Here is a 72,089-nt window from a genome sequence, read left to right as displayed (position 1 = left end):
GTGAGGAACATGTGTTTTTTTAGCCAAATTTTGAGGTTTGCAAAGGATTCTGGGTAACGGAACCTGGTCCGAGCCCCGCAAGTCACCCCTCCTTGGATTCCCCTAGGTCTCTAGTTTTCAGAAATGCACAGGTTTGGTAGGTTTCCCTAGGTGCCGGCTGAGCTAGAGGCCAAAATCTACAGGTAGGCACTTCGCAAAAAACACCTCTGTTTTTTTCCAAAATTTAGGATGTGTCCACGTTGCGCTTTGGGGTGTTTCCTGTCGCCCGCGCTAGGCCTACCCATGCAAGTGAGGTATCATTTTTATCGGGAGACTTGGGGGAACGCTGCGTGGAAGGAAATTTGTAGCTCCTCTCAGATTCCAGAACTTTCTGCCACAGAAATGTGAGGAACATGTGTTTTTTTAGCCAAATTTTGAGGTTTGCAAAGGATTCTGGGTAACAGAACCTGGTCCGAGCCCCGCAAGTCACCCGTCCTTGGATTCCCCTAGGTCTCTAGTTTTCAGAAATGCACAGGTTTGGTAGGTTTCCCTAGGTGCCGGCTGAGCTAGAGGCCAAAATTTACAGGTAGGCACTTCGCAAAAAACACCTCTGTTTTTTTCCAAAATGTAGGATGTGTCCACGTTGCGCTTTGGGGTGTTTCCTGTCGCCGGCGCTAGGCCTACCCACGCAAGTGAGGTATCATTTTTATCGGGAGACTTGGGGGAACGCTTGGTGGAAGGAAATTTGTAGCTCCTCTCAGATTCCAGAACTTTCTGTCACAGAAATGTGAGGAACATGTGTTTTTTTAGCCAAATTTTGAGGTTTGCAAAGGATTCTGGGTAACAGAACCTGGTCCGAGCCCCGCAAGTCACCCCTCCTTGGATTCCCCTAGGTCTCTAGTTTTCAGAAATGCACAGGTTTGGTAGGTTTCCCTAGGTGCCGGCTGAGCTAGAGGCCTAAATCTACAGGTAGGCACTTCGCAAAAAACACCTCTGTTTTTTTCCAAAATTTAGGATGTGTCCGCGTTGCGCTTTGGGGTATTTCCTGTCGCCGGCGCTAGGCCTACCCACGCAAGTGAGGTATCATTTTTATCGGGAGACTTGGGGGAACGCTGGGTGGAAGGAAATTTGTAGCTCCTCTCAGATTCCAGAACTTTCTGCCACAGAAATGTGAGGAACATGTGTTTTTTTAGCCAAATTTTGAGGTTTGCAAAGGATTCTGGGTAACAGAACCTGGTCCGAGCCCCGCAAGTCACCCCTCCTTGGATTCCCCTAGGTCTCTAGTTTTCAGAAATGCACAGGTTTGGTAGGTTTCCCTAGGTGCCGGCTGAGCTACAGGCCAAAATCTACAGGTAGGCACTTCGCAAAAAACACCTCTGTTTTTTTCCAAAATTTAGGATGTGTCCACGTTGCGCTTTGGGGTGTTTCCTGTCGCCGGCGCTAGGCCTACCCACGCAAGTGAGGTATCATTTTTATCGGGAGACTTGGGGGAACGCTGGGTGGAAGGAAATTTGTAGCTCCTCTCAGATTCCAGAACTTTCTGCCACAGAAATGTGAGGAACATGTGTTTTTTTAGCCAAATTTTGAGGTTTGCAAAGGATTCTGGGTAACAGAACCTGGTCCGAGCCCCGCAAGTCACCCCTCCTTGGATTCCCCTAGGTCTCTAGTTTTCAGAAATGCACAGGTTTGGTAGGTTTGGTAGGTTTCCCTAGGTGCCGGCTGAGCTAGAGGCCAAAATCTACAGGTAGGCACTTCGCAAAAAACACCTCTGTTTTTTTCCAAAATTTAGGATGTGTCCGCGTTGCGCTTTGGGGTATTTCCTGTCGCCGGCGCTAGGCCTACCCACGCAAGTGAGGTATCATTTTTATCGGGAGACTTGGGGGAACGCTGGGTGGAAGGAAATTTGTAGCTCCTCTCAGATTCCAGAACTTTCTGCCACAGAAATGTGAGGAACATGTGTTTTTTTAGCCAAATTTTGAGGTTTGCAAAGGATTCTGGGTAACGGAACCTGGTCCGAGCCCCGCAAGTCACCCCTCCTTGGATTCCCCTAGGTCTCTAGTTTTCAGAAATGCACAGGTTTGGTAGGTTTCCCTAGGTGCCGGCTGAGCTAGAGGCCAAAATCTACAGGTAGGCACTTCGCAAAAAACACCTCTGTTTTTTTCCAAAATTTAGGATGAGTCCGCGTTGCACTTTGGGGTGTTTCCTGTCGCCGGCGCTAGGCCTACCCACGCAAGTGAGGTATCATTTTTATCGGGAGACTTGGGGGAACGCTGGGTGGAAGGAAATTTGTAGCTCCTCTCAGATTCCAGAACTTTCTGCCACAGAAATGTGAGGAACATGTGTTTTTTTAGCCAAATTTTGAGGTTTGCAAAGGATTCTGGGTAACAGAACCTGGTCCGAGCCCCGCAAGTCACCCCTCCTTGGATTCCCCTAGGTCTCTAGTTTTCAGAAATGCACAGGTTTGGTAGGTTTCCCTAGGTGCCGGCTGAGCTAGAGGCCAAAATCTACAGGTAGGCACTTCGCAAAAAACACCTCTGTTTTTTTCCAAAATTTAGGATGTGTCCACGTTGCGCTTTGGGGTGTTTCCTGTCGCCGGCGCTAGGCCTATCCACGCAAGTGAGGTATCATTTTTATCGGGAGACTTGGGGGAACGCTGGGTGGAAGGAAATTTGTAGCTCCTCTCAGATTCCAGAACTTTCTGCCACAGAAATGTGAGGAACATGTGTTTTTTTAGCCAAATTTTGAGGTTTGCAAAGGATTCTGGGTAACAGAACCTGGTCCGAGCCCCGCAAGTCACCCCTCCTTGGATTCCCCTAGGTCTCTAGTTTTCAGAAATGCACAGGTTTGGTAGGTTTGGTAGGTTTCCCTAGGTGCCGGCTGAGCTAGAGGCCAAAATCTACAGGTAGGCACTTCGCAAAAAACACCTCTGTTTTTTTCCAAAATTTAGGATGTGTCCGCGTTGCGCTTTGGGGTATTTCCTGTCGCCGGCGCTAGGCCTACCCACGCAAGTGAGGTATCATTTTTATCGGGAGACTTGGGGGAACGCTGGGTGGAAGGAAATTTGTAGCTCCTCTCAGATTCCAGAACTTTCTGCCACAGAAATGTGAGGAACATGTGTTTTTTTAGCCAAATTTTGAGGTTTGCAAAGGATTCTGGGTAACGGAACCTGGTCCGAGCCCCGCAAGTCACCCCTCCTTGGATTCCCCTAGGTCTCTAGTTTTCAGAAATGCACAGGTTTGGTAGGTTTCCCTAGGTGCCGGCTGAGCTAGAGGCCAAAATCTACAGGTAGGCACTTCGCAAAAAACACCTCTGTTTTTTTCCAAAATTTAGGATGAGTCCGCGTTGCACTTTGGGGTGTTTCCTGTCGCCGGCGCTAGGCCTACCCACGCAAGTGAGGTATCATTTTTATCGGGAGACTTGGGGGAACGCTGGGTGGAAGGAAATTTGTAGCTCCTCTCAGATTCCAGAACTTTCTGCCACAGAAATGTGAGGAACATGTGTTTTTTTAGCCAAATTTTGAGGTTTGCAAAGGATTCTGGGTAACAGAACCTGGTCCGAGCCCCGCAAGTCACCCCTCCTTGGATTCCCCTAGGTCTCTAGTTTTCAGAAATGCACAGGTTTGGTAGGTTTCCCTAGGTGCCGGCTGAGCTAGAGGCCAAAATCTACAGGTAGGCACTTCGCAAAAAACACCTCTGTTTTTTTCCAAAATTTAGGATGTGTCCACGTTGCGCTTTGGGGTGTTTCCTGTCGCCGGCGCTAGGCCTATCCACGCAAGTGAGGTATCATTTTTATCGGGAGACTTGGGGGAACGCTGGGTGGAAGGAAATTTGTAGCTCCTCTCAGATTCCAGAACTTTCTGCCACAGAAATGTGAGGAACATGTGTTTTTTTAGCCAAATTTTGAGGTTTGCAAAGGATTCTGGGTAACAGAACCTGGTCCGAGCCCCGCAAGTCACCCCTCCTTGGATTCCCCTAGGTCTCTAGTTTTCAGAAATGCACAGGTTTGGTAGGTTTCCCTAGGTGCCGGCTGAGCTAGAGGCCAAAATCTACAGGTAGGCACTTCGCAAAAAACACCTCTGTTTTTTTCCAAAATGTAGGATGTGTCCACGTTGCGCTTTGGGGTGTTTCCTGTCGCCGGCGCTAGGCCTACCCACGCAAGTGAGGTATCATTTTTATCGGGAGACTTGGGGGAACGCTGGGTGGAAGGAAATTTGTAGCTCCTCTCAGATTCCAGAACTTTCTGCCACAGAAATGTGAGGAACATGTGTTTTTTTAGCCAAATTTTGAGGTTTGCAAAGGATTCTGGGTAACAGAACCTGGTCCGAGCCCCGCAAGTCACCCCTCCTTGGATTCCCCTAGGTCTCTAGTTTTCAGAAATGCACAGGTTTGGTAGGTTTCCCTAGGTGCCGGCTGAGCTAGAGGCCAAAATCTACAGGTAGGCACTTCGCAAAAAACACCTCTGTTTTTTTCCAAAATTTAGGATGTGTCCGCGTTGCGCTTTGGGGTGTTTCCTGTCGCCGGCGCTAGGCCTACCCACGCAAGTGAGGTATCATTTTTATCGGGAGACTTGGGGGAACGCTGGGTGGAAGTAAATTTGTAGCTCCTCTCAGATTCCAGAACTTTCTGCCACAGAAATGTGAGGAACATGTGTTTTTTTAGCCAAATTTTGAGGTTTGCAAAGGATTCTGGGTAACAGAACCTGGTCCGAGCCCCGCAAGTCACCCCTCATTGGATTCCCCTAGGTCTCTAGTTTTCAGAAATGCACAGGTTTGGTAGGTTTCCCTAGGTGCCGGCTGAGCTACAGGCCAAAATCTACAGGTAGGCACTTCGCAAAAAACACCTCTGTTTTTTTCCAAAATTTAGGATGTGTCCACGTTGCGCTTTGGGGTGATTCCTGTCGCCGGCGCTAGGCCTACCCACGCAAGTGAGGTATCATTTTTATCGGGAGACTTGGGGGAACGCTGGGTGGAAGGAAATTTGTAGCTCCTCTCAGATTCCAGAACTTTCTGCCACAGAAATGTGAGGAACATGTGTTTTTTTAGCCAAATTTTGAGGTTTGCAAAGGATTCTGGGTAACGGAACCTGGTCCGAGCCCCGCAAGTCACCCCTCCTTGGATTCCCCTAGGTCTCTAGTTTTCAGAAATGCACAGGTTTGGTAGGTTTCCCTAGGTGCCGGCTGAGCTAGAGGCCAAAATCTACAGGTAGGCACTTCGCAAAAAACACCTCTGTTTTTTTCCAAAATTTAGGATGTGTCCACGTTGCGCTTTGGGGTGTTTCCTGTCGCCGGCGCTAGGCCTACCCACGCAAGTGAGGTATCATTTTTATCGGGAGACTTGGGGGAACGCTGCGTGGAAGGAAATTTGTAGCTCCTCTCAGATTCCAGAACTTTCTGCCACAGAAATGTGAGGAACATGTGTTTTTTTAGCCAAATTTTGAGGTTTGCAAAGGATTCTGGGTAACAGAACCTGGTCCGAGCCCCGCAAGTCACCCCTCCTTGGATTCCCCTAGGTCTCTAGTTTTCAGAAATGCACAGGTTTGGTAGGTTTCCCTAGGTGCCGGCTGGGCTAGAGGCCAAAATCTACAGGTAGGCACTTCGCAAAAAGCACCTCTGTTTTTTTCCAAAATTTAGGATGTGTCCGCGTTGCGCTTTGGGGTATTTCCTGTCGCCGGCGCTAGGCCTACCCACGCAAGTGAGGTATCATTTTTATCGGGAGACTTGGGGGAACGCTGGGTGGAAGGAAATTTGTAGCTCCTCTCAGATTCCAGAACTTTCTGCCACAGAAATGTGAGGAACATGTGTTTTTTTAGCCAAATTTTGAGGTTTGCAAAGGATTCTGGGTAACAGAACCCGGTCCGAGCCCCGCAAGTCACCCCTCCTTGGATTCCCCTAGGTCTCTAGTTTTCAGAAATGCACAGGTTTGGTAGGTTTCCCTAGGTGCCGGCTGAGCTACAGGCCAAAATCTACAGGTAGGCACTTCGCAAAAAACACCTCTGCTTTTTTCCAAAATTTAGGATGTGTCCACGTTGCGCTTTGGGGTGTTTCCTGTCGCCAGCGCTAGGCCTACCCACGCAAGTGAGGTATCATTTTTATCGGGAGACTTGGGGGAACGCTGGGTGGAAGGAAATTTGTAGCTCCTCTCAGATTCCAGAACTTTCTGCCACAGAAATGTGAGGAACATGTGTTTTTTTAGCCAAATTTTGAGGTTTGCAAAGGATTCTGGGTAACGGAACCTGGTCCGAGCCCCGCAAGTCACCCCTCCTTGGATTCCCCTAGGTCTCTAGTTTTCAGAAATGCACAGGTTAGGTAGGTTTCCCTAGGTGCCGGCTGAGCTAGAGGCCAAAATCTACAGGTAGGCACTTCGCAAAAAACACCTCTGTTTTTTTCCAAAATTTAGGATGTGTCCACGTTGCGCTTTGGGGTGTTTCCTGTCGCCCGCGCTAGGCCTACCCATGCAAGTGAGGTATCATTTTTATCGGGAGACTTGGGGGAACGCTGCGTGGAAGGAAATTTGTAGCTCCTCTCAGATTCCAGAACTTTCTGCCACAGAAATGTGAGGAACATGTGTTTTTTTAGCCAAATTTTGAGGTTTGCAAAGGATTCTGGGTAACAGAACCTGGTCCGAGCCCCGCAAGTCACCCCTCCTTGGATTCCCCTAGGTCTCTAGTTTTCAGAAATGCACAGGTTTGGTAGGTTTCCCTAGGTGCCGGCTGAGCTAGAGGCCAAAATTTACAGGTAGGCACTTCGCAAAAAACACCTCTGTTTTTTTCCAAAATGTAGGATGTGTCCACGTTGCGCTTTGGGGTGTTTCCTGTCGCCGGCGCTAGGCCTACCCACGCAAGTGAGGTATCATTTTTATCGGGAGACTTGGGGGAACGCTTGGTGGAAGGAAATTTGTAGCTCCTCTCAGATTCCAGAACTTTCTGTCACAGAAATGTGAGGAACATGTGTTTTTTTAGCCAAATTTTGAGGTTTGCAAAGGATTCTGGGTAACAGAACCTGGTCCGAGCCCCGCAAGTCACCCCTCCTTGGATTCCCCTAGGTCTCTAGTTTTCAGAAATGCACAGGTTTGGTAGGTTTCCCTAGGTGCCGGCTGAGCTAGAGGCCAAAATCTACAGGTAGGCACTTCGCAAAAAACACCTCTGTTTTTTTCCAAAATTTAGGATGTGTCCGCGTTGCGCTTTGGGGTATTTCCTGTCGCCGGCGCTAGGCCTACCCACGCAAGTGAGGTATCATTTTTATCGGGAGACTTGGGGGAACGCTGGGTGGAAGGAAATTTGTAGCTCCTCTCAGATTCCAGAACTTTCTGCCACAGAAATGTGAGGAACATGTGTTTTTTTAGCCAAATTTTGAGGTTTGCAAAGGATTCTGGGTAACAGAACCTGGTCCGAGCCCCGCAAGTCACCCCTCCTTGGATTCCCCTAGGTCTCTAGTTTTCAGAAATGCACAGGTTTGGTAGGTTTCCCTAGGTGCCGGCTGAGCTACAGGCCAAAATCTACAGGTAGGCACTTCGCAAAAAACACCTCTGTTTTTTTCCAAAATTTAGGATGTGTCCACGTTGCGCTTTGGGGTGTTTCCTGTCGCCGGCGCTAGGCCTACCCACGCAAGTGAGGTATCATTTTTATCGGGAGACTTGGGGGAACGCTGGGTGGAAGGAAATTTGTAGCTCCTCTCAGATTCCAGAACTTTCTGCCACAGAAATGTGAGGAACATGTGTTTTTTTAGCCAAATTTTGAGGTTTGCAAAGGATTCTGGGTAACAGAACCTGGTCCGAGCCCCGCAAGTCACCCCTCCTTGGATTCCCCTAGGTCTCTAGTTTTCAGAAATGCACAGGTTTGGTAGGTTTCCCTAGGTGCCGGCTGAGCTAGAGGCCAAAATCTACAGGTAGGCACTTCGCAAAAAACACCTCTGTTTTTTTCCAAAATTTAGGATGTGTCCACGTTGCGCTTTGGGGTGTTTCCTGTCGCCGGCGCTAGGCCTACCCACGCAAGTGAGGTATCATTTTTATCGGGAGACTTGGGGGAACGCTGCGTGGAAGGGAATTTGTAGCTCCTCTCAGATTCCAGAACTTTCTGCCACAGAAATGTGAGGAACATGTGTTTTTTTAGCCAAATTTTGAGGTTTGCAAAGGATTCTGGGTAACAGAACCTGGTCCGAGCCCCGCAAGTCACCCCTCCTTGGATTCCCCTAGGTCTCTAGTTTTCAGAAATGCACAGGTTTGGTAGGTTTGGTAGGTTTCCCTAGGTGCCGGCTGAGCTAGAGGCCAAAATCTACAGGTAGGCACTTCGCAAAAAACACCTCTGTTTTTTTCCAAAATTTAGGATATGTCCGCGTTGCGCTTTGGGGTATTTCCTGTCGCCGGCGCTAGGCCTACCCACGCAAGTGAGGTATCATTTTTATCGGGAGACTTGGGGGAACGCTGGGTTGGAAGGAAATTTGTAGCTCCTCTCAGATTCCAGAACTTTCTGCCACAGAAATGTGAGGAACATGTGTTTTTTTAGCCAAATTTTGAGGTTTGCAAAGGATTCTGGGTAACGGAACCTGGTCCGAGCCCCGCAAGTCACCCCTCCTTGGATTCCCCTAGGTCTCTAGTTTTCAGAAATGCACAGGTTTGGTAGGTTTCCCTAGGTGCCGGCTGAGCTAGAGGCCAAAATCTACAGGTAGGCACTTCGCAAAAAACACCTCTGTTTTTTTCCAAAATGTAGGATGTGTCCACGTTGCGCTTTGGGGTGTTTCCTGTCGCCGGCGCTAGGCCTACCCACGCAAGTGAGGTATCATTTTTATCGGGAGACTTGGGGGAACGCTGGGTGGAAGGAAATTTGTAGCTCCTCTCAGATTCCAGAACTTTCTGCCACAGAAATGTGAGGAACATGTGTTTTTTTAGCCAAATTTTGAGGTTTGCAAAGGATTCTGGGTAACAGAACCTGGTCCGAGCCCCGCAAGTCACCCCTCCTTGGATTCCCCTAGGTCTCTAGTTTTCAGAAATGCACAGGTTTGGTAGCTTTCCCTAGGTGCCGGCTGAGCTAGAGGCCAAAATCTACAGGTAGGCACTTCGCAAAAAACACCTCTGTTTTTTTCCAAAATTTAGGATGTGTCCGCGTTGCGCTTTGGGGTGTTTCCTGTCGCCGGCGCTAGGCCTACCCACGCAAGTGAGGTATCATTTTTATCGGGAGACTTGGGGGAACGCTGGGTGGAAGTAAATTTGTAGCTCCTCTCAGATTCCAGAACTTTCTGCCACAGAAATGTGAGGAACATGTGTTTTTTTAGCCAAATTTTGAGGTTTGCAAAGGATTCTGGGTAACAGAACCTGGTCCGAGCCCCGCAAGTCACCCCTCCTTGGATTCCCCTAGGTCTCTAGTTTTCAGAAATGCACAGGTTTGGTAGGTTTCCCTAGGTGCCGGCTGAGCTAGAGGCCAAAATCTACAGGTAGGCACTTCGCAAAAAACACCTCTGTTTTTTTCCAAAATTTAGGATGTGTCCACGTTGCGCTTTGGGGTGTTTCCTGTCGCCGGCGCTAGGCCTACCCACGCAAGTGAGGTATCATTTTTATCGGGAGACTTGGGGGAACGCTGCGTGGAAGGAAATTTGTAGCTCCTCTCAGATTCCAGAACTTTCTGCCACAGAAATGTGAGGAACATGTGTTTTTTTAGCCAAATTTTGAGGTTTGCAAAGGATTCTGGGTAACAGAACCTGGTCCGAGCCCCGCAAGTCACCCCTCCTTGGATTCCCCTAGGTCTCTAGTTTTCAGAAATGCACAGGTTTGGTAGGTTTGGTAGGTTTCCCTAGGTGCCGGCTGAGCTAGAGGCCAAAATCTACAGGTAGGCACTTCGCAAAAAACACCTCTGTTTTTTTCCAAAATTTAGGATGTGTCCGCGTTGCGCTTTGGGGTATTTCCTGTCGCCGGCGCTAGGCCTACCCACGCAAGTGAGGTATCATTTTTATCGGGAGACTTGGGGGAACGCTGGGTGGAAGGAAATTTGTAGCTCCTCTCAGATTCCAGAACTTTCTGCCACAGAAATGTGAGGAACATGTGTTTTTTTAGCCAAATTTTGAGGTTTGCAAAGGATTCTGGGTAACGGAACCTGGTCCGAGCCCCACAAGTCACCCCTCCTTGGATTCCCCTAGGTCTCTAGTTTTCAGAAATGCACAGGTTTGGTAGGTTTCCCTAGGTGCCGGCTGAGCTAGAGGCCAAAATCTACAGATAGGCACTTCGCAAAAAACACCTCTGTTTTTTTCCAAAATTTAGGATGAGTCCGCGTTGCACTTTGGGGTGTTTCCTGTCGCCGGCGCTAGGCCTACCCACGCAAGTGAGGTATCATTTTTATCGGGAGACTTGGGGGAACGCTGGGTGGAAGGAAATTTGTAGCTCCTCTCAGATTCCAGAACTTTCTGCCACAGAAATGTGAGGAACATGTGTTTTTTTAGCCAAATTTTGAGGTTTGCAAAGGATTCTGGGTAACAGAACCTGGTCCGAGCCCCGCAAGTCACCCCTCCTTGGATTCCCCTAGGTCTCTAGTTTTCAGAAATGCACAGGTTTGGTAGGTTTCCCTAGGTGCCGGCTGAGCTAGAGGCCAAAATCTACAGGTAGGCACTTCGCAAAAAACACCTCTGTTTTTTTCCAAAATTTAGGATGTGTCCACGTTGCGCTTTGGGGTGTTTCCTGTCGCCGGCGCTAGGCCTATCCACGCAAGTGAGGTATCATTTTTATCGGGAGACTTGGGGGAACGCTGGGTGGAAGGAAATTTGTAGCTCCTCTCAGATTCCAGAACTTTCTGCCACAGAAATGTGAGGAACATGTGTTTTTTTAGCCAAATTTTGAGGTTTGCAAAGGATTCTGGGTAACAGAACCTGGTCCGAGCCCTGCAAGTCACCCCTCCTTGGATTCCCCTAGGTCTCTAGTTTTCAGAAATGCACAGGTTTGGTAGGTTTCCCTAGGTGCCGGCTGAGCTAGAGGCCAAAATCTACAGGTAGGCACTTCGCAAAAAACACCTCTGTTTTTTTCCAAAATGTAGGATGTGTCCACGTTGCGCTTTGGGGTGTTTCCTGTCGCCGGCGCTAGGCCTACCCACGCAAGTGAGGTATCATTTTTATCGGGAGACTTGGGGGAACGCTGGGTGGAAGGAAATTTGTAGCTCCTCTCAGATTCCAGAACTTTCTGCCACAGAAATGTGAGGAACATGTGTTTTTTTAGCCAAATTTTGAGGTTTGCAAAGGATTCTGGGTGACAGAACCTGGTCCGAGCCCCGCAAGTCACCCCTCCTTGGATTCCCCTAGGTCTCTAGTTTTCAGAAATGCACAGGTTTGGTAGGTTTCCCTAGGTGCCGGCTGAGCTAGAGGCCAAAATCTACAGGTAGGCACTTCGCAAAAAACACCTCTGTTTTTTTCCAAAATTTAGGATGTGTCCGCGTTGCGCTTTGGGGTGTTTCCTGTCGCCGGCGCTAGGCCTACCCACGCAAGTGAGGTATCATTTTTATCGGGAGACTTGGGGGAACGCTGGGTGGAAGTAAATTTGTAGCTCCTCTCAGATTCCAGAACTTTCTGCCACAGAAATGTGAGGAACATGTGTTTTTTTAGCCAAATTTTGAGGTTTGCAAAGGATTCTGGGTAACAGAACCTGGTCCGAGCCCCGCAAGTCACCCCTCCTTGGATTCCCCTAGGTCTCTAGTTTTCAGAAATGCACAGGTTTGGTAGGTTTCCCTAGGTGCCGGCTGAGCTAGAGGCCAAAATCTACAGGTAGGCACTTCGCAAAAAACACCTCTGTTTTTTTCCAAAATGTAGGATGTGTCCACGTTGCGCTTTGGGGTGTTTCCTGTCGCCGGCGCTAGGCCTACCCACGCAAGTGAGGTATCATTTTTATCGGGAGACTTGGGGGAACGCTGGGTGGAAGGAAATTTGTAGCTCCTCTCAGATTCCAGAACTTTCTGCCACAGAAATGTGAGGAACATGTGTTTTTTTAGCCAAATTTTGAGGTTTGCAAAGGATTCTGGGTAACGGAACCTGGTCCGAGCCCCGCAAGTCACCCCTCCTTGGATTCCCCTAGGTCTCTAGTTTTCAGAAATGCACAGGTTTGGTAGGTTTCCCTAGGTGCCGGCTGACCTAGAGGCCAAAATCTACAGGTAGGCACTTCGCAAAAAACACCTCTGTTTTTTTCCAAAATGTAGGATGTGTCCGCGTTGCGCTTTGGGGTGTTTCCTGTCGCCGGCGCTAGGCCTACCCACGCAAGTGAGGTATCATTTTTATCGAGAGACTTGGGGGAACGCTGGGTGGAAGGAAATTTGTAGCTCCTCTCAGATTCCAGAACTTTCTGCCACAGAAATGTGAGGAACATGTGTTTTTTTAGCCAAATTTTGAGGTTTGCAAAGGATTCTGGGTAACGGAACCTGGTCCGAGCCCCGCAAGTCACCCCTCCTTGGATTCCCCTAGGTCTCTAGTTTTCAGAAATGCACAGGTTTGGTAGGTTTCCCTAGGTGCCGGCTGAGCTAGAGGCCAAAATCTACAGGTAGGCACTTCGCAAAAAACACCTCTGTTTTTTTCCAAAATTTAGGATGTGTCCGCGTTGCGCTTTGGGGTGTTTCCTGTCGCCGGCGCTAGGCCTACCCACGCAAGTGAGGTATCATTTTTATCGGGAGACTTGGGGGAACGCTGGGTGGAAGGAAATTTGTAGCTCCTCTCAGATTCCAGAACTTTCTGCCACAGAAATGTGAGGAACATGTGTTTTTTTAGCCAAATTTTGAGGTTTGCAAAGGATTCTGGGTAACGGAACCTGGTCCGAGCCCCGCAAGTCACCCCTCCTTGGATTCCCCTAGGTCTCTAGTTTTCAGAAATGCACAGGTTTGGTAGGTTTCCCTAGGTCCCGGCTGAGCTAGAGGCCAAAATCTACAGGTAGGCACTTCGCAAAAAACACCTCTGTTTTTTTCCAAAATTTAGGATGAGTCCGCGTTGCACTTTGGGGTGTTTCCTGTCGCCGGCGCTAGGCCTACCCACGCAAGTGAGGTATCATTTTTATCGGGAGACTTGGGGGAACGCTGGGTGGAAGGAAATTTGTAGCTCCTCAGATTCCAGAACTTTCTGCCACAGAAATGTGAGGAACATGTGTTTTTTTAGCCAAATTTTGAGGTTTGCAAAGGATTCTGGGTAACGGAACCTGGTCCGAGCCCCGCAAGTCACCCCTCCTTGGATTCCCCTAGGTCTCTAGTTTTCAGAAATGCACAGGTTTGGTAGGTTTCCCTAGGTGCCGGCTGACCTAGAGGCCAAAATCTACAGGTAGGCACTTCGCAAAAAACACCTCTGTTTTTTTCCAAAATTTAGGATGAGTCCGCGTTGCACTTTGGGGTGTTTCCTGTCGCCGGCGCTAGGCCTACCCACGCAAGTGAGGTATCATTTTTATCGGGAGACTTGGGGGAACGCTGGGTGGAAGGAAATTTGTAGCTCCTCTCAGATTCCAGAACTTTCTGCCACAGAAATGTGAGGAACATGTGTTTTTTTAGCCAAATTTTGAGGTTTGCAAAGGATTCTGGGTGACAGAACCTGGTCCGAGCCCCGCAAGTCACCCCTCCTTGGATTCCCCTAGGTCTCTAGTTTTCAGAAATGCACAGGTTTGGTAGGTTTCCCTAGGTGCCGGCTGAGCTAGAGGCCAAAATCTACAGGTAGGCACTTCGCAAAAAACACCTCTGTTTTTTTCCAAAATTTAGGATGTGTCCGCGTTGCGCTTTGGGGTGTTTCCTGTCGCCGGCGCTAGGCCTACCCACGCAAGTGAGGTATCATTTTTATCGGGAGACTTGGGGGAACGCTGGGTGGAAGTAAATTTGTAGCTCCTCTCAGATTCCAGAACTTTCTGCCACAGAAATGTGAGGAACATGTGTTTTTTTAGCCAAATTTTGAGGTTTGCAAAGGATTCTGGGTAACAGAACCTGGTCCGAGCCCCGCAAGTCACCCCTCCTTGGATTCCCCTAGGTCTCTAGTTTTCAGAAATGCACAGGTTTGGTAGGTTTCCCTAGGTGCCGGCTGAGCTAGAGGCCAAAATCTACAGGTAGGCACTTCGCAAAAAACACCTCTGTTTTTTTCCAAAATGTAGGATGTGTCCACGTTGCGCTTTGGGGTGTTTCCTGTCGCCGGCGCTAGGCCTACCCACGCAAGTGAGGTATCATTTTTATCGGGAGACTTGGGGGAACGCTGGGTGGAAGGAAATTTGTAGCTCCTCTCAGATTCCAGAACTTTCTGCCACAGAAATGTGAGGAACATGTGTTTTTTTAGCCAAATTTTGAGGTTTGCAAAGGATTCTGGGTAACGGAACCTGGTCCGAGCCCCGCAAGTCACCCCTCCTTGGATTCCCCTAGGTCTCTAGTTTTCAGAAATGCACAGGTTTGGTAGGTTTCCCTAGGTGCCGGCTGACCTAGAGGCCAAAATCTACAGGTAGGCACTTCGCAAAAAACACCTCTGTTTTTTTCCAAAATGTAGGATGTGTCCGCGTTGCGCTTTGGGGTGTTTCCTGTCGCCGGCGCTAGGCCTACCCACGCAAGTGAGGTATCATTTTTATCGAGAGACTTGGGGGAACGCTGGGTGGAAGGAAATTTGTAGCTCCTCTCAGATTCCAGAACTTTCTGCCACAGAAATGTGAGGAACATGTGTTTTTTTAGCCAAATTTTGAGGTTTGCAAAGGATTCTGGGTAACGGAACCTGGTCCGAGCCCCGCAAGTCACCCCTCCTTGGATTCCCCTAGGTCTCTAGTTTTCAGAAATGCACAGGTTTGGTAGGTTTCCCTAGGTGCCGGCTGAGCTAGAGGCCAAAATCTACAGGTAGGCACTTCGCAAAAAACACCTCTGTTTTTTTCCAAAATTTAGGATGTGTCCGCGTTGCGCTTTGGGGTGTTTCCTGTCGCCGGCGCTAGGCCTACCCACGCAAGTGAGGTATCATTTTTATCGGGAGACTTGGGGGAACGCTGGGTGGAAGGAAATTTGTAGCTCCTCTCAGATTCCAGAACTTTCTGCCACAGAAATGTGAGGAACATGTGTTTTTTTAGCCAAATTTTGAGGTTTGCAAAGGATTCTGGGTAACGGAACCTGGTCCGAGCCCCGCAAGTCACCCCTCCTTGGATTCCCCTAGGTCTCTAGTTTTCAGAAATGCACAGGTTTGGTAGGTTTCCCTAGGTCCCGGCTGAGCTAGAGGCCAAAATCTACAGGTAGGCACTTCGCAAAAAACACCTCTGTTTTTTTCCAAAATTTAGGATGAGTCCGCGTTGCACTTTGGGGTGTTTCCTGTCGCCGGCGCTAGGCCTACCCACGCAAGTGAGGTATCATTTTTATCGGGAGACTTGGGGGAACGCTGGGTGGAAGGAAATTTGTAGCTCCTCTCAGATTCCAGAACTTTCTGCCACAGAAATGTGAGGAACATGTGTTTTTTTAGCCAAATTTTGAGGTTTGCAAAGGATTCTGGGTAACGGAACCTGGTCCGAGCCCCGCAAGTCACCCCTCCTTGGATTCCCCTAGGTCTCTAGTTTTCAGAAATGCACAGGTTTGGTAGGTTTCCCTAGGTGCCGGCTGACCTAGAGGCCAAAATCTACAGGTAGGCACTTCGCAAAAAACACCTCTGTTTTTTTCCAAAATTTAGGATGAGTCCGCGTTGCACTTTGGGGTGTTTCCTGTCGCCGGCGCTAGGCCTACCCACGCAAGTGAGGTATCATTTTTATCGGGAGACTTGGGGGAACGCTGGGTGGAAGGAAATTTGTAGCTCCTCTCAGATTCCAGAACTTTCTGCCACAGAAATGTGAGGAACATGTGTTTTTTTAGCCAAATTTTGAGGTTTGCAAAGGATTCTGGGTAACAGAACCTGGTCCGAGCCCCGCAAGTCACCCCTCCTTGGATTCCCCGAGGTCTCTAGTTTTCAGAAATGCACAGGTTTGGTAGGTTTCCCTAGGTGCCGGCTGAGCTAGAGGCCAATATCTACAGGTAGGCACTTCGCAAAAAACACCTCTGTTTTTTTCCAAAATTTAGGATGTGTCCACGTTGCGCTTTGGGGTGTTTCCTGTCGCCGGCGCTAGGCCTATCCACGCAAGTGAGGTATCCTTTTTATCGGGAGACTTGGGGGAACGCTGGGTGGAAGGAAATTTGTAGCTCCTCTCAGATTCCAGAACTTTCTGCCACAGAAATGTGAGGAACATGTGTTTTTTTAGCCAAATTTTGAGGTTTGCAAAGGATTCTGGGTAACAGAACCTGGTCCGAGCCCCGCAAGTCACCCCTCCTTGGATTCCCCTAGGTCTCTAGTTTTCAGAAATGCACAGGTTTGGTAGGTTTCCCTAGGTGCCGGCTGAGCTAGAGGCCAAAATCTACAGGTAGGCACTTCGCAAAAAACACCTCTGTTTTTTTCCAAAATGTAGGATGTGTCCACGTTGCGCTTTGGGGTGTTTCCTGTCGCCGGCGCTAGGCCTACCCACGCAAGTGAGGTATCATTTTTATCCTGAGACTTGGGGGAACGCTGGGTGGAAGGAAATTTGTAGCTCCTCTCAGATTCCAGAACTTTCCGCCACAGAAATGTGAGGAACATGTGTTTTTTTAGCCAAATTTTGAGGTTTGCAAAGGATTCTGGGTAACAGAACCTGGTCCGAGCCCCGCAAGTCACCCCTCCTTGGATTCCCCTAGGTCTCTAGTTTTCAGAAATGCACAGGTTTGGTAGGTTTCCCTAGGTGCCGGCTGAGCTAGAGGCCAAAATCTACAGGTAGGCACTTCGCAAAAAACACCTCTGTTTTTTTCCCAAATTTAGGATGTGTCCGCGTTGCGCTTTGGGGTGTTTCCTGTCGCCGGCGCTAGGCCTACCCACGCAAGTGAGGTATCATTTTTATCGGGAGACTTGGGGGAACGCTGGGTGGAAGTAAATTTGTAGCTCCTCTCAGATTCCAGAACTTTCTGCCACAGAAATGTGAGGAACATGTGTTTTTTTAGCCAAATTTTGAGGTTTGCAAAGGATTCTGGGTAACAGAACCTGGTCCGAGCCCCGCAAGTCACCCCTCCTTGGATTCCCCTAGGTCTCTAGTTTTCAGAAATGCACAGGTTTGGTAGGTTTCCCTAGGTGCCGGCTGAGCTAGAGGCCAAAATCTACAGGTAGGCACTTCGCAAAAAACACCTCTGTTTTTTTCCAAAATTTAGGATGTGTCCACGTTGCGCTTTGGGGTGTTTCCTGTCGCCGGCGCTAGGCCTACCCACGCAAGTGAGGTATCATTTTTATCGGGAGACTTGGGGGAACGCTGCGTGGAAGGAAATTTGTAGCTCCTCTCAGATTCCAGAACTTTCTGCCACAGAAATGTGAGGAACATGTGTTTTTTTAGCCAAATTTTGAGGTTTGCAAAGGATTCTGGGTAACAGAACCTGGTCCGAGCCCCGCAAGTCACCCCTCCTTGGATTCCCCTAGGTCTCTAGTTTTCAGAAATGCACAGGTTTGGTAGGTTTGGTAGGTTTCCCTAGGTGCCGGCTGAGCTAGAGGCCAAAATCTACAGGTAGGCACTTCGCAAAAAACACCTCTGTTTTTTTCCAAAATTTAGGATATGTCCGCGTTGCGCTTTGGGGTATTTCCTGTCGCCGGCGCTAGGCCTACCCACGCAAGTGAGGTATCATTTTTATCGGGAGACTTGGGGGAACGCTGGGTGGAAGGAAATTTGTAGCTCCTCTCAGATTCCAGAACTTTCTGCCACAGAAATGTGAGGAACATGTGTTTTTTTAGCCAAATTTTGAGGTTTGCAAAGGATTCTGGGTAACGGAACCTGGTCCGAGCCCCGCAAGTCACCCCTCCTTGGATTCCCCTAGGTCTCTAGTTTTCAGAAATGCACAGGTTTGGTAGGTTTCCCTAGGTGCCGGCTGAGCTAGAGGCCAAAATCTACAGGTAGGCACTTCGCAAAAAACACCTCTGTTTTTTTCCAAAATTTAGGATGAGTCCGCGTTGCACTTTGGGGTGTTTCCTGTCGCCGGCGCTAGGCCTACCCACGCAAGTGAGGTATCATTTTTATCGGGAGACTTGGGGGAACGCTGGGTGGAAGGAAATTTGTAGCTCCTCTCAGATTCCAGAACTTTCTGCCACAGAAATGTGAGGAACATGTGTTTTTTTAGCCAAATTTTGAGGTTTGCAAAGGATTCTGGGTAACGGAACCTGGTCCGAGCCCCGCAAGTCACCCCTCCTTGGATTCCCCTAGGTCTCTAGTTTTCAGAAATGCACAGGTTTGGTAGGTTTCCCTAGGCGCCGGCTGACCTAGAGGCCAAAATCTACAGGTAGGCACTTCGCAAAAAACACCTCTGTTTTTTTCCAAAATTTAGGATGAGTCCGCGTTGCACTTTGGGGTGTTTCCTGTCGCCGGCGCTAGGCCTACCCACGCAAGTGAGGTATCATTTTTATCGGGAGACTTGGGGGAACGCTGGGTGGAAGGAAATTTGTAGCTCCTCTCAGATTCCAGAACTTTCTGCCACAGAAATGTGAGGAACATGTGTTTTTTTAGCCAAATTTTGAGGTTTGCAAAGGATTCTGGGTAACAGAACCTGGTCCGAGCCCCGCAAGTCACCCCTCCTTGGATTCCCCTAGGTCTCTAGTTTTCAGAAATGCACAGGTTTGGTAGGTTTCCCTAGGTGCCGGCTGAGCTAGAGGCCAATATCTACAGGTAGGCACTTCGCAAAAAACACCTCTGTTTTTTTCCAAAATTTAGGATGTGTCCACGTTGCGCTTTGGGGTGTTTCCTGTCGCCGGCGCTAGGCCTATCCACGCAAGTGAGGTATCATTTTTATCGGGAGACTTGGGGGAACGCTGGGTGGAAGGAAATTTGTAGCTCCTCTCAGATTCCAGAACTTTCTGCCACAGAAATGTGAGGAACATGTGTTTTTTTAGCCAAATTTTGAGGTTTGCAAAGGATTCTGGGTAACAGAACCTGGTCCGAGCCCCGCAAGTCACCCCTCCTTGGATTCCCCTAGGTCTCTAGTTTTCAGAAATGCACAGGTTTGGTAGGTTTCCCTAGGTGCCGGCTGAGCTAGAGGCCAAAATCTACAGGTAGGCACTTCGCAAAAAACACCTCTGTTTTTTTCCAAAATGTAGGATGTGTCCACGTTGCGCTTCGGGGTGTTTCCTGTCGCCGGCGCTAGGCCTACCCACGCAAGTGAGGTATCATTTTTATCGGGAGACTTGGGGGAACGCTGGGTGGAAGTAAATTTGTAGCTCCTCTCAGATTCCAGAACTTTCTGCCACAGAAATGTGAGGAACATGTGTTTTTTTAGCCAAATTTTGAGGTTTGCAAAGGATTCTGGGTAACAGAACCTGGTCCGAGCCCCGCAAGTCACCCCTCCTTGGATTCCCCTAGGTCTCTAGTTTTCAGAAATGCACAGGTTTGGTAGGTTTCCCTAGGTGCCGGCTGAGCTAGAGGCCAAAATCTACAGGTAGGCACTTCGCAAAAAACACCTCTGTTTTTTTCCAAAATTTAGGATGTGTCCACGTTGCGCTTTGGGGTGTTTCCTGTCGCCGGCGCTAGGCCTACCCACGCAAGTGAGGTATCATTTTTATCGGGAGACTTGGGGGAACGCTGCGTGGAAGGAAATTTGTAGCTCCTCTCAGATTCCAGAACTTTCTGCCACAGAAATGTGAGTAACATGTGTTTTTTTAGCCAAATTTTGAGGTTTGCAAAGGATTCTGGGTAACAGAACCTGGTCCGAGCCCCGCAAGTCACCCCTCCTTGGATTCCCCTAGGTCTCTAGTTTTCAGAAATGCACAGGTTTGGTAGGTTTGGTAGGTTTCCCTAGGTGCCGGCTGAGCTAGAGGCCAAAATCTACAGGTAGGCACTTCGCAAAAAACACCTCTGTTTTTTTCCAAAATTTAGGATATGTCCGCGTTGCGCTTTGGGGTATTTCCTGTCGCCGGCGCTAGGCCTACCCACGCAAGTGAGGTATCATTTTTATCGGGAGACTTGGGGGAACGCTGGGTGGAAGGAAATTTGTAGCTCCTCTCAGATTCCAGAACTTTCTGCCACAGAAATGTGAGGAACATGTGTTTTTTTAGCCAAATTTTGAGGTTTGCAAAGGATTCTGGGTAACGGAACCTGGTCCGAGCCCCGCAAGTCACCCCTCCTTGGATTCCCCTAGGTCTCTAGTTTTCAGAAATGCACAGGTTTGGTAGGTTTCCCTAGGTGCCGGCTGAGCTAGAGGCCAAAATCTACAGGTAGGCACTTCGCAAAAAACACCTCTGTTTTTTTCCAAAATGTAGGATGTGTCCACGTTGCGCTTTGGGGTGTTTCCTGTCGCCGGCGCTAGGCCTACCCACGCAAGTGAGGTATCATTTTTATCGGGAGACTTGGGGGAACGCTGGGTGGAAGGAAATTTGTAGCTCCTCTCAGATTCCAGAACTTTCTGCCACAGAAATGTGAGGAACATGTGTTTTTTTAGCCAAATTTTGAGGTTTGCAAAGGATTCTGGGTAACAGAACCTGGTCCGAGCCCCGCAAGTCACCCCTCCTTGGATTCCCCTAGGTCTCTAGTTTTCAGAAATGCACAGGTTTGGTAGGTTTCCCTAGGTGCCGGGTGAGCTAGAGGCCAAAATCTACAGGTAGGCACTTCGCAAAAAACACCTCTGTTTTTTTCCAAAATTTAGGATGTGTCCGCGTTGCGCTTTGGAGTGTTTCCTGTCGCCGGCGCTAGGCCTACCCACGCAAGTGAGGTATCATTTTTATCGGGAGACTTGGGGGAACGCTGGGTGGAAGTAAATTTGTAGCTCCTCTCAGATTCCAGAACTTTCTGCCACAGAAATGTGAGGAACATGTGTTTTTTTAGCCAAATTTTGAGGTTTGCAAAGGATTCTGGGTAACAGAACCTGGTCCGAGCCCCGCAAGTCACCCCTCCTTGGATTCCCCTAGGTCTCTAGTTTTCAGAAATGCACAGGTTTGGTAGGTTTCCCTAGGTGCCGGCTGACCTAGAGGCCAAAATCTACAGGTAGGCACTTCGCAAAAAACACCTCTGTTTTTTTCCAAAATTTAGGATGAGTCCGCGTTGCACTTTGGGGTGTTTCCTGTCGCCGGCGCTAGGCCTACCCACGCAAGTGAGGTATCATTTTTATCGGGAGACTTGGGGGAACGCTGGGTGGAAGGAAATTTGTAGCTCCTCTCAGATTCCAGAACTTTCTGCCACAGAAATGTGAGGAACATGTGTTTTTTTAGCCAAATTTTGAGGTTTGCAAAGGATTCTGGGTAACAGAACCTGGTCCGAGCCCCGCAAGTCACCCCTCCTTGGATTCCCCTAGGTCTCTAGTTTTCAGAAATGCACAGGTTTGGTAGGTTTCCCTAGGTGCCGGCTGAGCTAGAGGCCAATATCTACAGGTAGGCACTTCGCAAAAAACACCTCTGTTTTTTTCCAAAATTTAGGATGTGTCCACGTTGCGCTTTGGGGTGTTTCCTGTCGCCGGCGCTAGGCCTATCCACGCAAGTGAGGTATCATTTTTATCGGGAGACTTGGGGGAACGCTGGGTGGAAGGAAATTTGTAGCTCCTCTCAGATTCCAGAACTTTCTGCCACAGAAATGTGAGGAACATGTGTTTTTTTAGCCAAATTTTGAGGTTTGCAAAGGATTCTGGGTAACAGAACCTGGTCCGAGCCCCGCAAGTCACCCCTCCTTGGATTCCCCTAGGTCTCTAGTTTTCAGAAATGCACAGGTTTGGTAGGTTTCCCTAGGTGCCGGCTGAGCTAGAGGCCAAAATCTACAGGTAGGCACTTCGCAAAAAACACCTCTGTTTTTTTCCAAAATGTAGGATGTGTCCACGTTGCGCTTCGGGGTGTTTCCTGTCGCCGGCGCTAGGCCTACCCACGCAAGTGAGGTATCATTTTTATCGGGAGACTTGGGGGAACGCTGGGTGGAAGTAAATTTGTAGCTCCTCTCAGATTCCAGAACTTTCTGCCACAGAAATGTGAGGAACATGTGTTTTTTTAGCCAAATTTTGAGGTTTGCAAAGGATTCTGGGTAACAGAACCTGGTCCGAGCCCCGCAAGTCACCCCTCCTTGGATTCCCCTAGGTCTCTAGTTTTCAGAAATGCACAGGTTTGGTAGGTTTCCCTAGGTGCCGGCTGAGCTAGAGGCCAAAATCTACAGGTAGGCACTTCGCAAAAAACACCTCTGTTTTTTTCCAAAATTTAGGATGTGTCCACGTTGCGCTTTGGGGTGTTTCCTGTCGCCGGCGCTAGGCCTACCCACGCAAGTGAGGTATCATTTTTATCGGGAGACTTGGGGGAACGCTGCGTGGAAGGAAATTTGTAGCTCCTCTCAGATTCCAGAACTTTCTGCCACAGAAATGTGAGTAACATGTGTTTTTTTAGCCAAATTTTGAGGTTTGCAAAGGATTCTGGGTAACAGAACCTGGTCCGAGCCCCGCAAGTCACCCCTCCTTGGATTCCCCTAGGTCTCTAGTTTTCAGAAATGCACAGGTTTGGTAGGTTTGGTAGGTTTCCCTAGGTGCCGGCTGAGCTAGAGGCCAAAATCTACAGGTAGGCACTTCGCAAAAAACACCTCTGTTTTTTTCCAAAATTTAGGATATGTCCGCGTTGCGCTTTGGGGTATTTCCTGTCGCCGGCGCTAGGCCTACCCACGCAAGTGAGGTATCATTTTTATCGGGAGACTTGGGGGAACGCTGGGTGGAAGGAAATTTGTAGCTCCTCTCAGATTCCAGAACTTTCTGCCACAGAAATGTGAGGAACATGTGTTTTTTTAGCCAAATTTTGAGGTTTGCAAAGGATTCTGGGTAACGGAACCTGGTCCGAGCCCCGCAAGTCACCCCTCCTTGGATTCCCCTAGGTCTCTAGTTTTCAGAAATGCACAGGTTTGGTAGGTTTCCCTAGGTGCCGGCTGAGCTAGAGGCCAAAATCTACAGGTAGGCACTTCGCAAAAAACACCTCTGTTTTTTTCCAAAATGTAGGATGTGTCCACGTTGCGCTTTGGGGTGTTTCCTGTCGCCGGCGCTAGGCCTACCCACGCAAGTGAGGTATCATTTTTATCGGGAGACTTGGGGGAACGCTGGGTGGAAGGAAATTTGTAGCTCCTCTCAGATTCCAGAACTTTCTGCCACAGAAATGTGAGGAACATGTGTTTTTTTAGCCAAATTTTGAGGTTTGCAAAGGATTCTGGGTAACAGAACCTGGTCCGAGCCCCGCAAGTCACCCCTCCTTGGATTCCCCTAGGTCTCTAGTTTTCAGAAATGCACAGGTTTGGTAGGTTTCCCTAGGTGCCGGGTGAGCTAGAGGCCAAAATCTACAGGTAGGCACTTCGCAAAAAACACCTCTGTTTTTTTCCAAAATTTAGGATGTGTCCGCGTTGCGCTTTGGAGTGTTTCCTGTCGCCGGCGCTAGGCCTACCCACGCAAGTGAGGTATCATTTTTATCGGGAGACTTGGGGGAACGCTGGGTGGAAGTAAATTTGTAGCTCCTCTCAGATTCCAGAACTTTCTGCCACAGAAATGTGAGGAACATGTGTTTTTTTAGCCAAATTTTGAGGTTTGCAAAGGATTCTGGGTAACAGAACCTGGTCCGAGCCCCGCAAGTCACCCCTCCTTGGATTCCCCTAGGTCTCTAGTTTTCAGAAATGCACAGGTTTGGTAGGTTTCCCTAGGTGCCGGCTGAGCTAGAGGCCAAAATCTACAGGTAGGCACTTCGCAAAAAACACCTCTGTTTTTTTCCAAAATTTAGGATGTGTCCACGTTGCGCTTTGGGGTGTTTCCTGTCGCCGGCGCTAGGCCTACCCACGCAAGTGAGGTATCATTTTTATCGGGAGACTTGGGGGAACGCTGCGTGGAAGGAAATTTGTAGCTCCTCTCAGATTCCAGAACTTTCTGCCACAGAAATGTGAGGAACATGTGTTTTTTTAGCCAAATTTTGAGGTTTGCAAAGGATTCTGGGTAACAGAACCTGGTCCGAGCCCCGCAAGTCACCCCTCCTTGGATTCCCCTAGGTCTCTAGTTTTCAGAAATGCACAGGTTTGGTAGGTTTGGTAGGTTTCCCTAGGTGCCGGCTGAGCTAGAGGCCAAAATCTACAGGTAGGCACTTCGCAAAAAACACCTCTGTTTTTTTCCAAAATTTAGGATGTGTCCGCGTTGCGCTTTGGGGTATTTCCTGTCGCCGGCGCTAGGCCTACCCACGCAAGTGAGGTATCATTTTTATCGGGAGACTTGGGGGAACGCTGGGTGGAAGGAAATTTGTAGCTCCTCTCAGATTCCAGAACTTTCTGCCACAGAAATGTGAGGAACATGTGTTTTTTTAGCCAAATTTTGAGGTTTGCAAAGGATTCTGGGTAACGGAACCTGGTCCTAGCCCCGCAAGTCACCCCTCCTTGGATTCCCCTAGGTCTCTAGTTTTCAGAAATGCACAGGTTTGGTAGGTTTACCTAGGTGCCGGCTGAGCTAGAGGCCAAAATCTACAGGTAGGCACTCCGCAAAAAACACCTCTGTTTTTTTCCAAAATTTAGGATGAGTCCGCGTTGCACTTTGGGGTGTTTCCTGTCGCCGGCGCTAGGCCTACCCACGCAAGTGAGGTATCATTTTTATCGGGAGACTTGGGGGAACGCTGGGTGGAAGGAAATTTGTAGCTCCTCTCAGATTCCAGAACTTTCTGCCACAGAAATGTGAGGAACATGTGTTTTTTTAGCCAAATTTTGAGGTTTGCAAAGGATTCTGGGTAACAGAACCTGGTCCGAGCCCCGCAAGTCACCCCTCCTTGGATTCCCCTAGGTCTCTAGTTTTCAGAAATGCACAGGTTTGGTAGGTTTCCCTAGGTGCCGGCTGAGCTAGAGGCCAAAATCTACAGGTAGGCACTTCGCAAAAAACACCTCTGTTTTTTTCCAAAATTTAGGATGTGTCCACGTTGCGCTTTGGGGTGTTTCCTGTCGCCGGCGCTAGGCCTATCCACGCAAGTGAGGTATCATTTTTATCGGGAGACTTGGGGGAACGCTGGGTGGAAGGAAATTTGTAGCTCCTCTCAGATTCCAGAACTTTCTGCCACAGAAATGTGAGGAACATGTGTTTTTTTAGCCAAATTTTGAGGTTTGCAAAGGATTCTGGGTAACAGAACCTGGTCCGAGCCCCGCAAGTCACCCCTCCTTGGATTCCCCTAGGTCTCTAGTTTTCAGAAATGCACAGGTTTGGTAGGTTTCCCTAGGTGCCGGCTGAGCTAGAGGCCAAAATCTACAGGTAGGCACTTCGCAAAAAACACCTCTGTTTTTTTCCAAAATGTAGGATGTGTCCACGTTGCGCTTTGGGGTGTTTCCTGTCGCCGGCGCTAGGCCTACCCACGCAAGTGAGGTATCATTTTTATCGGGAGACTTGGGGGAACGCTGGGTGGAAGTAAATTTGTAGCTCCTCTCAGATTCCAGAACTTTCTGCCACAGAAATGTGAGGAACATGTGTTTTTTTAGCCAAATTTTGAGGTTTGCAAAGGATTCTGGGTAACAGAACCTGGTCCGAGCCCCGCAAGTCACCCCTCCTTGGATTCCCCTAGGTCTCTAGTTTTCAGAAATGCACAGGTTTGGTAGGTTTGGTAGGTTTCCCTAGGTGCCGGCTGAGCTAGAGGCCAAAATCTACAGGTAGGCACTTCGCAAAAAACACCTCTGTTTTTTTCCAAAATTTAGGATGTGTCCGCGTTGCGCTTTGGGGTATTTCCTGTCGCCGGCGCTAGGCCTACCCACGCAAGTGAGGTATCATTTTTATCGGGAGACTTGGGGGAACGCTGGGTGGAAGGAAATTTGTAGCTCCTCTCAGATTCCAGAACTTTCTGCCACAGAAATGTGAGGAACATGTGTTTTTTTAGCCAAATTTTGAGGTTTGCAAAGGATTCTGGGTAACAGAACCTGGTCCGAGCCCCGCAAGTCACCCCTCCTTGGATTCCCCTAGGTCTCTAGTTTTCAGAAATGCACAGGTTTGGTATGTTTCCCTAGGTGCCGGCTGAGCTACAGGCCAAAATCTACAGGTAGGCACTTCGCAAAAAACACCTCTGTTTTTTTCCAAAATTTAGGATGTGTCCACGTTGCGCTTTGGGGTGTTTCCTGTCGCCGGCGCTAGGCCTACCCACGCAAGTGAGGTATCATTTTTATCGGGAGACTTGGGGGAACGCTGGGTGGAAGGAAATTTGTAGCTCCTCTCAGATTCCAGAACTTTCTGCCACAGAAATGTGAGGAACATGTGTTTTTTTAGCCAAATTTTGAGGTTTGCAAAGGATTCTGGGTAACGGAACCTGGTCCGAGCCCCGCAAGTCACCCCTCCTTGGATTCCCCTAGGTCTCTAGTTTTCAGAAATGCACAGGTTTGGTAGGTTTCCCTAGGTGCCGGCTGAGCTAGAGGCCAAAATCTACAGGTAGGCACTTCGCAAAAAACACCTCTGTTTTTTTCCAAAATTTAGGATGTGTCCACGTTGCGCTTTGGGGTGTTTCCTGTCGCCGGCGCTAGGCCTACCCACGCAAGTGAGGTATCATTTTTATCGGGAGACTTGGGAGAACGCTGGGTGGAAGGAAATTTGTAGCTCCTCTCAGATTCCAGAACTTTCTGCCACAGAAATGTGAGGAACATGTGTTTTTTTAGCCAAATTTTGAGGTTTGCAAAGGATTCTGGGTAACGGAACCTGGTCCGAGCCCCGCAAGTCACCCCTCCTTGGATTCCCCTAGGTCTCTAGTTTTCAGAAATGCACAGGTTTGGTAGGTTTCCCTAGGTGCCGGCTGAGCTAGAGGCCAAAATCTACAGGTAGGCATTTCGCAAAAAACACCTCTGTTTTTTTCCAAAATTTAGGATGTGTCCGCGTTGCTCTTTGGGGTGTTTCCTGTCGCCGGCGCTAGGCCTACCCACGCAAGTGAGGTATCATTTTTATCGGGAGACTTGGGGGAACGCTGGGTGGAAGGAAATTTGTAGCTCCTCTCAGATTCCAGAACTTTCTGCCACAGAAATGTGAGGAACATGTGTTTTTTTAGCCAAATTTTGAGGTTTGCAAAGGATTCTGGGTAACAGAACCTGGTCCGAGCCCCGCAAGTCACCCCTCCTTGGATTCCCCTAGGTCTCTAGTTTTCAGAAATGCACAGGTTTGGTAGGTTTCCCTAGGTGCCGGCTGAGCTAGAGGCCAAAATCTACAGGTAGGCACTTCGCAAAAAACACCTCTGTTTTTTTCAAAAATTTAGGATGTGTCCACGTTGCGCTTTGGGGTGTTTCCTGTCGCCGGCGCTAGGCCTATCCACGCAAGTGAGGTATCATTTTTATCGGGAGACTTGGGGGAACGCTGGGTGGAAGGAAATTTGTAGCTCCTCTCAGATTCCAGAACTTTCTGCCACAGAAATGTGAGGAACATGTGTTTTTTTAGCCAAATTTTGAGGTTTGCAAAGGATTCTGGGTAACAGAACCTAGTCCGAGCCCCGCAAGTCACCCCTCCTTGGATTCCCCTAGGTCTCTAGTTTTCAGAAATGCACAGGTTTGGTAGGTTTCCCTAGGTGCCGGCTGAGCTAGAGGCCAAAATCTACAGGTAGGCACTTCGCAAAAAACACCTCTGTTTTTTTCCAAAATGTAGGATGTGTCCACGTTGCGCTTTGGGGTGTTTCCTGTCGCCGGCGCTAGGCCTACCCACGCAAGTGAGGTATCATTTTTATCGGGAGACTTGGGGGAACGCTGGGTGGAAGGAAATTTGTAGCTCCTCTCAGATTCCAGAACTTTCTGCCACAGAAATGTGAGGAACATGTGTTTTTTTAGCCAAATTTTGAGGTTTGCAAAGGATTCTGGGTAACAGAACCTAGTCCGAGCCCCGCAAGTCACCCCTCCTTGGATTCCCCTAGGTCTCTAGTTTTCAGAAATGCACAGGTTTGGTAGGTTTCCCTAGGTGCCGGCTGAGCTAGAGGCCAAAATCTACAGGTAGGCACTTCGCAAAAAACACCTCTGTTTTTTTCCAAAATGTAGGATGTGTCCACGTTGCGCTTTGGGGTGTTTCCTGTCGCCGGCGCTAGGCCTACCCACGCAAGTGAGGTATCATTTTTATCGGGAGACTTGGGGGAACGCTGGGTGGAAGGAAATTTGTAGCTCCTCTCAGATTCCAGAACTTTCTGCCACAGAAATGTGAGGAACATGTGTTTTTTTAGCCAAATTTTGAGGTTTGCAAAGGATTCTGGGTAACAGAACCTGGTCCGAGCCCCGCAAGTCACCCCTCCTTGGATTCCCCTAGGTCTCTAGTTTTCAGAAATGCACAGGTTTGGTAGGTTTCCCTAGGTGCCGGCTGAGCTAGAGGCCAAAATCTACAGGTAGGCACTTCGCAAAAAACACCTCTGTTTTTTTCCAAAATTTAGGATGTGTCCGCGTTGCGCTTTGGGGTGTTTCCTGTCGCCGGCGCTAGGCCTACCCACGCAAGTGAGGTATCATTTTTATCGGGAGACTTGGGGGAACGCTGGGTGGAAGTAAATTTGTAGCTCCTCTCAGATTCCAGAACTTTCTGCCACAGAAATGTGAGGAACATGTGTTTTTTTAGCCAAATTTTGAGGTTTGCAAAGGATTCTAGGTAACAGAACCTGGTCCGAGCCCCGCAAGTCACCCCTCCTTGGATTCCCCTAGGTCTCTAGTTTTCAGAAATGCACAGGTTTGGTAGGTTTCCCTAGGTGCCGGCTGAGCTAGAGGCCAAAATCTACAGGTAGGCACTTCGCAAAAAACACCTCTGTTTTTTTCCAAAATTTAGGATGTGTCCACGTTGCGCTTTGGGGTGTTTCCTGTCGCCGGCGCTAGGCCTACCCACGCAAGTGAGGTATCATTTTTATCGGGAGACTTGGGGGAACGCTGCGTGGAAGGAAATTTGTAGCTCCTCTCAGATTCCAGAACTTTCTGCCACAGAAATGTGAGGAACATGTGTTTTTTTAGCCAAATTTTGAGGTTTGCAAAGGATTCTGGGTAACAGAACCTGGTCCGAGCCCCGCAAGTCACCCCTCCTTGGATTCCCCTAGGTCTCTAGTTTTCAGAAATGCACAGGTTTGGTAGGTTTCCCTAGGTGCCGGCTGAGCTAGAGGCCAAAATTTACAGGTAGGCACTTCGCAAAAAACACCTCTGTTTTTTTCCAAAATGTAGGATGTGTCCACGTTGCGCTTTGGGGTGTTTCCTGTCGCCGGCGCTAGGCCTACCCACGCAAGTGAGGTATCATTTTTATCGGGAGACTTGGGGGAACGCTGGGTGGAAGTAAATTTGTAGCTCCTCTCAGATTCCAGAACTTTCTGCCACAGAAATGTGAGGAACATGTGTTTTTTTAGCCAAATTTTGAGGTTTGCAAAGGATTCTGGGTAACAGAACCTGGTCCGAGCCCCGCAAGTCACCCCTCCTTGGATTCCCCTAGGTCTCTAGTTTTCAGAAATGCACAGGTTTGGTAGGTTTCCCTAGGTGCCGGCTGAGCTAGAGGCCAAAATCTACAGGTAAGCACTTCGCAAAAAACACCTCTGTTTTTTTCCAAAATTTAGGATGTGTCCACGTTGCGCTTTGGGGTGTTTCCTGTCGCCGGCGCTAGGCCTACCCACGCAAGTGAGGTATCATTTTTATCGGGAGACTTGGGGGAACGCTGGGTGGAAGTAAATTTGTAGCTCCTCTCAGATTCCAGAACTTTCTGCCACAGAAATGTGAGGAACATGTGTTTTTTTAGCCAAATTTTGAGGTTTGCAAAGGATTCTGGGTAACAGAACCTGGTCCGAGCCCCACAAGTCACCCCTCCTTGGATTCCCCTAGGTCTCTAGTTTTCAGAAATGCACAGGTTTGGTAGGTTTCCCTAGGTGCCGGCTGAGCTAAAGGCCAAAATCTACAGGTAGGCACTTCGCAAAAAACACCTCCGTTTTTTTCCAAAATTTAGGATGTGTCCACGTTGCGCTTTGGGGTGTTTCCTGTCGCCGGCGCTAGGCCTACCCACACAAGTGAGGTATCATTTTTATCGGTAGACTTGGGGGAACATAGATTAGCAAAACAAGTGCTATTGCCCCTTGTCTTTCTCTACATTTTTTCCTTCCAAATATAGGAGAGTGTGTAAAAAAGACATCTATTTGAGAAATTCCCTATAATTCACATGCTTGTATGGTCACCCCGGAATTCAGAGATGTGCAAATAACCACTGCTCCTCAGCACCTTATCTTGTGCCCTTTTTGGAAATGCAAAGGTTTTCTTGATAGCAATTTTTTACTCTTTATATTTCAGCAAATGAATTGCTGTATACCCGGTATAGAATGAAAACGCACTGCAGGGTGCAGCTCATTTATTGGCTCTGGGTTCCTCGGGTTCTTGATGAACCTACAAGCCCTATATATCCCCGCAACCAGAGGAGTCCACCAGACGTAACGGTATATTGCTTTCCATAATCTGACATTGCAGGGAAAAGTTACAGAGTAAAACGTAGAGAAAAATTGATGTTTTTTTCACCTCAATTTCAATATTTTTCTCTTTCAGCTGTTATTTTCTGTAGGAAACCCTTGTAGGATCTACACAAATGACCCCTTGCTGAATTCAGAATTTTCTCTACTTTTCAGAAATGGTTAGGTTTCTGGGATCCAGCATTGGTTTCATGCCCATTCCTGTCACTGACTGGAAGGAGGCTGAAAGCACAAAAATGGGGTATGCCCCAGTAAAATGCCGAAATTGTGTTGAAAAATTGGGTTTTCTGATTCAAGTCTGCCTGTTCCTGAAAGCTAGGAAGCTGCTGAGTTTAGCACTACAAACCCTTTGTTGATGCCATTTTCAGGGGGAAATCCACAAGCCTTCTTCTGCAGCCACTTTTTCCATTTTTTTTAAAAAAAACGAAATTTTCACTGTATTTTGGCCAATTTCTTGGCCTCCTTCAAGGGAACCCACAAAGTCTGGGTACCTCTAGAATCCCTAGGATGTTGGAAAAAAAGGACGCAAATTTGGCTTGGTTAGCTTATGTGGACAAAAAGTTATGAGGGCCTAAGCGCGAACTGCCCCAAATAGGCAAAAAAAGGCTGGCACAGGAGGGGGAAAAGGCCTGGCAGCGAAGGGGTTAAAAGAACATGAAGACTCTTTTTACATTTTAATTAATAACTTGACTTGTGTATGGTGGAATTTTGTTGTTTTGGTCTTGTTTTCTTTAGATAAATATTTTCTATTTTTCTAAACCTGTGTTGTGTCATTTTGTAGTGTTTTCATTAAGTTACTGTGTGAGTTGGTACAAAAAGTTTACACCTAGCACTCTAAAGTTAAGCCTGCCTGCTTGTGCCAAGCTACCAAGAGGGTGAGCGGGGATTAGCTGAGGGTGATTCTCTTTTACACTGACTAGAGTGAGCGACCTTGCTTGTACAGGGGGTAACCTGACTGCCAACCAAAGACCCCATTTCTAACACCCTCAAGCCCCGCTCCTAAAAACCCAATCCCCTCACCCGCCCTAAATAGAAAATTACCCAGTCCCCCAAACCTGCCCCTAAAAACCCATCCCCCACCCACCCTAAATACAAAATTACCCCGCCCGACCCCCAACCCTAAAAACAAAATTACTCCGACCCCTGCCCCTTAAAACCCAATCCACCGCACCTACCCTAAATACAAAATTACACCGACCCCCCAAAAAAAATTGCCACACCCCTAAAAACCCACCCTCCCTAAATACAAAATGACCCCTACCCCACCCCGCCTTAAAAACAAAACTACCCGAATCCCCTTCAGTTGGATAGAGTGTGCCCCTGAACCATAAAGGAGAATGCACTCCCTAAATAAAGGCATGACCCCACTTTATAGTCTTTCACAGACAGGGTTTCAAAGGGGCTCACGTGGCCTTGAAAAGCAAAGATTGAATTGCTGGTGCATAAATCTGAGATCATGGTAATTGGAGAGAAGGACTTCACATGTAGCAAGAGCATACCTTTTGTCTGAAGAATCTAGAGAGGCAAGATGTGCAAGAGAGACTCTAAATCATCATAGATGATTACATCTGCTTAATCACAGTCAGCAGAACCAAGAAAACATGATTGTGGTGGTAACAGTTCCACTAATGCAATTTGTATTTACAATCCCTCCTTCTTGCACTATTTCATTTGTGCAGTTCAACGCATTTCAATATTCATCAGTGTTCACTTCCTGAGAGATTATTTACATAACCTTTCAAATAACAATTATGAGGTTTTTAAACTTCTTGGTCACTGTCATTATCCATTAATATCAGCAGGAGTACAATGTAAAAGATCAGAACAAACTCAAGAATCTTCATTCTCCATCCACCAAAGACACTCTTCGACTAAGATCAAACATTTTCGAAGGTAGCTGGAGTATCGGTTGCAGCTAGCCAGGCGCAGGAACAACTTCTCCATACGAAGAGAATGCCAGGTTCCTTGCAGGTACTACTATGGGTAAACAGTTCCTCAGAAAGGTGTTTATCATGTTGAGCAAAAGGATCAATTATAGATGGAAGGGGGAGATTGCATTTTCTGTATCTCCTAAGAATACTGATGTTTATTTCACAAGCACGTACTTGGGCAACATGAGTAAGGTTAACTGCAGCTGGCACAATCTGTTGGTCGAGCTAGGGTAGCTCGAGGGTAGGGTCCCCTGGTCACACCAGGGGATGAGGTGCCAGTGTTCAAGCAATGTGTTGCCTTACACTAATCTGGCAAAGGAGATAGGCACCAGGGGACGCTTCCCTACTACATTTAGTGGACAAATGGCTACAGATTTAGCAAGATTTTCTTTTTGCTATTCTTCTTGTATTGTGCCAATAATTCTGAGAAAGTGTTATCAGCGTAGATGGAGCATTTGTATTAGAGCTGGGCATCAGTTTCAGTGTGGTTCATTTCTTCACACCTTTCACTCACCCCCTCTTGACATATTCACATGGTGAGTCAACTAAACCCATGTTGGAAACAGGTAGCTTCCCACTAACGTGCTGCAGCCCATATCTAGGCAAATGCAACATTTCCGTTACACCAGCATATTTTCTCACAGTTATCCAAAGGGGTATTCTTAACCTTGGTATACAACCCCTAAGTAACTTTGGGGCTACATTATATCAGCTCTGGCACATATATAGCTTCAGTCCATTCAGAAAACAGAGATACTAGTACCAAAGCATAAACATAAAAAGAACATCGGGACACACGAATGAAAACAATGTAAATGTGGGCTAACGAGTCCAATTGAGGTGTTGAGCTGGGTAGATACCATGGCTTGCTTTAGCACCCTTCCAAATATTCTGAAGTGGCACAGTAACGACAATACTGTTGGGCAATAGTAATAAATAAGGGCACAAACCAGTGAATGCTTGTGGCATGAATAATGCCATCTCTACCTACAGGAGCAATGCGATGTTACGTTGGGCTAGGGAAGGAAGACGCAATTTAGAGGAAATACTATTTGTTTTGTTTCCCATCCACACTGCATCTCAGCCACTTTTACAGTCTTGCTTAACTAAGAATTCCTTTCTGCATATGTTAACACCTTCCTGTAACTAAACCCGATCTTTCAAAGATGTCATATAGGATTTAGTACCTTCTGATTAATTTGTACAAGGCTTCTCGTAAGAATGATCCAGCAGTTCATTTTCGTCCTTTTTGACAGAGTTCTTTATTTCATGTTTCATAGTCCTAGCCAATGACTATATTAGCATCAAAATATTGTCACAAATAAGATCTTCTAAGATTGTAGGCATGCTTTTTACCTGCTCGTATGTTCCTAGTCAATTGCCTGCCCTTGGGCAGGCTGGTACTCTTCTCTGTTATGTTACTGTTCCCAGTGGCACAAGAAAGTACGAGAGAAAACACAACGTTGATGCGTTGTTGTAGGCGCTTTCTCTGGAATTCCTGAAGCTCATCTATTCCTGGGAGGTTTGCGAACAAGCTTTATATATTATTATTCAACCTTCCTTTAGACAAAATTGCTCCTGTGAATGGTGGTGAAAGGTGAGAATAGGCAAAACATATAATATTGGGATACGTACCAATGTACTTCGAAATAAAGGGATTAGGAGATAGGGCAGCCCTTTTTAAACTGCCAGGTCTTTTCCTTCAGCCATCTCGAGTGGACTGACATGCATCAGATTCAAATACAGTGAATAAGAACAGTAACCGAAGGGTGCCAAGTAAACCTTTAACAATGAGTCAATTTTTGATAGGGATTCCGGCCGAGAAAAGGAAACTCCACTCCTTCAAGAGTAGCACAAACTTATGGACGACTCCAAAACCATACTTGGAATATGTAAATATCATCATAGACTTGTGAGCAGCTAAAGTGCATCTGCATCTGAATGCGTTTAATCCAGCTACCTGAATAGAGAACATCTTTCAATAGTGTCATGTAAGGTAATCGTGGAGTAGCCAGCTACAAAGGATACTTTGGAGACATCAACTAACAACCTAACATACAAGGTCACAATTGGGTAGTGGTGCATCTGTGGATCAAAACAGATTTATTTAGGGGTGTTGTCAATAGAACATCGCTACAGGTTTCCCCACCCAGAGATGGTAAGGGGTCATGCATCGTATGGATAGCTGCAATTGGGTCTGCATAAATGTTATTTTTTAGATGCACCATGTCCTCTTTGACTAATTTGGTGAGTGTATATATAGGGAGTCAACCTTGCATTGGTCCAATGAGCTGGAAGCAGTCAATAACGCATTGTACGAAACTGAAGTATTGGTTCAGGGGGTGAGAGACCACCTGACATGATAATTACCATTCTTGTCAGGGTGAACTACAAAAGTCACCATATGAACCAGTGCATAATCCTCTGGCAGCTTGACACACAAACAGTCAGACTTAATTTAGAGACAATGTGTGAAGCATTTATAAAACCCTCAAATAGTAATAAAATTGAAAGCACAACACACAGGAAATCTCAAACTAATTTAGAAAATTAGAGTGCATTTTAATAAATCAAATTATGTAAAAATGACAATAATTCAATCAGTAGAATGGAGTTACATATTTTTAATGTGTAATAATCAAAATAGCACAAAAGGCGCCTATTGTGGCTATCAGATCACGCTGGACTGGGACAAAGTCACACGTTCAGGCTGACTGCAACGGAGCCCAAGCCAGATACCGGACCAGGTTTGTCCTGCTAGAAGTTTTACCTTCTGACTTTGATGCAAGGACTGTGAAGCACAATCCTACAGGGCTCTGCATTGCTCATCACTGGATCTAGTGAAGCCATCAATGGGGAGCTGTGTGGTGCGGCTCTGTGGTGCTCTGTGCAGCGCTGCGTTGAATCCGGTGACACATTCAGTGAGGAACTGCATTTGTCTGCATCGTGCCAGGAGAAACTTTCAGTTAGGTAGGGAGAAATATGCTCTGACTCTAGCCAAGGGTTCAGGACCTTGAGGATAGCACTTTTGGGTTAGGGCTATTCCCACAGAGGCCAGCAGAGGGGACCAGGTCAGGTCCAATTGACTGGCCAACTGGGAAGCAGGAAAGGCTTCTGGAATCTGGTTGTATGTCTGTTGCTCAAAACGCTCAGACAACTGTCTCTTGGAGTCACTTCTGGGGTCTTGGGTTCAAGGCAAGCATGTCCAGTCGTCCTTCTGGTTCTTCAGACAGCAGGGAAGTTCTTTTTCTGATCTACACAGGTCTAAGAGTGTTCTCATTTCAGGTTCCAGGGATGTCACTTTTGTGCCCAGTGCCAGCTTATGACTGGGAGATATCCTCTTTGTCTAACTCCAAAACTGGCTCTGGTTAGTTCCTCCCTGTCCCATGGGTTTGGCCCCATCTTGGCTAGTGAACAAAGGGCACGCTGGCTCAGGAGTGAGCTGCACATGGCAGTGATAGGATAGGCTTCTTCTGAAGAAAGTCAGGAAGAGGCAGGGCATAGCCCCAGGCTACACTTTGAAGTGCCACCAGTGCATAGACACAGCTCCTACCCAGCCATCCTGTCAAGAACACCCACACCTCTCTACATCCATTCCTTTGTCCACTGTCTGTGAGCAATATTCATCACACCACAGTGGAGTCATTAACAGTCAGGTGACCCAGACACTGACAGAATGGTAGCTTTGGCTTAGGCAGAAAAATGTCAACTAGTAATAGTAATTTTAAATCTAACATTAACATTAAAATAATTTTAATTCCTATTACAATAATAATTTGTTGTAGCTGGTCCCACAACTGATTATGCATTGTAAGGAGTTATATTGTTACCTGGTGCATTTCTACGAGATAGACAGCCTTGCAGCAGTGAAAAATGACTTTGAAGGTTTTAACTGCATGGACATGGAAATCTTAAGTACATGCACCATGTCCTGTGGATATTAAAGGCTTACCTTAAGGATGACTAATAATTATAAAAAACAAAGATCACGGCCTGGGAAAAGGTTTATCTTGCCAGGTTAAAATAGCAGTTAAAACTGCCAACATAGGCTGCAGGGGCAGGTCTGCACATGTTTTACAGTGTTACTTCAGTGAGTGACACAATGGGTGCAGGAGCCCACTTGTAGTGTTTAATATACAGGCCCTGGGTACCTATAGTACCATATACTAGAGGCTAACTTAAATGTGCCAATTGTGTGTATGCCAATTTCACTGTGTTTAAAAGGGAAATCACAAGAACTTTACCCTTGGTAAGCATGGGTAAAGTGCACAGAGTCCTATGTCCCACACAAATGGGTTCAGCAACAGAAGGTAAAAATCTGGGGTGACCCTGTAGAAAGGGCAAACGTTCAACAATAATCATCACATGGAAACGTGTTGGTCTTCCTGTTAAGATGAGGGTGTCCAGATCCTCCTTGAAGGCCTGTGAAATTATGTAAGATGACTCTGTGTGACCCAGGGGCAACTTAAAATATGTGAAATACTGGCTCTCAAAATGTGTGGTAATTAAAGAGATCCCTCTAGTTACCTGTTACACTGCACCGGTGCCATAGTCATCACTTGTACACCAGTCAGCAGTGCAAGTATGAGATCACTTCGCATGGACCTTGTGGTGCACACAACATGCAACAGCTGTGCACTGCCCAAGTGTGCAGGTGCTGCTTGTTCCTTCAAGACAACACAGAGACAGTGTGCAAAAGAGTGAGGGGTGTCCTTGTTAGAGGAAGGCAACACCGCAAAGTATTGCCCATGACCAGGTCAACATTCTCACAGATTACACAGATTCCAGACATTGCAAAGGAGTCCCCCTGGGGCCAAATATGAAATGTTTGATGAGGAATACAAAGAGGTTATCTCTCCCATGGGAATAGCCCTGCTGTTTTCCCAGTTATCAATAAAAGTTATCAGTATCCACAATAAAGTTTGCTATGTGTATTATTATGTTTGGAATTGCTTATAGGGTGTTGTGAATAAAATGCTTTTTTTAAAAACTTTAAGCACTATCTGAACCTCGAGTTATGAATGGGATTAGTTGATTTAAGGAGTTCTGAGTCCCTAATCACACACCACCTCCATGAAAAAGAAATCTTGGGCTACTCAGTGACTTTGTTACCTTGAGGGTCAATTGTCACGGGGATGTACTTGGTGCCCAGTTTTAGGCTCAATAGTAAGGCCACATGACTCCTGTGCTAAAAGGCCCGAGCCCAGTAGCCTGTCTGTCCTGTAACTCCTGAAAGAGTTCCACAGTTCTGAAAAGAGTAAGGTTTGTAGGGATTTTTAAAGGCACACGTGTGAAGTAGCACTCTCACGTGCTTCCCTTCCTTCTGAGTGATGGGCAGTGTTTGTATTTTATTGTGGTAGGATTGCCACGTTGAGAGCCTCATCCTTCTTCAAGTACACCAGCAGAGTCCTTCATAGAAGACTGACTGGAGGCTACTCCGCTGTACACACTGCCATGGTGGGACAGTGCGCAAATAGGGGGGTGTACATTCACTGCGTGGCCCACGCCCCCCACCCCCAAAGAGAAATGCATGGAAAAAGTAAAGCAGACAGAAATATGAAAAACACTCTCCCAAATCAAAACCATACGAGCATCCACCAAAAAGCTCAGGAGGTTACAAGAAGGAATTCCCATTCGTCCTGCGCACAAGAGTTATGAAGTGTGCAGAGAAGATTCCTGTTTCATTTCATGAACCTGATTATATGATACAGGCGAGTTCAGGAAGAGTTATGGACCGGGGCATGGCCGGGACTCAGCGCGAGTAAGGGGAGGGAGAGGTGCTTCGACACCAGTGGAGAAGCTCAGCTGATGGTGGGGTTAAGAGATAACCAAGAGAATATGATGATTGGAAACCAATCAGAACTGTAAATACTAATAGGACCAGCACACATTAAGTCAATTAAATCTAGTCCTTACGAAGGACAAGGCCGGATGATCCCAGACAGTGCACTTTGTATTCATCTTTCATGAAGTAAACCCTGTCGACATTCAGCCCATGAAATTGTACTGGGAGCTCTTAGAATTTCACGACATTCGACGATCAAATTTCGTCATAGGGGCCCTTGAATAATGTTGTATGAAACTGACTAATTCTGCTACTGTGTCGAGATAAATCCATTTTACTCAACAATGACGGTGCATCATTGAGCCACACAAACATTGCAAGAGTCTATCAAATTCTTGAAAGTAGCACTGCAAGTACATAAATATAGATAATAATGAAATAAAAAAATAAGGTATTTATGAAAATAGGTAGAATTTCTGAAGATTTATGTTCACCAGAAATATATTATTATTTAATCTTTAAACAAAGACAATTACTTTAATACTTTAATTTCTCGTGGCGCCAGTTAATAATGTAACGAACAGATGTTGTCAGCCAAGTCAAAATAAATACTATGGGCCTCATTTCAACCGTGGCGGTCACCGACCACCAGGGTTAAAGTGGCGTTCGTACCACCAACAGGCTGGCGGTACGAAATGCCACATTTTGATCATGGTGGTACCGCCACGGTCACATCGCCGGGACCGGCGGTTTACCACCATGGAGGTCCCACCAGTCTCATCCGCCAGGGCAGCGCTGCAAGCAGCACTGCCCTGGGGAGTTTGACTCCCCTTACAGCCAGCCTGTAATGCCATGGAAAGGCTGGCAGTAAGGAGACTCGCGGGGCCCCAGGGGGCCCCTGCACTCCCCATGCACTTGGCATGGGCAGTGCAGGGGCCCCCAGGCACAGCCCCATCGTAATTTCCACTGTCTGCTTGGCAGACAGTGGAAAGCGCAACATGTGCTGCTGCCGCACCACCACATTGCCGCCGGCTCCATTAGGAGCTGGCTGCAATGTTACGGCCCACATCCCTGCTGGGCCAGTTGGTGGAAACTCTGTTTCCGCCTGCCGGCCCAGCGGGGAATGTTGAATTGTGGCCGGCGGGATTGCGGCCGCATAGACAGCCATTTGGCTGTTCAACCTGCCCGCCAAGGTTGAAATGAGGGCCTATATGTGAACTAAAACAATAAAATGCACCTTCTGAGATGCATCCCCATCTTTTTACATTGAATGGAGTTATCCTATAAAATGCCAAAGAACTAAGCGCCTGATTACGAGTTTGGTAATCGGACGTGCCTACCCCCAAACTCAGGGGGAAGAGACCGCCATCAACCCGGCGGCCTCACCACTAGTCGTATTACTATGTTCCCACTGGGCTGACCAGCGGGAACATCATATTACGACGGTCCAGCCGGTCAGCCAGGAGGGAACTGTGTTACGTTATTGCCTCGGCTCCCTTGAGGGAGCCGAGACCAATACCGTAGAACAACAGTACTATCGGAATGCACACCATCTGCAAATTGGCCACCAGCACTTCCTTTCCACCAGCTTTTTCATGGTGGTTAAACCGCCATGAAAAGGCTGGTGGAAAGGGGACTCATGATCAACACCACAGTGCTGACCTCAGCACCGCCGTGGCTAACCACGAGTTCAACCGCTGTCAGCCCATCGGGAACCATGGGCCAGATGTATCAAAGTACCGTTTAGCATTTCCTAAATAGCAAATTGTAAGAAATCATTATTTGAGAAATGCAAAATAGAATGTAATAAAATAGTGATTCCCTAATAGTGATTTCTTAAAATTTGCAATTGCTATTAAAGAATGGCTATTAGGGAATGGGACTCCATTCATCCCTATGGGCCTAAAGGCCCATGGGTGCGAATGGGTTTGCATTTCCTAATTTGTGCGTTCCTTTTAGGAATTTGCAACTTAGGTAATGCAAATCTAAGGGTGCTGGGGGGCCTAACGCCCTCTTTGATGCACCCCCCCAAAAAAAACATGCACATGTAAAGCGCGCATATGCCCTGGGGACATGTGAGTGCTAAATGGCACTTTAAAAAATGCATTTTTAATGCACTTTTTAAAATTGCACATGGTTACCACCAACTTTGAGTTGGTGGTAATTGCATTTCCTAAATTCCTAGTTTGCATTTAGGAAATGCATGACACATGTGCATTGGTAATCACAAATAGGTATTCCCTATTTGCGATTTTCTATTTAGGGAATTGCTAAAAATTGAGATTCTCTAAAATAGCACTGTGATGTCTTTCAGACCTTGTGAAGGGGATTTTAAATTCGCAAACAGTGGAATCTTGCGTTTCACACCATTTGCGAATGCAAAATTTCTTGATACATCTGGCCTTATGTCCTCTGGTTGGCCGGAGTTGTGATGTGGTAGTCTGACTGCCAGGAGTGCGGCGGTCAGGCCGCCACCTCAAGCTGGAGGTCTCAAGGTCAAAGATGGAGCTAGATTAGTCTCCACCATCGTCAAACTATGTGTGGTCTGCTCGCATCTAAATTGGGCGGATAGAACATGGTCTTAGCAGGGAGGGAACTCTGTGACCATTGTGGCAGAGCTCCCTCTCCACCAAGATCTAAATCAATCCCTAGCTCACTTGTTACAACAGCAGGTGTTCTACTCATTGAGCTATCCAACCAGCTAAATTAAAAGGACAGATTTACTATCGCTTCACACAAAACAGGGCTGAAAGTAAAGTTGCTGCTCTGTGTTGGGTGAGACAGAGAGAGCAGAAATGCACCACATCTACTAAAATCTCGCACACTTTTTCTTTCTCATAGCACTGGTGCCTTTTGTCCTATCTGTTTCAAATTCATAAACTCTTGTGTCATGCTTCATGCCTGCATTACGGGCAGGATTGTTTCTGTGCACAATGGAATTCCTTCCTGCTTAAAAATATTCCAAAGAGGAATTTTTCTCTTTTTATGAATGATGCAGAGTGCATCAAACATAGAAAGAGGAAATAACAAGGAGAAAAAAAAAGAGTTTTCTCCTCATTACACCATCCTCTGGCAGGTGTACCGATACGCCTGATTCTCAGGTTTACAAACCTTTGTAAATCTGGAATTCCTTCAACTCCATTGGTGGATGCTAGTGAACTCCCATGCTTCACCCATGGAACTCCTACCAGCTAAAAATGTAACGTAACACAGTGCAAGCCCCTGTGTTGCATTACATTTCTTTACAAAGCCACGAAAAACAGTGCAAAGCACCCCTCTCGTGGCTTTGTGAATCTTACTGAAGCCTTTGCATTGTTCTTGCATCGCCTTGTGCAACACAAGGACAGTGGAAAGGCTTAGTAAATGTTGGCCCAAAAGTATACATTATCTCTCTTGAAATACATGTTCTTGTGAGTAGTTAATGACTCCCTTACCACATCTTTGTGGGGAAAGATTTAAAAGATGTGCTCCACTAAACATTCCCCTTTGATTGGCCCTAGCTTCTCAATAGTGACTACCCCACCTCAGCATTATAAGAACTCACCCTCCAGGACCAGTATCTTGTATTGATTTAGACTTTGGTACTAGCTCAACAACACAATTTTAGAGAGATACCTTACTGTGAGAAACTAGGGCTGATTGCAGAGGCCCCATAACTTTTTGCCCCCATTTTCCACTTTATGCTGGTGTTTTCCTGACTCTGATGGTGCCCTGGGTACTGCTAACCAGTCCCAGGGCCTGTGCTCTGTGTAAAATGGATATGCAAATTAGGCTAATTATAATTGGCTAAGTTAACCTACCTATAAGTCCCTAGTATATGGTAGGGCATGTAGGTTTAGGGACCACAGCATAGGTGGTGCACACCTAGGTGCATTGCTGAGGTGCCCAGTGTCATTTTAAAAGCAAGCCTGCCTTGCTGGCTGCTTTTAAATTAAAGTTATATGAAAATTCGACTTTGGAATTAAAGGTACTTCCAAAGTCTTAAACTACCTTATTTTTACATATAAGTCACCCCTAAGGTGTGCCCTATGTGCCCCTAGGGCTGGGTGCCATGTAACTATAAGCAGGGACTTTATAAAAATAGATTTATAAGCCCTGGTGAGGTAAAAACAGCCAAATTCGTTTTTCCCTCATTGAAGTAAATGGCCTTCATAGGCTGGAATGGGCAGACTTTATTTTAAATTTTAAAGTCTCCTTAAATGTTACATACCAAGAATTTGGTATCAAATTGATTGTTGTAATAAATCCCACAACTTCCAGTTGTGGGATTTAATATAACTTGTCCAGGTAAAAAGTTTAGACTTTACCTAAAAAGTTGCCAATTTCAGCTCTGCATTGTTTTTGCTGCTGTGCTCTGATTGGCCAGCCTGCAGCAGCTTCTGCCAGGCTACCTTGATGAGGTGTGAAGTGGCCTGACTGCACACAAAGGAATGTGCTTGGGGGAGAGAATCTCCCCTCAGCAGATGGTGAGGCAGGAAGGGGGAGGGCTGCCAAACTGGTCTTCAAAGGCAGAGAAGGACATTTGCAGCACCCAGCAACACCCCCACATCCTGCAACCCCAGACAACTAGGTGCCCCCTTGATTAGATTAGGAGAGGGCAGGAGAGGGGTGTGTTTAGGATTTTTAGCCACACCAGTGGGTGGGCTCAGCCAGATGTAACCTCCAAAAATCAGATTCATCCATGTTGGATTTTTAGAGACTGTTGCCTTCTGGGATGGATTTTTGCCACACTTCCCAGGAAGTGGTCATCACAGGGGGACGACCCTGTCCCTGATTGGAGAACCAGGGCCCCCCTGCTTTTCACCCAGGAGCAAGGATAAAACTGGCATACCTGCACCCACAACTCAGATCCCCTCCAGAATTCAACAAGAAAGGAACTAAAGAAGAAGAAGGACTGCCCTGCTGGACCCCTGGCCTGCACCTGGACCCTGCACTCAGAAGGACTGCACCAGCTGCACACTTGGGCTTCACCACAAGAAGGACTTTGCCTGGCTTCAACTGGTTCAAGGAGGGACTCCCTGTTTGCTACAGGTGAAAAATTGCTAAACCAGAGTCCCCTGCACCAACTCCTGAAAAAGTGACCAGCTGACCACTGTCCAGTGGCCAAAAAGGAGTTTGCGCCAGGTGCATTCTGGGAGTTGAAGTCCGCACTTCCCAAGGACCATCACAGAACTTCTGGACCCTTGGGGTGAGCTGTGGACCCCAAAAGAACCTTGAAAGAACATCTGGGTGAAGCCCCAGAAGTTTGGAAAAGATTGGAGAATTTTTGAAAAAAAGCTCCATAAAGTGACCGACCGACGCAGAAATTCTAGCCGGCTTGCCTCAACCGCGACCCGGCCTGACTTCGTGGTTCGTCCCGGTAAAGAAAAACATCCAAAAAAGAGACTAAGTCCGAAGGTAAAAAGTTGACCGGGACCTCCCAGCCATCGAATCCGAGAAGGGCTCCACGGACGTCGGATCAAGATCCAGGTTTACCCCGGTCGAAGGATTTTCATCTCGGAAACCGACTTCGCGTATCCGGACAAGGGCTCCAGGAGGTCGGATTCAACTGGCAGGTTCGTCCCGGGGAAGAAAAACATCAAAAAAGAGACTAAGTCAGAAGGTAACTTTTTAACCGAGGCCTCCCGCGACTTGTAGCCGAGCAGGGCTCCATCGCGGTCGGCCTGAAAGTTTGACTTTGCCCCGGTCCTGGTGCAACCAGATGACCCGATTGGCGCTTTTTGTTTCTAAGCGCTAGAAAATAATAATACTTTAAAAATTCATATCTCCGGTTCCCCTGAACCGATTTTAATCGTTTTTGTGTCATTTTAAAGATAAAAATATAAGCTATTTTTATAAATTGGTTTTGGATTTTTAAACTGTTTCCTGTGTTTTATTTAATTACTGTTTTGTGATATTTGAATGCTTTACACTTTGTCTCCTAAGTTAAGCCTTGACGCTCGATGCCAAGCTACCAAGGGTAGAGCTGGGATTAATTTACTAGACCTAACTGTGCCTATGTGGCGGTTAGTGGCTTGTTGTTGTTGCTAGGTGTAGGTACCTACCTGCCCTACCAATAACCCATTTTCCAACACTTACTATGCCCAGATGTGGGTCCCTTGCTCGCTCTGCCACCAGATTCAAGCTAATTTGGCTGATGAGATGTCATACCCCAAAACTGGTCCCAGGATGCTTGTTTCCAAACTAGGGAGAACCTTTTTCTGGCAGTTTGGAGTGGACTGTTCCCATGGGGAGCAGGGTCAAGACTGATTTGCATATGGCTGGGTCCAATCTGAGATAGCATGGTGGACAAAAAAATGATTGATTGGGATGCAGCCCAAGGGATTGCCAATGGCTGCAATTTATTCAAGCATTCCATCAATCACCTTGTTATTTTTGCACTATGAGAGAATAGAAGCACCTCACCCCGCGAACACGAGAAGAACCATCTTTCTGGATCTGTGTAGAGCTTGACTTAAAGAGGTGAACCTTCCTGGGAACCATGAGATTCTCTAACTAGTTCGCTTTGGCAGACCCATTATATCATGTTATTCAAGGGCAAGGATATGCTTAGTTAATCAAAGGACGGCACATGATGGTTGCAGACATTGCCCAGTAACCCCTCCTAACTTTATGGCAGACCGAGCACCTTGTTTCAGGCCTAGTGAAACCTGGATCGCTTTCTCATTTCATTCTGGTTCTTATAGAAGTAGGCCTTTGAATAAGGCTGATCACCATTGGTTCGAAATCTTTTGGGCATTCTCTCTACTGCTTATGCTACTGGAAATATCAGACAATTTAGGATGTAGTAGTTAGCAGAGCCAGTGTGAGTGGCAGGTGCCCTCTCTACACTGAAATCCACTGCCATGTGAGAATTTCAAACCATGTCCTCCTCTCTGTTAACATGTACTTTTGAGATTGGTTAGAGCTGGAACTGATCGTTCCCTCAACTGTATCTTCTATGCCTGTCACTCACCACTGGACCCGCTGTCCCTGTTAACTCACTACTTGAACGTACACTGCAAGTTTTAGCACTATAAAAATGTAATTTCTTGTGCACTGGGAATCCGGCTTAATTTTGGATGGTTCGTTGTTAATTTTTTTAATCATGTTTTAAACTCTGGAAACTTGCGTGCAGATTCTCACCCAGAGAGAAGGAGCATAGTAAATGTAATACATTTGCAACTTTCCGTATAGCACTTTGTTCACTGTCACACACTGCAGTGGTAAAAGAATTGAGACCAGACCCAGCTGAAAGCTATAAATCATATTACCATAGGTTAATCAATAGGTTAAAGTTGTTTTTCGTACCTAATGTTATTTAGATTCTAACACTTCACTAAGTAAACGCTCTAAAACTGCTTGGTATACAATCTCCCCTCCAAAGGTGCAAGAATCTTCTAGTTTGTTTTACTGTTCATTATCATTGTCACTATCCAACAGCTTTTGTGCTGGCTTTCATCTTCTTTATTGGGTTATCTTATTTTTACATGTGATATTTTTTTTAAAACACACAGTGGCAAATGTATCCATCAAGCAATTGTAAGGCGTGCTTATTGTGCTCTCCACCTGTTTGCCATTTAGGTCCACATTTCTGATACATGGGATTGTTCCCTTTTTTAGGTCTCGGCTCTAGACAGCACGCATGGGCTATCTTGAACCGAGACATGCTGTATCTACTTTGTGGGCTTACAGCCCACCCATGGGCTTTTTGCTGACACCATACTCGTTTCATTTTTTGTTCTCCCTGTTTGTCAAGGGCATGCATACGCCATGCCTCTTCTGGTATTTAGCCCTACCCAAGAGCACTATCCAACTGTTTTTAAACCTACACAGAGAGCATTTTCATCCATTGTTTCAGGACTACTTTTTTCTTTCTTTAAATGGGTGACCGTGCATGCATCTAGCAGCTCTTTCCATGGATGCAGGACTCACTGCAAGATGAATTTATGACAATCTACTTATGAGCAGGACTGAAAGGGATAACATGTCATGACACTGGCCCTATCTGTGATGGCCCTTTCACCTCTCCACAAACCATGGGGACACTCTGGGTGCACAGGCCTCTGTTTCTCAACCTACCTGGTTCAGTGTCAGTCATAGGGTGTTAGCTAAAAAGGTACACTCTTTGCCCTGTGTGAGGGTGCTGTATGACTCTTCCTTGTGTCCCCTGACTGGTAGCTATATTGACCTGGGCAGCATTTTATGGCTTTAAAGCAGTTGAAGTGCTGCCTGCACCTGTTCTAGATTTACATTCTGCCTGGCACTACGTTCTGTTTCTGGAATGCAAATGGATTGTCAGGTTACTGCTCCTGTCTAGCACTGCCCACTCACTATCTCCATATGTTGCAGATTAGGTCGCTCAGTGGTAAGGCGTAAAAGTCCAATGATCTTGGTTCTTCATATGACGACATGGGTTGATTCCTTAGCCACATGAGCACATCATTTTAGCCTCTCAGGGCCAACAAATTAGTATCCAAGCTCTGGTGAAACAACCTGACATATTTTAAAGTTCACTTTGGAATGTTAAGCATGGGGCACTATAGTAGCAAGAACATATCTTGCTGTTGGCCAAGGGCTCATGGAGTGAGCCGCGCGGAAGAAGAGCCCCGATCGGGGGCCTCCGTCCTCAACCATCCTGAGGTGTCGGACCGACCCCCCTGGCATATCCCCCTAAGATGGGGGGTTGAGAGGCTAGGAGCAGCCTGGCTGGGACCGGGGGGCCACCCCCAGACCCCAGAGCCGACCGCCAGAAAAACTCAGTGCGAGCCGCCTGACTCCAAAATGGAGGCCGCAACTCGAGCAACGAGGCCCTGAATACTAGGACCTTGGAGGCCGCCTGCTGAGGGACCCCCGGCGGCAGAGCTTGAGAGGTGAGAGGTGGGGCGGAATCCCTTGCGCTGCCCCCCCGGGACCTCCGAAGAGCCAGCGAAGAAGGAGAAGATCACACGGCCTGCCTGACCCTAAAATGGCGGCCATGCTAGAGAATAAGATGGGCAAAACAAGCGCGACCTGGGAGTGAGGCAGACCCAGTGGAAGAGTACCAGGTGAGGGAGGCACCATCCTGCCTTGGAGAGGGGTTGCCTGACTGGGCCCTTCGCCCCCCCGGTGCACAACGAGCAGCCTGGCCTGGTGGGGCAGACCTGCGGAGTGGGGTCACAAACAGCCCCCCCAACTATCGGACGCTCAAGTTGAGAGGAATGGGGGAGGAGAAGACAGAGAACCCCGAGACCTACAAGGAGGGGGGCTGAGCCCAGCCTGTGCTCTGTGGGGACTAGGGAGAGACTTGGCTGCGTCCGCTGGGGAACCCGCAGCCGATCCTGCAGCAATGGGCAAAACCAACAAACAAACAGAAACGGCTCACGAGACCGGGGGCCGTTCCGAGGATCCTGCCCCTTCACACGAGTCCACAGAACCACGGGGGGACGCCGGGAACCCATCCTTGGGGGACATAATGCAGGCCATTACCTCCTCTAGGGAAATCTTGGAGCACAAGATAGACACTCTCACTCTGGACCTGGGCTTACTCCGGGAGGACCAACGTCGCCTTGCTGAAAGAGTCACAACAACCGAATACAATAGTCGGAAACATAAGATCAGAGTTGAAGCTAACCGATGACCGAGTGGCGGCCCTCGAGAAACAAGTGGACACCCTAGTGGCCTGTGCCGAAGATGCGGAAAACAGATCCCGGAGAAATAACACCCGGATAGTTGGGCTTCCTGAATCAATCGAACAGCAGAATATCTGGAAAAGTGGATCTGGGAGGAAGTAGCTCCGGAGGACCTCACAAGATTCTACACGTTTGAAACACCTCACAGAGTGCCGGCGAGGAAACCCCCTCCGGGAACACCTCCTAGACCGATAGTAGCCAGGTTATTACACTTTAAAGATCGCGACCATATATTAGCCCAAGCCAGGAAAGCTGGAGAACTGAAAATAGAAAATGCACAGGTCCGAATATTCCCGGATTTCTCACATGAGGCCCAGCGTCAAAGGGCATCCTACATGGAAATCAAAAGACAGCTATGCACCTTAAACATGCAGTAAGCAATGCTATTCCCGTCAACGCTCCGAGTAGCGGAGGACAGAGGAACTAAATTCTTCCGGATGCCCCAGGAAGCCAGGGACTGGCTAGATCTCTGAGAGGGCCCAACATGCGATGGGGCCCACCGGGGAGCAGGGCACGGAACTGGGCAGCCCCGAAGACCGAGGTGAAAGAAAACGACACCCACAGCAGAGGAGATCAGAGCGGAAAGGCAGAGAGCAACAGTGGCAGTCGCAGCCCTGAGCAGAGGAGAGTCAAGCCCAAGACCCATGGGACCGTGCGGTGAGAACAGGGGGTCCGACACCGACGCAGGTTTGGAGGACTTGCGGCCCGAGCATTGAGATGCCAGTGGTGACACCCGGCACCTCTGAGGACATCATATGAACACATCTCAGGACTTAATCACGAGAATGCGAATAAGGGCTCGGGGGAATGGCCCTTTCACGCCCTGGCACAACGTTAACTGGTAAGGTCCATAATATCAGACTGGGGGCCACTGGGATCGGCTGACCCAACCGATCAAGGCCTTTGAATTTTTTGCTTCACTGCCCCACAGGCACTGACTCTTAGTTTTGAACGAGTTTGGATGGGAGACTGTATGGACACCTGTCCTGGGATTGGGGAGTTGGGGAAGTTTTTGTTGTGCTTAAAGTTTTGGGTCCCACCCCTGTGCCTGACAATGAGAAGAGACACTCACCCGCCCCCGTCCCCCTGCGGCTCCCCCACCCTTGGAGGGGGCATGGAGACAATTTGTTTCGCCATTATCTCAATGGGTGACCACCAAGACTATAGGATGATTTCCTGGAATGTAAGGGGCATGCATACTATGGCCAAACGCAATAAAGTTCATTCATACTTATGTAGAAGAGGGGTGCACATAGCGTTATTACAAGAGACCCACCTTACAGCTGCAGAGGGGGCGGCACTGCAGAAAAGATGGAGGCCAGACTTATTACACAACCTATTCGGCTTTTGCTAGGGGCACCCTTGTTTGGATACGCGCAGGGATTCCATTCCAGATGACTCACACACTGACAGACCCGGAGGGGCGCTATGTGCTGGTTACTGGCAAGCTGGGAGGGTGCAACAATACCCTGATAAATGTAGATGCACCTAACATAGACCAGGGCGCCTTCCTAGAGCACTTGTCGAATGTCCTGGCCTCTTACATGATTGGATCTGTTCTGGTAGGGTGGGACTTTAATTGCATAGCTGTCCCGGATCTGTACAGATCTCATCCCCCGCTGAGAGACTCTGTGGTGAACACCCTAGCTAAGAGGTTCTCTGAGTGGCAAGCAAGATGGCAGCTGCTGGACTCCTGGAGAATCCTCAACCCATGAGCCCAAGAATATTCCTTCTACTCTGCAGTACATGACCTACACGTAAGGCTCAACACTTTCCTAAGCACACTAGATATACACGTCCAAATACGTAGTATAGAATACCTAGGGAGGGCCCTCTCAGACCATTGCCCTGTGCTGATGCACATAAAATGGACAAGGGCTATCACTAGCATTCCTTCATTGCGACTTAAGCCAGACTCACTCGAAGACCCGGCTTACTGTGACCAAATTAGAGAGCACATCACGCAATACTTTGAGAATAATGAGCCAACAGCACCATCCCCCCACACACTTTGGGAGGCATTTAAGGTGGTGATACGCGGTTGTTGTATTGCTGAGTCCACGGGGTCAGGAAGACCCTGTTAAGGGAAGTAGAGAGGGCTGAGGACAAACTACGTAGACTGGAAACACAGGTCCCCGGAGACCCCAGGTTATGGGATGAGCTCTGAGCAACCAGGGAGCTAGTAGCCGAAAATACAGAGAAACTTTGTTGTTTCGATTACAAAGGATATATGGCCAGGGCCCACGCGGAGAGAGACAAAGCAGGAGCCCTCCTGGCGTGGATCATTAATCCCGCCTGCGGGGCTCCCCTTTACAGAAATTAGAGAGCAGGGAGACGGTAGGCTCTACCGGCAAGATGATATTAACCGCCACTTTTTCGAGTACTACACCACTTTGTATGCTAGCACTTTAGGAGGAGAGGGGGAAGAGTGGGGAACCTTTCTAGATGCACTCCCATGCTCCACTGTAAGCGAAGAGGAGAGAGAGGAACTGGGGGGTGAAACAACTGCCCTAGAAATTAGTGCAGCCATAAGAGGTCTAGCCTGGGGGAAAACACCTGGGACAGATGGCCTACCGGCTGAGTTCTATGCCACATATGAACGAGAACTGGCGCCCAGGCTAGAGCGGTTATTTAACGCAGCACGGGCAGCGGAATGCCTACCACGGTCCACTGGGGAGGCTTTGATCGTCCCTCTACTAAAGCTCGGCAAGGCACCCACCGACAGCAGAGCCTATAGACCCCTATCTATGCTAAACACCGATTACAAGATACTGAGTAGAGTTCTAGCTACCAGGTTGCTCCCATAAATGACCCGTATTGTGCACCCCGATCAGGCAGGATTTATCCCTTCCAGGAACACAGCTCGAAACATCAGGAGAGTCATACACATCATGGACACCGTCGCTCCGCTGACACCGGAGTCTGCGGTGCTGACCATGGACATCGAGAAGGCATTTGATAGTCTTGAGTGGGATTACCTTTACACGGTCCATCAACGTATGGGGTTGGGAGAGGGCTTTGTCCCTGGACGAGGCTCTTATACACAAATCCTAAAGCGAGAGTCAGAACTGGGGCTACTATATCGGAGCAGTATCCAGTGGAGGGGGGCACCAGGCAGGGATGCCCCCTCTCCACGCTGCTGTTTGCGCTAGCGATGGAGCCACTGGCAGCTCAAGCTAGGACTACGACCTGGGATCATGGACTACAGCAGGGTACAAGAAGACACACTATTGCACTATATGCAGATGATCTATTACTCTTCCTGCAGAACACTGGTAGAGAATTGATGGGAGCCCAATCCCTATTAACATTATTTCGCCGGTTGACAGGATTGAAGGTCAACTGGCAGAAATGATACTTGTTCCCCCTGACTGCAAGGGCCGATCCACCAGAGGGGCTGGGAAGTGTGCCGTGGGAGCCCCGTTGTATGGAATACCTGGGGGTTAAAATATACCACTCCAGATCTGACCTGCTGGATGGCAACAATGGTAAGGCCATGAGAGCCCTGAAATCCAACTTGGCTTTCTGGAGCACGCTCCCGATCTCGGTGGTCGGTAGGGTAGCAGTTCTTAAAATGGTGGCGGTTCCCCGCCTGCTCTATTATTTTGCATCCCTGCCGGTCTGGATCCTGGTGGCTATGTTCAGGGAACTGGATTCCATGCTTACGGCATTTATTTGGGGAAAAGGAAGACGCATAGTGGTGCTTGCTAAGCTTAAGAGACCCCGAGAGGAGGGCGGACTGGCGGTACCCGATCTCGAATCCTATTATCTTGCGGCCCAGCTGCAATGGTTGGCCAGATGGATGGCAGCAAGAGGGTCTGAGGAGGGAAGAGAGGGCGGGGAGGCGCCTCCTGAATCCTCGCTTGTGAGGGTTTTCTTGGGTTGCCCCACCTTGGTACTGGGGCTCTCCCCTGAGCCTGAGGTGTTAGCTCGCTTAGGCGCTCTGGATCGACAGTGCCATATGCCCCGGAGATTCCGATGACCTGGCTTCGCTGGTTGCCTAAAGCAGGGGATTGGAGAGGACTGACGGCATGGGAAGTGGCGGGGGCCCTGGAGATGGGGGGCCTTTATAGAGAGGGCATCCTGTTGCCCTTTGAAGACTTTCATCAGGGGCCAGTTCCTATTCCACAGGGCAATCACCCAAGGGGTTCGGGCATACTGGAGGACGGGAGCGACAGAGCCGGCTCCTCACCGCCTGAGCACATCCATTATAATAGAGGATGGCACACATGGAGCGATCTCTACCCTATATAAAGTGATAACAGCTGGAACACAGGGACCTCTAACGGAATTAAAGCGAAAATGGGAGTCTGACCTTGATACCCAGATCTTAGAAGACGACTGGGAGTGGGTCCTGGGGAGGGTCCCGAAGATATCTAGGAACTCACGATTTCAACTTATTCAATTTTACATCCTGCACAGAGCGTACCTCACCCCGAGAAGACTCCATGACCACTTTCAGATCTTAGATGCGAGATGTCCTTGCTGCGGGCAGAGGCAGCTGAATTCCTCTGCATACTTTGGTCCTGTCCCAAATTGGAGACGTACGGGAGCTCAGTGCTGAATGAAGTAGCAGCGGTCATAGACCGTGAGATCCCCACCGATGCCAAGCACTGCCTATTGCACTGGTTTCCCCACACCCCCAAAAATCGAGCAACAAGTAGCTTCCAAGATCTAGCATTTTTTTTGGCCAAATGGGAACTGACAAAGAACTGGAGGAGAGTGGCTGGACCCAGCCTTCCTAGCTGGAGGAGAGAGCTTCAGAGGTGGTCTGAGAGCGAGAGCATGGCTATACACATAGATCTAAGAAGGAAAGGGGGGTCCCCAGAACTGAAGAAGGCGTGGGATCGGCTACTTGACAAACTACGAGAGGAGCCGGACTCCGAGCTGGCAGGAGAGGAGGGATGAGCTCACACACCCATTGATTGATAGGATACCGCCTACCAATAGATCTGAGAGGATTACTGAACACACAAGAGATACACCAGATCACCCCACCACAGGGGATGGATAGGACGATGGGAAGGACAGAGGGGGAGTTACAAACTACACTTAGTCGGGCACGGGGAGGGGAAGACAGGGAGGAATAGGGGGGATTAGATAAGGGACACCACAACCATAACTAACACAAGGCAGCACCATCCGACTCTAGCTCATCATTTTTAGCCAATAATAATTGACAAACAGCACATGGGGGGGAAAGGAGCACGGAGACTGGGGCCATTTCCGAGCCCGAAGATATGATGGGAGCCTAACAACACCAGAACTGCTGAATATTAGGAGCCCTTAGGAAAGTATGATGTAACAGTCGTGAAGTTGTTAAGAAATGTTAATTGAAATGTATCATAAATAAAACCAATAAAAATCTGTTTAAAAAAAAAAAGAACAGATCTTGCTGTTAATTTTCAGGTGACAGTTTTCTGGTGACAGTGTATAGCCTAGTACACGCTGACACATCTGTGCAGTGAGTACATTGCCAGTGCCTCAGGCACACCGATAAAACTTGTGTCTGCTTTCACTGCAGTGCTGTAATGCAAAGTGATGAAGCTCTCTTCCCTCCTCCACTCCCTGCAGAATGTGATGAGGGGCCCTTGAGTCTCTCACTTGACAGATATTCATTGGCTGTGGCCTGACTGGGAGTTCCCTAAATGGCTGGGGGCTCCACTGTGCTACAGGGGCATATGTTACACCCCTGGCTCGGTACACCCTGAGCGCTGTGTAGATTTAGTGCTTACATTTCATCTTATAACTTCTGGACACTACATGAGGTCATGAAACCCACCAAGTTTCCAGCTCCAGCACCATATTAGTCTCCAGCTTTCTCTTGGCTTTAAAAGTTGAGGTCTATGTGAGTAGGGCAGAGACAGTTGGCACAAGCTTATCCTTGCAAATAGTTGTGTATTGGAAGTGTTAATACAGCACAGCATTGCCAATTAATGGGATTCATGGTGCTGGTAAGTCTTAATTTGCGGGTGATTTAACTTCAAGCAAATCTACCTGGGAGAAAGGGCCCTCATTGCTAAAGAGTACCCCTCCTGCACAATCCCCTTTTGCCCTCCTTTCTGTTGGATGGGGGGTGGGGCTGCCTGCACAAACTCCCCATTCCTACATATGTTACTTATTCAAAATCTGACTTGTGGAGATACTTTATGGTTCCCTGGTGGGAGAGCCTTTTGCATTTTGCTGGAATGTTTTTTATTTGAGCTAGCCTCCCTCCTCATTTCTTTTCTGTGACTATCTGCTCCTCACTTGTTTCCTCCCCTTTTCTCCTCCTCAGTTTTCTTCCTTGCCCACCCCAAAGTTGCATTTTTTTTTTTTTTTTTTGTGGCATGTTGTCAGTGGGCACATTTTGTGTTTATATATTTTTGTTTAATACATTTAAAATTAATATGGCCTAGCCAGGACCAAACACCACAGATACCTACAGCTGGGTCACGCACTCAGAAGACATACTAAGGAAAGTGAGCAACCGCCACTTTGGAAGATAGTATACTCACCGAGCCCATACTCGCAAAAGGGGTTTCAGTGATCTATACGAAATTGGTTAACAACATACCGGATTTGCTGGGCAGACTAAGGAAGGCATGGACAGAAGATCTGTGCACCTTTGAAGACGAGGAATGGGAGGAAGCCCTCCGGGAGCCCCGGGAAATCGCTATCCGTGCTCACTTCTGGTTTGTCCAACACAAAATACTCCACAGTTCATGTTACCCATGGACACTTTTACACAAGATAGGAAAAACGGCCACACCTTTGTGCCTGAGGGGCTGTAATGAGGAAGGTACGTTCTTTCACATACTAGAGGGTTGCCCCTTCATACAACAATGCTGGTCAAACTGACCCAGGTAAAGATTCCCAGACTCGGCGTTGGAGGTTCCCCTGGACGCCAAAGTACTACTACTGGGGGTTTTTGGAGACATCACATGACCTAAGTATCAGGGGATTTGGTTGAGACTTGCCTTTGGGATAGTGAAATGCAATATTGCAAGAGCCTGGGGCAAGCTGGCAGTCCCAAAGGTGGCAGACTGGGAATTGTGGTTTACAGGGGAAGAGCTTGCCCCCGGAAATGGGAAAAGGTGTTGGGTGTGTGTATGACCCACGAAGGCCTGACGTGGGTGGAGACTCATGGGATGTACTGGGGGATCAAGAGCAAGGAGGATCCACATGAGACTGAATCAACAATGGGTGGGCCATACAAGTGCCACCAATTCCTTGTTGGCTGTGTTGTATTGAAACAAACCAATGGATTGTCAAATTGTAACGCTTGCGATATATTATACTTCCATGCTATGAACCCTCTTCGTTTAATAAAAATAAAATACATTCAATATTAAGATTTCATTTTGATCCCAAGCACCTGATTTCTGCCTATCTGAAACCACCAGTGTCCCCCAGGCTTACCATATATTTTAGACCGCAGGACCAGGGGTTGAATTGCAATTTACATGCTCCACTGGTGATGCTGTGAGGAGGGCAGGCCTGACCTGGTACTGAGTGTGCATGCCTGTACTAATGTGCCATTAGCATTAACAACTCATTGCCATTGCCGATAGCTCTTCAATTGCCAAGACCTTTTGGATTTCCCAATGCTTATTCTTCCCATTTCCACATGCAGTGGAACCTTAGTCTTGCAGGGTCTCCAGTCTGCTGTGTGACTCTAGAATGCAGAGCTCCTTCTCTCAGTGGCTGCTTTGTTCTAAGGAACCATGGGCCAGATGTAGCAAGCATTTTGCATGGTGCAACCTGAGAAAATCACAGTTTGTGCCATGCAAAAAGCCCATCGCGATGCACATTCACAATTTGCGAGTCTGTACCAACTCGCAAATTGTGAATGTGACTCGCAAATAGGATGGGGTGTCCACTTCCGATTTGCGACTCGCATCGCTATGCTAAATTGCTTTGTGACCGTGAATGCGGTCGCAAAGCAATTCACAATTACCACCAGTGTCACACTGGTGGTAACCCATTCGCAAAAGGGAAGGGGTCCCCAAGGGACCCCTCCCCCTTTGTGAATGTTGCCCAAAATGTTTTTTCAGAGCAGGCAGTGGTCTAATGGACCACTGCCTGCTCTGAAAAAAACGAAACCAAATGGTTTCGGTATTTTTTTTATTTTGCAACTCGTTTTCCTTTAAGGAAAACTGGCTGCAAAATAAAAAAAACTGCTTTATTTAAAAAGCAGTCACAGACATGGAGGTCTGCTGTCTTCAGCAGGCCACCATCCCTGTGAGTGCAGGGACTCACTATGGGGTCGCAAAATGCGACCCACCTCATTAATATTAATGTGGTGGGTCTTTGCGACCCCATAGCGAATCGCAGACGGTGTCTGAGACACCGTTCTGCATCCGATTTTGCAAATCGGAAATTGCGAGTCGCACCGACTCGCAAGTTCCGATTTGCAAAATCGGACCTACCTACATCTGGCCCCATGATCTTTAGGCTCTGTTCCCGTGAGAAATTCAAGGACTCCCTTCTTAGGTCTGGCTTAGAGACAGCTTAGGTGTTGTGCGCGCTCATGTAATAAAAAATGTAATTGAATAATGAATACATATATACATAGATAAGAGGGCTCAGCCATCTTTATGCAGCGGTCTCTGGAACTGATCTTGCTTCTGTCTAATAAAGCAGAAGCAAGCTGTGTAGGAGGCTGACTCTCTATATAGTGTATGAAAATGATATGCGTTGTGCAGGCAGTCCAGGTAACCCCAGTTTGGTATCCAGAGGTAAAAAGCAGACCACTTAATGCTCTGTTTTGTGGTAGAGTGGGTGAGCAGTTAGGCTAATCCAGGAAATGTGCTAAGAATTTGTTGTACTCACAGTATCAATATTTGAAGACACACACTAAGAAGAATAAATCAAGACCAATTTACCAAAATACTTGAGATTTGTATGTATTTTTCAAGACCAAAATCATCGTTCTACAGTCAGAACTTTTTTAGTTGGGATTTGTCAAAGTTTAGAAAATGTAATGCTTCTGTGCGTAATTACGCACCATAGGTATCAATAGGAAAACTAGAAAAATGCACATAACATGCAATGTTCTCACAAGTGTCACCTTCTGTTTTTAGGTTGAGGTCTTAGAGAGGTCCAATGATCCAGCCAGAGAAGTTCAGCAGGTTCCAGGTTCGAGCGGGAGCATCGGCTAAAGGACTTGGACCTGGCGCACAAAGAAGAGGCCCACTTGGAACCACACTGCACTTAGAGGTAAGTCCGCTGTGGCCCCTTTAGAGTGGGGCGGTCACAAGGGCTTGGGGACCATGAGGGCCCAGCTGGTTTTTCAGTGCAGGGGCCAGAGAGGCCAGATGCAGCGCAGATATGTCAGCCAGGCACTCCTCACTGTCTCCTGTCTTGCATCTTCTTTGTTTCTGGTCTTCTTGTGTCCATAGAATCTGAGATCTTGGTCAGGGGTATGCCCTCTAAATACTGCATTTGGGGGGCACTAGGGGGAGTACTTGGTAGGGGCTAATGGGCCACCTGCCTTAAGTTGGCTACACCCATTAAGTGACCAGTTCCTGTGAGACGTAGACACATCCCTGTCCCTGATTGGCTATTGTTACTATCATCCAAGATGGAGGAAAATGAAATGGAGAGATCACCTCAACTGGCACACCTGAGGGGTGGTGCAGGCAGAGGGTGGCTAATCCTCCTATTCTTGCTAAGTTTCCTGATGGTTTTCCTGTCTAAAGTAGCGGTACACCCATTGGGCTGCCTTCTGCTGCTAGCAGCAGAGGCAGGGTTAGATTTTAAAGACAGCAAGCCCTCTGAAACTGACCGCTGGAGCAAGATCCCTGCCTAGGGGAGGAAGTATGACACCTCGCTCACTTTGTCTTTTGGCTCCTCAGAGCAAAGGCTCTCACCCCAGGAGTCCAGAATCGTGTCTGGTGGTGGCAGGCTGGTTGAGACCAGTCAACAGCCATGCTAAGGCTGTTAAGTTTTGCAAGATGCACCTCTAAGCTGCCCTCTGGGTACATTTTACAATAAATCCCACACTGGCATCAGTGTGGATTTATTAGTATGAGTTGTTTGATACCAAACAACCCAAGGTTCAGAGAGCCCATCATGTAGCTGGTGAACTCATACTGACCAATGTCCAGTACATGCAGAATGGGCAAAGGCACACTAGGGGCATATCTGCTCATGCACATATGCCTTCACATACATTATAGTGCACCTTGCCTTAGGGCTGTAAGGCCTGCCAGAGGGGTGACTTACCTATACTGCATGCCATGTTTGTGGACATGACACCCATGGTGAGTGCCATGTCGAGTTTGCAACTTTGGTTACACCTTGTCATACACTTTCAATGCCAGTATGTATGAGGCTGGTATGGGGCGTCTCAGAGTGGCACAATTGGTGCTGCAGCTCTGGGGGCCCTCTTCAGTACCCATGCCCTATGTTCCAGGGGTACCATTTACTAGGGACTTACAATGGTGGCTGAAGTGGCAATCACAGTACAGTTTTGGGGAAGGAGATCTGGCCCTGGAAACCAGTTTAGCAAGGGCCCAGGGCACTTATAGTTCAAAACCACCTCATGTTCCAGGCAAAAAGTGTGAAGCTAACCATGTTAAAATAGGCACTTTCTCACACATGGGGCACAGGGTCAGCTCATTTCAGCCACTGGCTCTCATATGCCCTAGGTGGCCTAATGAGAAATATAACCCTGGCAGAAATGAATTATTTGAAACTCCAGTATTGTCTATTAGCATTGATCTCAATTACATGTTTGTCTTTTATCTCTACCTACATTCCAGTTCACACCACCAATTGCAATCCTTTAATTTATGTTATAAGGGGCTACTTTTTTTTCCCTCGCTTGCAGTCCTCAGGGACAGCCTCTCTCCTAGAACTAGTTTCCTTAAAAAATCTTTCTTAACAATGTGAGTACTTCCCTTGAGTGCTTTTGGTTGTCCACCGATCTTGTGTCTTTCTCTCACATGCCTCAACCTTTTATCTGTCCAATAGTAATTCCATTTGCAGAGAAGATCAATTCAAATGCATTTATGGAGAGTTCAGACATAATATACACTGGATTCGTCAGTATATTTCAGTAGGTCGAGGACTCACATTCTAAATCCTGTCTTTCTTGGTAGATTACCGGCCTACAGGGAATAGTTCGGAGCTCTGGACTGTAAGTAAAGCAGCGTCACACATTAACCATTTGCGAGGCAAGTCTGACACATAAATCGTTCTGCCTCGGCCCCTCTCACCTTTTGAGGCAGAGAGCTATCAAGAACAGACCCACCCACATCTACTTTTAACCCATCTGTTCTGTGATGTTTGAAAATGGAGCTTTGGACCAGATGTACAAAATAGAAAAAACGAATTGTAAATATATCAAATATTTTGAGCTCAATCAATGGAACTCACAAAACCAAAAGTACGACTCTAGTCCCTTCAGCATCTAAAGTCTAAACTGTTTGCTGTGGTCAAATAGTGAAATTTCGCAATCACATGTGCTGATGACATCATGCACATGCCCAGTCCACAAACATGCTCAGTCGCATTTGTAGACATAGAGACTAGCAAACAGGCTCAGCAAGGCTCCCAAACGTTCTGTGCAAACAGAGAACAGTTCACCTTGGACAGCAATGTTATTTCTGGAGACGGAGAGAGTCAAAGAAAGAGAAAAAAAAAACAGAAAAATAAGTTGTCTGAATAAGAAGATGCACCTCTTGATTGGTGATGGTGAAGCTGAGCATGATAAATATACAGAAACAAAATCCTTGCTCATACCAGAACCGAGGAAGATGTCAATATTGTGGCGGGCACAAAGCCTTGTCAGGAAAGTGCACTGCGGGAGTGGTAAGAAAAGGGACGTCTGATATTTGGGCAATTGGTAAGGATAGACTTGCTCAGCACCTTGTGAAAGCATCTGAGACAAGTGTGGGTCGTAGCATAAACCGTCGGCAACCCCATTGTACACTTTTTAGGAGAGCACCCTGATATCTGAGACATCTGTGTATCATATACCCCCCACATTCACCAGTAAGAAACCACACACACTATAGGTTTGTTTATGGCAAAGTATACATGACACAGTGATTCCATGGCAAGCACATATAGGGGCATATTTACTATAAAGTGGTGCACCGTGGCGTTGTGCCAAAATTGGCAGTGCCCTCTGCGTCACTTTAGAAATGCAGGGATGCACCATATTAACAAGAACATGGTACACCACTGTGTTTACTCCTGCGCTGGTGCTACATTTGCTGCTGAGCTCCAATGCTGCCACCCTTGCGCCATGGTGCAAGGATGGCTGAGTTGCAGGGGAGATTGTTTTTGTGCAGGAAAACAATTTTCAATGGTGATTTGCCTTTTCCATGTGTGCTGCAAAATGCAGAGCACACAGAAAGAGCAAAAAACGAGGAGAAATTAAAGCATTTCTCCTCGTTGCGCATGCTAATGCCACCCCTATGTTGGCATTAGTTTTTGACGCTGGCTCAGATTTACGAAATCTCGTAAATCTGGGGCAGCGTCAAAATCCAATGGATGTTGCTGTGGAACACCCACAGCAACAGCCATTGAACGCCCCTTCCATACAAAGTGCTGCGTGTTAAGGGGGTCATATTTACAAGGTGGGGTTAAGCCACAAGAAGTGGCTTACTGCCACCTTGTGAATAAGGTGCAGTGCACAGCGCCACTGAAGCATCACAAAAAGTAACGCTCTGGTGACGCTAGGGGCTTGTAAATGTGACCCATAGTTTGCACTGAAAATTAGCTCATTAAAGCTATTGACATGTCACATGTCTTTGGTAACTGTAATGCTACACAATGCTTTCTTGAACTTCTAGTGAACGTGGGGGACGTGGCCAAGCACAAGTTGGAGTGAGCTAGACTCCAGTACTATTCCAGCAGGTTGCTCCAGAATTGACTTGTGTCCTATCTATACTGGGCCAATCTGCTGGTGGCCCAGAAGCAGCAAAAGTCAACACACGGAGTGGAGGCACAAGGGTCAATATGAGGACCTCTCCGCTACAGGTGGCAGTGGGAGAAGATAAGGGTCCAAGCAATGCTTTAAATGGGCAGGTACCCTCTGGTACTGAGAATCTATTCATCTCTTCTTTGAAAGGAGGAGTACTTGCACTTCTCAGCACTGCTGCAATACAATTAATGGGAGAGTATGAGCACTTCTCAGCAGCAAACATGTACTGTAACTAGTGAGTACCTGCACTTCTATATTTTAATTTAAAGCACTAGGTCCAAGGGGCTTAGCTGACCCAGCCATCAGTGAATGGGACCTATGGAATCCTGTAGCGACCCATACAGCAGCTTGAAGAGAACAGGGAGGAGACAGTGTGAGGCCACATGTACCAGAAAGGCCACAAGTGACAGATCAAAAGGGTCTTGTGATTTTGGGGATGCAAGGTCCTCTCTGTGATCCACCCCTCTTGAATTGTAACTCCTTCAAATATACATACACAGAATAATAAAATGGCTGCTGCAAAGGGGCACTGGTGGACCTCCACTGGCTACAGAACTGCGATGTTTACCAGGGCAACTAAAGCAGTCTCTCAATTATGAATGACACTACTAGGTGCCTGGATTGAGGATGATATACTGTGAAGACTGAAAGAGGAGGCCTAGGAATAGAGTGGTGTGTGTCCCAGTGCAATCCACCTGTCTCTAATTGTAACTCCTTCAGACAAAAATACTGACTGCTGCAAGGGGGCATTGACGAACCTCTGCTGGTAGTCGAATTGTGGATTTTGTGGGGCAATTGAAGCGGGCCGTGTGTGATGAAAGGTTTGGATAGATGCCTGTAATGTAGGTGATTCACTGTGAACATTGAACGAAAAGACCTGGTGTCAGAGAAGCCCTCCATGCACCACAGGACATCACTTGTAGAATTTGAGATACAGTGCAACCCCAATATCTGTGGAGAATTGCGATATCACTCCCATGTTGGGGTGTAACTCATAAATTCCTTTGTGAAAAGCAAACAATCGTAAACTTACACAAAAGTGCAAGTTCACCTTTGTAAATCAGGCCCTAAGTGACACTGGAAAACAAGAGAAACTCAGTAGCAACAGATGTTAACCTATTAAGAACCGACCACAGAAAACTGGAGGAAAGGGTGACTGTGTAGGTGCTTCAGAGTAAGGAGAGGAACTTGTGGAGGCAGTGGTATTCCTGTGCAGCACGGTGGAAGATACCAAAGGATGTTCCCATAGGAACAACATTCATCTAATGGGTCGCATTGAAAAGAGAGCAAGGTAGAACAGTAAACTCTTTGTTTAACAGAGGCTCCTTTCAAATTTATATGAAGGAACTTTGACATGGTTCCTTCTGATGGAGCTGGCACACAGGTACAACATCAAAGGCAGGTCTTTTTGGAAAATAAACAGGTTCTCTGCCAATGTGATATGAGATATGTGCTGTTGTATTCAGCTATACTGAAAGTCATTGCAGATAGACCCATGTACTTCTTTACCTCACAGTCTGAGGTCTGGTCACGGACGGGGAAACAGGGGATATCAATAATGAAAGCCACAATGAAAGGACAGATGGGTCGTAGGCCCAGTAAAAGACCAAGCGGACTGCAGAGCTACCTAACCGGTGTCCCTCAGTGGAGCAGGAAGCACAAAAAAGAGCAAGACTGATGCAGTAAGTCAATTATAGAGATCAATAGAGTCAGACCTAAGATTCGAAAGAGTGTTCACTACACGAAGAAGAGGATTCAGATGAAGTGTATAATTCTGAGAAAGTGACCTCAGGACCAGATGTTACATCTATGATGACAGAGTTGATGGCTTGGGGAAAACATGTTGAAGCAATATAGTCACACTAACAAAATTATCACACTGCAGCAGAGTACAGATCTCGCTGAAATACCATTTATGGTTCTGGAGAGGCTTTTGTGTGGCAATGCACATTTGATTTTTACAAACTCTTATCAAAACACCACACACCTTTTGTCAGGAAATGATAGCTTATTTTCTAAGTTTGGGGATGGGAATATTGAGGAAGTAGGACAAACCACAGCCTTAGGGAAGGGACACAATACACCTTCAGTAAGGTGGGGCCACTCAACCTAGAGAGACACCAAGTATGTGACACATGCTCAAAGTTGAACAGATTCACATACGAGTGGGCCTGTCTGGACAGGTCACAGCTCATGACAATATCTGTAAAGCATACCCTACATATAAGGCTGGCCATATATATAGCTATGGCTATATATTTATAACGTTCACACACTAAATGCATACTATCTATAATTTCCAACCTGGACTGTTTGAGAGCTGTGTTCACCCATAAAACAACTAATGGTAATGTCCTATCTGAAACATAGATCAATTAATATAACTTGTCTACCTTCATCCACCTTACCAAGGTGAAACTTGAAAACTGTTGAGAAAGTGGTTGTGTCAACTGATTTGCACAGTTTATTCAGCATACTCAAGTGGGGCAATGGTTTGTATTGCCCTGAAGGTTCCCCTTCATGGTGCACAGGTCCGCTGTGTATGAGGAGGGGAGATATGTTCTCCTAGAAGAGTTCCTTGATAGCGTGATCCTGACATTGGCAAGTATGTAGACCCCCAACATAAACCAGGCCCAATTGTTTAATTCCCTAAATTAGACACTAGCAGATATGCATATGGGGAGAGATTAAAATGTGGCAGTTGAAATAAATAAGGACAGGTCGATTATGCCACTGTGGGGGGGCCCCATGCAGGGCCTTGTCCAAGTTGTTTGTGACCTGAACTCAGCACTGGTGCTTCATGGAAGAATGGAGGGAGCTACATCCAGATGCAGGGAATACTCCTTTTACTTCCCATGCATCACATTCATAGTAGGCTGCATGTGTTTATTTTGAGAATGGGAAAGGAAAGGAATGGATCTTGGCAAGGTTGAGTACCTTGGTAGAAGTCTGTCAGAACAAACAGTATGGGGTGGGCCCTGCCTGGATGTGCCCATTTGGTGATTGCAGGTCGATGCAGTACTAGAATCCTTATTGAGTATAGTGGTCGAGGAACACAACACTCATTATTTTACCAAAACCAGGGCCCGGAAGGAGATACAGCAAATGAACGGGATGTGTTCTCTATGGGATTAAGCTGGTAATAACCCATCATTTGACTGTCCTAGAACAAAAGATGCATGCCTAGAAGTAGCGAGTGACCCCAAGGCTCATACAAACAGAATTGAAGTGGAGGACGTATTCGATACATTATTGGACAGAATAAGGGGGTAAATTAGAGGGAATACAGGGCCACACACCAGAAACAGGGGGAGAGACTGGGACAGGTACTGGCTTGGCTGATCCGTACAGATGTGGAAAGGAAACCCACCTGCGCAAGAAAAAATCTCACAGAGGTAAGGTTCTACACACAGCTGTAGATCAATGGGACATTTACAAACTATTATAGTGGACTTTATTCCACACCAATTGAAAAGGTGGGAGACAGATTAGATTAGAATCTGACTGGCATTGCAATGCTGAACCTGACTATCGTACAGAGAGGCACAACAGAGAGTCCAATGTTAATAGAGGAAATTACAACAGCCGTAGACCACTTGGTCAGGGATAGGACACCAGGTTGGATGAGTTGCCGTGGAGTTTTATTTGACATATAAAGAAAACCTAACCCCAAAGTTATTGACCATTTATGAGAGCACGTTTCACTAGGGTAGCTTGCCAGACACTACATGTGACGCAGCAATAGCGGCACTGCTGAAGATTGGGCAGGAACTGCTAAATGTCAAGTCTTATAAGATGTTGTGACTGTTCAACTCGGAGTGCAAATTCCTTGGAAAAATATTAGCAAATAGGCTAATAATGTGCATAAATGACTTGGCGCACTTGGTCCAGAGTGTGTTTATTCTGGGGTGCAGCACAGACATAAATATGAGGAGACTGTTTTGTGCACTTATGAGCTTCCCCCCTCTCCCACATACTTGTCAGCAGTGGCCTATTTAGTTATTGAGAAGACTTTGATACCGGTGGTGGCCATACCTGTTTACAATGCTCTGGTAGATGGGGCTGGGGTGTATGTTATGAAATGGATCCAACTATTGTACAGGAATGGGTAGCCAGGATCAACCCAGGCCACATATTTTTGCAACCATGGATGATCCAGAGGGGTATGCGAGATGGGTGTCCGCTCTCCCCTTGCTGTTTGCCTCAGCAATGGAGCCAGTCACATGCGCACTATGGCAGAAGGACAGTATTGCTATATATATGGTTTCCATATACACTGATGACACTCTCCTTTTTCTGAGGAAGCCCAAGTGGAGCTGCAAGACGTGAAAGTTTGGGGTATAGTCTGGGTTAAGAGTTGAATGTGGAAAATCTTGTTTGTTCTTGGTTATCTGGTGTGTGGCTCGGCTGATCCAATGAACACTGACAGTCCCCCAAAATGGGAAGCAGATACTTTCCGGTACAAGGAGGTACACATTTATCTTAGTGACAACTGTTTTATCTCGGAAACCTCTGGAAAATCATATCAGGAATTCAATCCTCCGTTCCCTTCTGGACTAAGCTCCCTATCACACCTATGGACTGTGCACATATCACTAAAATGTAAATTTACAAAAATAATTATTTTATTTGAAGGCTATTCCTGTGGTCCCAAAAAAAAGTGTTCTTCGCGGAAATCAACAGCCTCAAAAAATAGATTTAATTTGGGCAACTAAAATGAATGATGGGCCGTAGTGAAGACAATGAGACCTCCAAATCAAGGTGAACTGTTGGTACCAAACCTGAGGTGTATTATTGTACAGGACAGTTGGTCTAGCTGATGTGATCGGTGGCGGAAACAATGGACTGGGAAGAGATTAGAGCCAGTCTGGGTGAGACAAGGCGTTTTAGGGTATTGTGGAGTTGTGGAACAATGATAGGACTGAGATGCTAGATTAAGCCGACTTTGTGGCTAGGCACTAATGACAGAAGTATGTAAGCAAAACTCGGATGTAGGGTGATATATGTGCTGGAGACACCACTGTAGTGTTTGTCAAATTTCAGGGATCTGGGAAAAACCTATGATACAAAACCACAAACAGACTGGAATCCAAGTGGTGGGTGATCTATATCCTGGTGGGTCACTGTGCACCTTTGAGATTCTGAAGTAGAAAATCTTAATCCTGCAAGCCACAAGGAGAATATTGGAGGTGGAGGAAATGGAGCCCTGTAAATCTGTGGTACTTACCAGAATTATCACATTGGGTAATTGTAGGCATGTAGTCACCATGCTATACACTTAAATGCAACCAGCCTTCTATATTGAGATATTCATGGTAAAATATAGATCAGAACAATGCATAGAGAGAGTAATCATGGATAGTACCTGGCATACTGGGCAAGCCATCAAATGTCACAAGAAACCCCCAGTTTAAATTCAGCCTCACAAATTATATACACCAAGCATATGTACCCTCAGAAGAAAGCTAGGTTATTCCCTGTGCATCTTAGTCCTGCCTCAGATGCCAATAGAGATAGGCTGACTTTTATCACATGGTGTCGGGATTTGTGCAGGCACAGAGGTATTGGACTTCCGTTGCGGAACTCATGCAGGAGATTTTGTGGAAGCCACTTCTTCTTTATCGCGTGTTTTGCTTGCTGTGATAGAAACAACAATCAAAACCTCTGAAGTATGTATGTAATTTCATAGATCGAGCTCTGGTAGTAGGCCAAAAGGAATACAGCAATTGTGTGGAAGGCAAGTACAGCCCCTGAATGCAAGCTATGGCTGCAGGGTGTACAAAAGTGGACGATGGCAGAACCAAGTTCCCTTCATGCTGAGACAAGGGCTGGAGGCAAGTCGGTGGCCAGGTATTGTGCGTTTTGTTTTCTAATAAAATTGTGAGGTATCTTGTTATACTATGTTTCACTACTCACCACAAAATAATAAAGTGGATGTTGTTGTTTCAAGCATCTTACACTTACACTATCCTCTACATCATCACTTTGGTCACCCGCCTTCACTTCCACTAGCAGAATATTTCTAGTGGCTATGTTGTGCAGGTTGCAAGCATTTTTGTATCATATTTCTGGTTTGTACTCTAATGCCCCTCCTGCTTTGAAGGCATTAATCCTCAACTTTCGGTTTATATATGCGTGCTCCATCACTGAGCTTGCCCATTGATATGCTACATAATTGCTCTATCCCTCGTGATAGGGCGGTCCAAATTTAGTAGGTGCATTAAAACTGCACAGATGACAGACTGATACATGGATGAAAAACACATTTGTCCATGTTTTTGCCCATCTCTGGGGTCACTGCTGTCAAGGTGGCCATTAAGGTGGGTACTGTAACAGAGTATATTTGAATCCTGCTTGCTCCTTGGATAACAATCACCTACATAGATCATAATGTTGTGAGGATTTCAGATCCTCTTGGATATTCAATAAGTGATGCACCATCCTATTTCTAAATATGCATGGTGAACAGATCACTATGGGGGTCATTACAACATTGGCGGTAAATGCTGCTTACCGCCGTGCAGAAGACAGGCAACACACCGCCGCAGCCGCGGAATTCTGCCACAGCCATTACGACCCACAGCTCGGAATCCGCCAAAATCCAGACACCTACACAAGTCCGCCACACCAAAGGTCAGTGATAAACTGGCGATAACAAAACCTCCACCGTCACGCCAACAAGAATACGCCCACACTATCACGACCCACGAATCCACGCAGCGGTCTTTCAACAGCGGTATTCCATTGGCAATACACACCACTGCGCTCAAAATACACACACATTTACAAAACACTACCATATTGGGCAATTCCAAATACACACACCTGATACACATACACACACCACTCCCACACACTCAATACAATATAAAAAACACATCCACATCACCCACAAACCCTTACGACCAGAAATTTAGACGAAGGCCAGAGAGACAGCACAGCAAAGACAACCCCACCATACAGAGGCACACAACACCATCACACATACACATCCACGCACAAAACACCACACACCCCTAAACATCACCCCACACATCACAACACACACTGCCTCACACATCACCCACACCACCCCATGGCACCGCAAAGACACCCCAGGTTTTCTGAGGAGGAGCTCAGGGTCATGGTGGAGGAAATCATCTGGGTAGAGCCACAGCTATTCGGATCACAGGTGCAGCACACCACCATAGCTAGGAAGATGGAGCTACGGTGCAGAATCGTGGACAGGGTCAACGCAGTGGGACAGCACCCAAGAACTAGGGATGGCATCAGGAAGAGGTGGAACGACCTACGGGGGAAAGTACGTTCCTTGGTCTCAAGACACCACATCGTGGTTCAGAGGACTGGCGGCAGACCCCCACCTTCTCCCCCACAACTAACAACATGGGAGGAGCAGGTCTTGGCTATACTGCATCCTGGGGGCCTCGCAGGAGTACCTGGAGGAATGGACTCTGGTAAGTCAAATCTTTCACTACTTCATCCCCCACCCTATCCGCATGCTATCACATACCCCCACCCTCACCCTCACCCCATCACTCCAACTCCTCACATATGTCCCACTATCACAACCCACCCATCCCAACGCCAAGCCCTGCATTGAACACCAAAGCATGGACACCCATTACCAATACATGGCCACTGCACATACCCACACACACCCCTAAACAATTATCACACAAGGTCCTACACAAGAATGCAAGCACTGGGGTACAGGGTCACCCACCCATTGCACACCATGGCACACACAGATGCAATAATTATGGCTTTACACCCCTGCAGGACCTCTACCCAACGTCACCGGACAGGAGGTTCCAGACATGTCCACTCCCCCCACAGAAGAGGCCCACAGTGATGACAGCAGCTCTGTCCAACTGGATCTAGATGACCAGCCCTGCCCATCTGGGACCTCGGGACTGTTGGTTCCCCTCACACTGGCACAAGCCACAACAGAGCATCTCCCCTCTGGAAACACCAGCACAGCATCCACCCAGCAAGCCCATACCTCTGTCCCCAGGACATGTCAAACAGCAGTGTGTCCACCCCTACAGGGAACTCAGGCTAACCCACCAACCTAACAACAGCAGGGGCCTGGGGGCGGTGGCAGTGGGCACACGGTTCAGGGGACAGAGGCCCAGGAACACAGGGGAACTGGGAGGGCTGCTGTGCGACAGGGGGAGGACAGGCCCAGGGAACCCACTCTCCACGAGGCCCTCTCCAACATCATGAGAGCCTACCACCATTCCCAGGAGACGATTGCAGCCGTACTGGCCAAGTTTCAGGAGACCCAGCGGCTGCAGGAGGAGCAGTATATGGGGTTCAGGGAGGAACTCAAAGCCATCAATTCCACCCTGGGCACCATTGTAGAGGTGCTGACGGAACTCATGAACACCAGGAAGGAGACTGGGGCACAACAAGGGGCCCCTGACACTAGCCTGGATGATGAACTGCCCACCACCTCCGCCGGCGCTGGTGGACAGGAGGCACCACCACAGGACCACAACACCAGCACCCCACCCACTGCATATGGAGAACCACCCCGCAAACGGTCTCTGAGATCCAGGACAAAGACAGAGAACAATGCCAAGACCCCCACCAAGAAAGGAGACCACCCTGATTGTCATCCTTTTTTTCCCACTTTGTCACCCTGTCCACCCATCAACTTCCCCAGCTCCACTTCCTATGCCCCTTTGGACAATGCACCTGTGATACTAATAGACTGGACTCTGCCGTGGACATTCCTCCACCATCACCCCTGACCATTTTACAACCCCCTCCACTATTTAGCACTTAAATAAACACCCTTAAATCACAAAACTATCTGGAGTCAGGCTGTGCTTTCGAAATTGTGTATTTGCAATAACTGAATAAAAATGATATATCAATTGTATTGTCAACATACCTATGTCGCACAGCTCTAGTCCATGAGGAAACAAAGCAGATGTCACACAGTGGGACCCACATCTGTGAAATCGAAAGGGAAAGTGTCAACTCAGGGTCCATACACTGGGCGAAAGTGACACACAGATGAGAGGTAGAACAAGTGTATCAGATATAGCAGGCAGTGATGTCTTCTTACCTGTGTCTCACTGGAAGTATTGATGAATCACCGTGTTTCTGTTGTCGATATCCTCCTCTTCTGCTTCCTCGTTTTCACTGTCCACAGGCTCCACAGCTTCCACAAGACCTCCATCTGGACCGTCCTCCTGCAGAAAAGGCACCTGTCGTTGCAAAGCCAAGATGTGAAGCATACAGCAGGCCACGATGATCTGGCACACATTCTTTGGTGAGTAGAATAGGGAACCACCTGTCATATGGAGGCACCCGAACCTGGCCTTCAGGAGGCCGAAGGTCCTCTCTATTACCCTCCTAGTTCGCCAATGGGCCTCATTGTAGTGTTCCTCTGCCCTTGTCCTGGGATTTCTCACTGGGGTCAGTAGCTATGACAGGTTGGGGTACCCAGAGTCACCTGCAAATGTTGAGGAACAACTGTTAGACACACACTAAACCTTAGGGACAACCCCAGACCCAGACACCAAGTCACACTGTATAGCGCCCATGTCCTCACCTAATAGCCACACACGGTGTCTCTGGAGTTGGCCCATCACATAAGGGATGCTGCTATTCCTCAGAATGTAAGCGTCATGCACTGAGCCAGGAAATTTGGCTTTCACATGGGAGATGTACTGGTCGGCCAAACACACCATCTGCACATTCATAGAATGGTAACTCTTCTGGTTTCTGTACACCTGTTCACTCCTGCGGGGGGGGCAAGGCCACATGAGTCCCATCAATGGCACCTATGATGTTGGGGATATGTCCCAGGGCATAGAAGTCACCTTTCACTGTAGGCAAATCCTCCACCTGAGGGAAAACGATGTAGCTGCGCATGTGTTTCAGAAGGGCAGACAACACTCTGGACAACATGTTGAAAAACATAGGCTGGGACATCCCTAATGCTATGGCCACTGTCGTCTGAAAAGACCCACTTGCCAGGAAATGAAGTACTGACAGCACCTGCACTAGAGGGGGGATACCTGTGGGATGGCGGATAGCTGACATCAGGTCCGTCTCCAGCTGGGCACACAGTTCCTGGATTGTGGCACGGTCCAGTCTGTAGGTGACAATTACATGTCGCTCTTCCATTGCCGACAGGTCCACCAGCGATCTGTACACTGGAGGATGCCGCCATCTCCTCACCTGCCCCAGCGGACGTGCTCTATGGAGGAGAACAGCGAGCAGAGAGTCATGCAACACTGAGGTACGAAAATACTACTTTATTGCACAATTTTTTCAATCCGCTATGTCCCTGTCGTAATGTGTATGCAAGGCCTAGATATGTGTGACGCATTTAAAATTAATGCCATGTGGCCCCCTGAAGTGGCGGCTGCCTGACCTGTAATGTGGGAGAAGGGGATATGAGGTAACTGCGCTGGCGTTGTACACCATCGCGGTAGGCGATTAAAAGACAGGAGCCAATGACGATGTACGCCGGCGGTGACAGTATGCACCGCCGCGGACGTGACCGCCATTTTCTATCTGTTCACTCACTTGATACCTGATCTTCGACAGGAGAGGACCTACACTGCAAGTGCTGTTGTGACCTCAATCTGGAAGAGACAATGGCTGATGAGTCTGGGGAAAGGCCCCCTGCCTTCACCACGGAAGAGTTGGAGAAACTAGTGGATGGGGTCCTCCCCCTGTACACACTAATCTACGGTCCTCCAGACAAACAGGTAAGTACACTGTCAGCATGCTGTATGGGCAATGCCTGTGTGGAGCGGTGTGGATGGAAGATAGGGGGGGGAGAATGAGGCGTGCATGAAATGACGGTGAGTGCATGTGCGTCATGGCAAGGGTAGGAACGCGGGCCAATGACTGTGACGGTCCGGACGGTTATATCTTCTCCTTTTCCCCTGTACTATTCCTGTAGGTCAGCGCCCACCAAATGAAGGATATTTGGTGTGCCATCGCCAAGGAAGTCCGGACCCTGGGGTCCACCACAGACGGAGTACCCACTGCTGGAAAAGATGGGAGGACATTCGCCGCTGGAGCAAGAAGATGGCAGAGGCCCAGCTGGAGATGGCCTCCCAATGTGGGAGGGGTGCCCGTCGCACCATGACCCCCCCTGATGTTCCGGATCCTGGTGGTGGCGTATCCGGAGTTGGATGGGTGCTTGAGAGCATCACAGCAGCCACAAGGGGGTGAGTACACTCTCATTCAGCTGATTCAGCGCGCATTACAAGGTGTGGGAGGTGGGCTGTGGGTTCCCCTAGGCCAGGGCGAGTTTAGTAGGCATGGTCCCTTCGTAAGGCAGGCCATGTGGCACCCCACCCCACCAGTGTTCAGAGGCAACCACACCTAGTCAGGCTCGTGTGACTTCCATGTGTGCATCAATCGGGCATAGGCCTTATACCCCATGTCCCTGTCATTAATTAGGGAACTCTAAGTGCACGGCGTAGTGCAGAGGTCTTCTGTGTCTGTAGTGTCCGCCAACA

The sequence above is a fragment of the Pleurodeles waltl genome, chromosome 11 (genome assembly GCF_031143425.1).
Source record: "Pleurodeles waltl isolate 20211129_DDA chromosome 11, aPleWal1.hap1.20221129, whole genome shotgun sequence".
NCBI classification, from domain to species: Eukaryota; Metazoa; Chordata; class Amphibia; order Caudata; family Salamandridae; genus Pleurodeles; species Pleurodeles waltl.
The sequence above is the reverse complement of the archived record's forward strand: the minus strand, read 5'-3'. Positions refer to the sequence as shown.